Raw genomic sequence first — 70930 nt, forward strand, 5'->3', positions numbered from 1 at the left:
ATATGAATTTAATTTTATCATGCCATGTAATCGATAATACTTCGAGCAACAAATGGATAGGTTCTTCATGGTTTTGCATTAATTGGGCTAAGACCTAACCTTGATTATGTTAGAGACTAGATATTAACTAGTCCGATTGTTTCCACTTTAGATGATGTGTCTGCCAGGCTTCTATGCATCTCACTCAATAAGAATAATTTCTTCGAAATTGAATCTTCAGTTTTAGCTGCACAAAGTGGAAACCAACCGAGACAGGTACTTATCAGAGAGGCAAGGGAAAAGGCTCCATTGCACTTATTGTGATAAAGAGTAATCACAAACAAATAATGTGGGCTGATCAACTGCTCATATGGCTCAATCTGATGAAAATGGTATTCTTCCATTACCTGATGAAAAGGATCAGGTGTCAGATTCTACCCTATTAGCCGGAGCCGACATAAGGTGTATTTGTAATATCGTAACAATCTTCTAGCAAGTGCTCATTCCGGTAATTTCTTTGCTTGTCTAACATGCTTCGCCATTAGTCCATGGATCCTAGACTTTGGTGCTTTTGATCATATATCCGTAACAAAAGTCTTTTCTCATCTTTAGTTTCTCCTCCGGTTTTGTCTAAAGTTACTTTAGCTAATGGTTCACAAACTTTAGTTAAGGGCATAGGAGAAGTACAAATCTTTTCATCTATTCCTTTAACCAAAGTTCTGCTTCACCTACGCCCATATAATTTAATCTCCATTAGTAAATTGACTAAAAATCTCAATTGTTCCGCCATCTTTACAACCGACTGCTATTATGCAGACTAGAGTACGGGAAGATGATTGAGTAGGATGAGTCACAAGGGTTGTACCATCTTTCTACTTCAAATTCTCCGCTTGCTCTACCTCTACCACTTCCATTGATCTTTTCACAATCGCCTAAGTTATCCGAGCCTACAAATTGCAAAAATTAGTTTCTAGTCTTCTTAATTTATCTTCTTTGAATGTGAGTCCTATCAACTTGGGAAACAAAATCGGTTTCCTTTCCAAGTGAGTCAATAATAGAGCTAAGTCCATGTTTGAAATTGTCCATTCGCATTTGGGGTCTAAGTCGTGTCAAGATAACTTTAGGATTTCATTATTTTGTTACTTTGTTGATGATTATTCTCATTGCACTTGGTTATTTTTAATGAAGACTTGTTCAATTATTCTCTATATTTCAAAAATTCTCCACAAATACGTAATCAATTTGGTGTTTCTATTAAAATACTTCAGAGTGACAATGCACAAGAATATTTGTCTACTCTTTTACTCATTTCTTATTTTCTGTGGTATTACTCACCAAACTTCATGTGATTATACCTCAACAAAATGGGGTTGCCGAACTAAAGAATCGCCTTCTAGTTGAAATTGCTCGCACTTTACTCATTCACCATAATGTTCCTCTTCATTTTTAGAGAGATGCTATTCTTACTGCTTGTTACTTAATTAACCGAATGCCTTCTTCTATTTTGTAAAATCAGAGTCCTTATTCCATTTTGTTTCCCGACCAAGATGCCCATCAGTTGTCCTTACATGCATTTGGTTATATTTGTTTTGTTCATGATCACACTCCTGGCAAGGACAAACTTGAGCCCAAATCAATAAAATGTGTCTTTTTGGGATATTCTAGACTTTAAAAAGGTTACAAATGCTACAATCCACTCACAAATAAATACTTTGTGTTAGCTGATGTAACCTTCTTTGAAACATCTCCCTATTTTTCCTCCAAAATCACATCCAAGGTTTTTATTCCCACCGCTTTACCAGTTCCTACTCTTCCTCCACCACCAATCAATCCTCCACCTCTACGCGTCTACTCACGTCGTTTTCATCCTCCCACTAATACCATTGATGCTCCTTTGCTTGATACCGGTACCACATCGGCTCCTGGTGACTCTCGCCCTCCTTCATCTTCACCTATTTTGGTCTCACCTTTAACAGATGATGCTACTCCTCCCATTGCCATCCGAAAAGGTATTCGCTCGCCTCAAATCCTCATCCTATTTATAATTTTGTGAGTTATCATTGTTTGTCTCCTTTCTACTATGCTTTTGTCACCACTTTGTCTAATGTATATGTACCTAAGATCGTTAGAGAAGCTTTGGAACATCCAGATGGTGTAATGCAATGGTTGAAGAGATAATCGCTTCCATAACAATGGCACTTGGGACGGTGCCACCATCAAGGGCAAAACTACTATTGGTCGCCGATAAGTTTATATAGTCAAGGTGGGGCCTGATGGCCGATTGCTAGACTTAAAGCTTGCCTTGTTGCAAAGGGCTATACTCATCTTTGGCCTCGACATAATGATGCCTTCTCTCCCGCGGCTAAGATTATCTCTTCGCTTATTTCCTTACCGCCATCCATTACTGGCCACTTCTTCAACTGGATATCAAGAATGCCTTTTTACATGGCGAGCCAGTTGAGGAAGTTTATATGGAGCAACCACCATGGTTTGTTCCTTAGGGGGAGTCTAGTTTGGTGTGTCGTCTACGGCGTTCTTTATATGGCTTGAAACAATCTCCAAGAGCATGGTTTGGACGGTTCAGTACTGTAGTCCAACAATTTGGAATGTCTTGGAGTGAAGCTGACCATTCAGTAGTTTTCCACCATAATGGCCATGATAAGTGCATTTATCTCGTTATTTATGTTGATGACATTTTTATTACTGGAAATGATAATGTTGGGATCTCAAAACTCAAACAATACTTGTCCAGTCATTTTCAAACTAAGGATCTTGGGAAGTTAAAGTATTTCTCGGGGATTGAAGTGGCACAATCCAAGATAGGTATTCTCAAAGGAAATATGCTTTGGATATACTGACAGAGATGGGCATGTTAGACTGCAGACACGCAGAAACTCCTATGAATCCAAATGTCAAACTTGTTCTTGGACAGGGGGAGCCATTGGAGGATCCTGGTAGATACCAGAGATTTGTTGGAAAACTCAATTATCTTACAATCACACGCCTAGACATCTCATTTGCTATAAGTGTGGTCAGTCAGTTCCTTCAAGCACCATTTAGTAGTCATTGGGATGCAGTTATTTGGATACTCAAATATATTAAAGGAGCTCCAGGACAAAGCCTATTATATAAAGATAGGGGTTATTCATAGATTATTGGTTACTTGATGCAGATTGGGTAGGTTCTCTTTCATACAGTCGGTCTACTTTAGGATATTGCATTATGATTGGAGGTAATTTGATTTCTTGGAAAAGTAAGAAGCAAGATGTGGCTGCTAGGTCAAGTGTAGAAGGTAATATCGAGCTATGGCTTAGGCAACTTGTGAACTTCTATAGTTGAAACAACTTCTCCAAGAGTAGCTAATCTGTATAGGGAACTTAAACAAATGTAGCTAATCTGTGACAATCAAGTCGCACTTCACATTGCTCTAATCTACTGTTTCATGAGAGAACGAAACATATAGAGGTGGACTGTCATTTCATCAAACAAAAGATTAAATCTAGGTGTATTGCCATTAGCTTTTTTAACTCAAATAACCAATTAGCAGATATCCTGACAAAATCTCTCAGAGGCTCTCAGATTGAATATGTTTATAATAAGCTTGGAACATATGATTTGTACGCTCCAGCTTGAGGGGGAATGTTAAGATATGTACCATAAATAGCTAGGATATGTGTATATGTAGTAATTGTGTGAATATGTTTAGGTACTAGAATCATGGCTATAATTATGTATTTAATTAGGATTGAATTTCCTATTTAATTGTCCTGCATGTGATTATAAATTGACACCATTGGCTTGAGGGAATAATCAAACTCTTCAATCATTCTCAATATTCTTCTTCTGTTTTATTTTTCACAATATCCATCACCATCATCTTCAAATAATACACCTTTCTCTTGCCTTTTAATTAAGAAATAGTTCAGACATCACTTTGCTGGCTGAACAACACAGAATCATGCACTTGCACAAATAGAGAGAGAGAGAGAGAGAGAGAGAGAGAGAGAGAGAGAGAGAGAGAGAGAGAACTAGAGTAGAAATATTATGTTTCCTTTCTTTCTACCACACAAATTACTAGAGGACAAGGTTCTGTGCTCCCAATATGAGCAAAACTACAACTAGCAAATCCAACGTGCACAAGACTACGAAGGTTGAATGGACACACTAGCCGAATCTGTACATCCTAATCAATTCATAATATATAACCCTATGCAAGGGTTTTTACATATAATCCTTATTTCTACTGTGCAGTCAAATGCCAATAAATATTTTATTTTTGGAAAAATTACTAAAATATCCTTGACATTTATCAGTATTCACCTATGAAGCACATAAATGGCACTGGGTCACGTTTCCCAGTGTCGAAAACATTTTTTATGAGGAAACAACCTAACATGGCTAGGAAACGTTTCCGGGCCATTTCCGAAAATATTGAAAATTGGAAATGCATTTCCGACGACGAAAACACATTTCTTTAAAGAAAATTAAAAAAAAAGGAAAATGGGTAGGTTAAAATCGCAAACAAATCGCACCACTTCACATTCACAATCAAGATCAATAGAAAAAGAAGAAGAAGAAAAAGAAGAAGAAGGGGAGGATTAGAACTTCAACGACAGCATCGCATGTAAAGATTGCATCTTGCTTTCTCTTCTTTTCTCTCTGGTCTGTCCTATTCATTCTCTGATTTGCCAGATCCATCCTCATCAATAGAAGAAGAAGAAGAAAAAGAAGCAAAAGGGGAGAACCGACAAAGATCACGGTAAAGATGGCATCCGCTTTGTTCTTCTTTTCTTTTATCTGCGCTTTGCCTCGCTCACAATTGGCTTTTCTGGTTCCCCTTTCTTATTCCCGATTGTGCACTCTTTTCTCATTCCCCATCACATTTAGGTATTTAGGTTTATATAGCTATTGTTTGATTAATTTATTATTATTTAATTTATTATTTTCCTTATCATTTAATTTATTATTTTCCTTTTTTAATTTCTTTGTGAAACAATTTTATTAAGCAACTTCCATTAATTAATTACAATTTTATTCCATTAATTAATCATAAATTTATCACATTTAATATCATTTTTTTTCTCTAAATGTATTCCATAATTAGATTTTCTCAAACCAAATTTGAAGAGTTATCATAAATATTTTTTTTTAAAAGGAAGATAAAAAATTTTTTATCTCAAATTCACTAAAATTTTTTGAGATTTGCCATATTTTTATAATCAAAGTTTTGAAGGAAATTAAGGACAGATGTAAATATATTTTTAAAGTTATTTTTAAAATTATAAAATTTCAAGTTTAAATTCTAATTAATGATAAATAAAAAAAATTCCAACATTCAAAATTTGTATTTTATATTAATATATTTTATATTTTTTTAATAATTTATATATAATGTGTTTAATATAATTTGTTCTAATGCATCGTTATATTATATATTAATATTAAAATTTTTCATAATAATTTTTATAGTCAATTTATTCAATTCTATTATTTAATTCTTTAATTTTTTAATATATAATTTGCATTGTGCTTTAATCCTTAGTATATAATTTGTTTAAATAATTTGTAAATTATATGAAATTGCATTTTCTTTTTGTCATTTTGATAGGACAATATTTGAATGGATTCTTTGAACTCTAATTCTACTCGAGCAAATAGCATGAGTGCCACTTCTTCGAAAACTAGGGAGGAAGAATTTAAACCTTTGTGGAGATATGTAACTAAACTTGAGAAAACTGGAGGAGGAGGAGGTAATTGTAAATGGATATGTAATTTTTGTGGACAAGAAAAGCAAGAGACTTATACTAGAGTGATGGCTTATTTATTGAAAATCACTGGAAAAGGGATTGGTGTGTGTAAAAGAGATGAATGATAGTATTTCTGAAATGAGGAAACAGGAGGATGAGGCAACAAATAGAGTTACCAATTCACAATCTAGGCGAGTTCCTTTGCTTATTAGTACAACTTCTGTTCCTTCATTGAATATAACTGAACCAAGTATTTTAGCAGCTTTAAAGAAAAGAAGAGTTAATGATTCTCCTCTTGGTAGAGCTTTTGACTTGCAAACTAAAGCTCAATTAGATGTAGAGATTGCTAGAATGTTCTACACTGGGAGGGTCTACCTTTTAATTTTGCTAGAAACCCCTATTATGTGAGTTCTTATTCTTTTGCTGCTAATCATGCTTTGAGTGGTTATGTGCCGCCTGGTTATAACAAATTGAGAACCACATTACTTCAGCAAGAGAAAGCTAATGTAGAGAGGTTGCTTGAGCCAATTAAAAGCACTTGATTAGAAAAGGGTGTTAGTATTGTGAGTGATGGATGGAGTGACCACCAGAGGAGGCCTTTGATTAATTTTATGGTTGTTTCTGAGTCTGGCCTCATGTTTATCAAATCTGTAGATTATTCTAGTGAAGTGAAAGATGAGCAATTTATTGCTAATTTGCTAAAAGAAGTAATTGATGAGGTAGGTCATCAAAAAGTGCTACAAGTCATTACTGATAATGTTTCAAATTGTAAAGGTGCTGGAGAAATCATTGAGGGAATGTTTTCACATCTTTATTAGACTCCTTGTGTTGTGCACACTCTTAATATTGCTTTGAAGCTTATATGTTTAATAAAAAATTTGGAAACTAATCAAGAAACTTATGATATGTGTCACTGGATCACTGAAATCCATGGGGATGCTTTGCAAATCAAGAATTTTATAATGAATCATTCCATGAGGCTTGTAATTTATAATCGGTTTAGCCCTTTGAAATTGCTTTCAGTTACTGACACTCATTTTGCTTATATTGTTGTGATGTTTAAAATATTTAAACTCATTAGGCGTGCTTTAGAAGCAATGGTTATGAGGGATCAATGGGCACAATACCGAGAAGATGACCAAGGCAAAGCTAGATTTGTTCATTATAAAGTGGTGGATGAGGATTGGTGGGAAAATGTTGATTACATCTTTGCTTTTACTGGGCCCATTTATGACATGATCAGAGTTTGTAACATAGACATACCATGCCTTTATTTGACTTATGAGTTGTGGGATTCTATGATTGAAAAGGTGAAGAAAGTTATTTTTGATCATAAAAGAAAGTAAACAGATAGGTTTTCTCCTTTCTATTATGTGGTTCGTCGAATTCTTGTTGATCGTTGGGCAAAGAGCAACACTCCCCTTCATATTTTGGCTCATTCATTAAATTCAAAGTAAATTTCTAACTTACACAGTCATCTTCTTATTATAATTTTTTTTTTATTTCCAAAATTTATTTTCTTATTTTTGAAGATTTTATAGTGAAAAATGGCTTCAAGAGGGAGAAGGTAGAGTGCTTCCTCATATGGATGGAGAAGTATCAACTGAAAGAATTAAATGCTTTAGGAGGATTTTTTTTTTCTAATGAATTAGAGCAAACGATGAATTTGCAAATTTTTCTTTGAAAAGTGGGCCTTTTGCAGATCTTGATTCTATTGAAAATATGTATGCTACAGATCCTAGGAAGTGGTGGGCATGTTTTAGTTCCAATGTATCTTTACTTCAAAGGTTGGCTTTTAAAGTGCTTGGACAACCTACTTCCTCCTCTTGTTGTGAAAGAAATTGGAGTACTTATTCCTTCATTCATTCATGTAGAAGGAATAAATTAACTCCAAAACGTGCAGAGAACTTAGTTTTTATCCATAATAATCTTCGTCTTCTATCAAGAAACTCCCAATATTATGATGAGAAGACAAAATTGTGAGATGTTAGTGGTGATCAATTTGGGACTATGGAAGATGTAGGAATTCTTGAATTTGCCAACCTTTCATTGGATGAACCAAAGTTAAGAGTTTGCTTTTTTTTTTTTTTTTTTTTTTTTTATGAAAATGCAACTACAATTATGGAGAAGGAGAAAGTGAAGTAGAGGAAATGTCATAAATTTCATTATTTTTTCTTTTTTAAATATTTGAATGTGTTGTAGTTAATGTTTATTTCTTATAAGTATTAAACTTTTAAATATGTATCTTTATGGTTGAATTTGAATGTTGATTTGGACTTTATTTATTATTGAACATCTTTCATGATATATATATATATACACACCCCAATATTTGTTATATTTACACGTTTCCCACGCTGCTTTCCTATATTTTTAAAATGTGTTTCTGCTTTCCCGTGTCCACGCTGCTTTCCGTGCTTCATAGATATTCACACCTATGTCTTTACTTCTTTAAAATTGAATTAAATAGTCCTCAATGATTTAATTTCATAACACTTTAGTCTTTCACTTAAAATATCATATATTTTAGTCCCTAAGATTTTTTTTTGAATCACATTTTAGTCCTTGATTTTTCAAATCAAATTACATTTTCTTCCCTAAAAAAATTGAATATGAGGAACTAAGAAGTTATTACGAATGTAAATTTTACATAATGCCAAGGGGTTTTTTTGCTAATTTTTCCTTTATTTTTTAGTTCCTTTTTTTTATTGACTAAGTGATATAGAACTAACAGAACAAAGGGGAATGAGAAATAAATTCTCAATTTTATTAATACTCAATTCAATTGTCAAATATAAAAAAATTCTACTCAAAAAAAGTAGAAGACAAGTATATATATAGAGTCTATTTAACATTGTTGTTAGAGCTATCATTGAAAAAAATATTTTCTTGAATATTTAGTTAGAGAGCATTAAAATTCATTTAAAATTATTTAACATGTTCTTCATGAGAGCATCAAAATAATAAAATAGCTTTTTTCGAATAATTTTTTTCAAACAACTTTTTTTAATAATATCTAAATTGGTGCTTTTCTAAAAAGGTTTTTTTTTTTTTTTTTATTTTTTATCTTTAAAACTCAATGCACCTGCACACACACACAGAGAGAGAGAGAGAGAGAGAGAGAGAGAGAGAGAGAGAAGTAGAGTAGGAAGGTTATTTTGCCTTTCCTTAAGCTATACAAATTACTAGAGGACAAGGTTCAAGCCCCTAGCATGAGCAAAACCATAATTAGGCAGTTTAAAGTGAAGGAACGGAAGCGTGAAAAACACAAGATTATACCATTGAATTCAAAAATTTTCACCTAGGGTCACATGCACCATGCAAGATTTATTTTTATCTATTTGATTTCAATGATAAACAACATATTAAAACTCTTTTAATATGTTTTTGGATCTGTATTTGCCATTTAAGATTTTAAAATTAATCAGATTAATTTTAGAACCCTAGATTAAATCAAGAACGATTACACTAACCTCTTGATGTGCCGCAGTGTCTCGCGCTTTGAGATTCGCTGTGACACCAGATGTTGTCCCTCTAGCTTGTCCACACCGAGAACACCTATGGCAGCCCTTGAACAGCTTCTAAAGCCTTTTCTATTAATTAGAAATTCAAGTTCTGCCTTTTAAGAGATTAGAGATGTAAACAGGACACTAGAAACAATTTCTAGCGTTCTTAATTCAAGAGATTGATGGCTAATCTCTTTGAATTGATGAGAGATAAAGAGAAATAGCTGGAGAGGCTCAAAGTGGAGTGACAATTGAGAGGAGAGGCTGCTGGTTATGTTTTCTTTTCATAACCACACTTAAATAGCTAGGTTAACACATTAAACCCTAGCCACATGTCACCTTTTGATTAGCTCTAGGTTTAAGTGACCCAATCACATTGTGCCAAGTGTCAAACCTATATTTAATCTTGATTTTAATCATCTTACATGATTAAAAAACATTTGGCAAGCTTATGTGTTATGCCATGTGTCACCATCTCATGGTGCCACGTGTCACACTGTGAAATGACCAAAATGCCCCTGTGTCTTAATTTTGAGTTCTTAACCCAAAATAATTATTTTCTTCTTCTAATTAATTTATATCAAATATAAATTAATTAATTAATCTCTATTAATTTCTCATCAATTAAATTCATATTTAAACACTTTAAATATAAATTTAATTTATACTACACATCCAATAATCTAGATTTGGTTTCAAGTCATGCTAGGGACTTTGCAATTTAATTGAAAACCAAATCTATTTAATTAATCAATTAAACTCTTTAATTAATTAATTAAATCATATTTAAATAGGTGATAACTTGTGTATGTGTGTGACTTACTAGGCTCATCACTAATTGGCAATGAGACATGATATCAACTCTTAATATCATCAGAACTCTTTCTTACCATAAATGATTTCTCTAAATCATTTTATGAACCTCATAGACCATGGTTAACACCTAGCATAGCATGCCATGGCCACCCAATTAGTAATAAGGTTTACCTTAAATGAACCTATAATCATATGTTACCATGCACTAGAATCTCTCTTTACAAAATCCCAACTCAAGTTGGAGTCATGGTTTATGTCAAACTCCATTTGCTATGAATATTATGTTCTCTTTTAATTCCAGCTTCTTGATTAAAAGATTTTTCTCATCGTAAACTCTTTTCAATAAATCTATCTGTCTCTGCCAGAACTTGAAACATCAAGAACAATTAAATGAACATAGGATTTTAACTCTATTTACTTAGAGGAACAGATTCCATCTTGATCAACACCTACCTCCATATATAACTAGCAGGAGCCAACACATGCCCATATACCCATACATAGTACAAGTATGAAAGTAGTATCAAACTCAAACTATCTATATACAAGATAACTGTGCTATCTCAGGTCTAAAGATTATATGCCCTGATATGATTTATGACAAAACATTGACAAGAGTAAACTCCATGTGCTTGTCATAAGTGTCACCGGTTCACCTACTTATCATTTATAAGTGCCTATCAAGTTTGTTATATGGCATGAGACTCACCATTCCATCTTATTTATATCTCATATAAATAACTTGGGAACAAACATGAATACAATCTTTCTGGATAAGTCATGTCCTTATTATGAAGTATCCTCGATTGTGAACCTATTTATGATACTTTGTGCTAGAAATATTGTCACTCATATTCTTAACAACTTAAGAATAATATTTCTAACAAAATATCAATGGACCTTTTCTATTACACATAAATATATTATGTAAATGGAAAAGTGGAAATGCCTTTTATTATTAAAAATATGTACAAGATACATACTAAATGATATGCTCTAGGGCATACTACTAACATAAAGTGCACAAGACTACCAAGGTTGAATGCACATGCTAGTTGGAATTTTGCACATCCTAATTAGGATAAACCCTACACTAGGGTTCTTACATATGGTCTTTATTTATTTTGCACATTATAATGCTAATATTTATTTTGTTTTGGAAAAATTACAAAAGATCTCCCGACTTTTACCAATATTCAAACTTATGTTCTTGCATTTTCAAAATTGAATTAAATAGTCCTCTTTTAAATTTCAGAAAATTTCTCATTCACTTAAAATATTATAAAATTTATCCCTAAGATTTTATTTTGAATTGAATTTTAGTCCTTGAGTTTTCAAATAAAATTACTTTTTCATCACTGAAAAATCGAATAGCAAGGGACTAAAGTTTTTTTACATAAAAAGTGATGGACTAAAATGTAATCGAAGGACTAAAATGGACTACTTGATTCACTTTTCATAAACAAAAATGTGAATGCAAATTTTACATAATGTGAAGGGGGTTTACAAAGATAAAAAAGGGGGTTTATACTTTATAGTAATTTCTCTTTATTTTTTTGTTTCCTCTTTTTTGTTAATACTCAAATCAATTGTCAATCATAGAAAAATTCTCCTCAAAATACCTATAAGACAAGTATAAATAGAGTATTTGTAATCCTACAAGTATTCATATTGGGAACCCTTTACTTCCTATGCTTCTCCCTAGGTAGTCCATTCTCTTAGTTTTCATATTCTGCCACTTTTACCTTCATGCACATCAATTCATTCCTTACCATATCTATTATTGTATTTTTCACATATTCATCTTGACATCCTCATTTCTGCCATACTATCATACATCATAACTAGTAGAATTATAGTCCTCTGAAATTCTCCCTTGAATTTGGTATTTTGCAATCACATAGATCTATTTGTCTCACTTCTTCACTAGTTAATTAATGGATTCTTAAATTGAAATCCATAGCCAGAAACCTAAAATGAAAAACCATGACTATTGTCTAATCTAACTAGCTCATATAACCATTTTTTGTCAATTTAATTTTTTCAATTCTGGATCTTTTCATTTGATTACCCCTAACGTGCAGCATGAAGATTGGAGATTTGATTAGCCCTAATGTGTGGTAATATTGGGGAAAAAAAGAGGTGGTTACAATTATGGGAATGGCAAATAAGATCCAAAAGGAAATTCTAAAAACATGTTAGGAATGAAAAATTAGTCTTGAGGAATTAAGGGAGATGAGTGTAGGAAAAAGAGGAGGAGAAAGGGAAGAATAAAGATGAATTCTCTATTAGTCAATCAATGAATTCTCACTTTACAATTTTAGATGTATATTTTACAGCTTGTTTTATAACAAAACATAAATAACTACAACTGTGCTTGCCATAATTAACTTAGAATAAGCTATTTATCAGCCTTTTTCCTTTCTCTTATATGCAACACAGCAACTCCTTACATGAAGTACTATAAGTCCTTATCATCACAAAAATTCCGTTGAAAACCTAAGCTCTTACCATTATAGTGCACAATGGTCCTTATGTGACGTAGCTATAAGTATTAGTTTATAAAAAATAAAAAATAATAAAAAAAAACCTTATAAACCAACCCACATTATTTGCATTGATATAAAGTCAACAAAGCACATACACGTTTGTGTTATAACCTAGTGATTTATCTCAGAATAAAGAGAGCAAAACCTTACATAAACCAGAAGTGGACCCAAAAGGAAGGAATTTTCAGTGGTCCCTAAGCTAGGATTTTTTGGATCTACACAAGCAGTTTGTATACATTAAGTACTGAAAAGAACATATTTTTTCCAAACTCATTCAAATGAAATGGGATAATTCAAGAGCACGAACACAATCACATACTAGTGAAGAAGGAAGGAGTTATCACTGGTGTACCCATTATATGAGGAGCATAAAACTTTGAGTATATAAGTGTGGTATAAAGCGATAACATCTCTTCAATGTCTGATGGCAAACTTCTTCACACAATTGGAAGTTGAAACTGAAGTTAGTTCATCACATAGTTGCCAACAGAATAAGATAATTAGGATAAACTTGAAAAGCAATATAGAAAATTTAAAAAGAGATAAGATAGGTGCAAACACATATGTATCAATAGGAAATCAACTCTAGGTTTTGCTTAATAAATGAAATATCTACATACATATCAGTAGGAAATCTGAAGATGGTTACTATCAAATTGCTAGTGTATAGGACAAACCTCTTCTCCAATAAACCATGGCTCATGGTCAAAAAGCCTTTTTCAGAATGCCCATGGCAAAAAGGAAACATTGCACTAACATCCATCCACCTTCCAAAAAGCTTGGGCGTTGCATTGCCAAAAAATCTGCTAATATTAGGTCTTGAAAATGGTTGATCACTGAGTCCTTGTTCATAAAGTAAAACCAAAATTATATAAAATAACTATGTTACAAGAGATGACCCAAAAAGTAATTTTTATTATTGAAGCAATTTATTTTCCTCCAGATAAAAAGACCATTTTCTACTTCCTTCCAAATCAAACTATTCCCCAAAAAATACAGAGAATCAATGAAAAATTCAAGAAAATAAGGAAGAACGGAAGATAAGGAGGATCATAACAAGGAAAACAAGTTTCACAAAGAACAAAATTCAGCAAAATAGATATGCAATCTAGGATGAAAAGACCATCAAAATAAAGAAAGACAGAGAAAACAAATATGTAGTTGTTATATTGATTAAACACTAATCATATGTACACATATACATTCCTAGAATACCAAATTAATTTGAATGCCCTTCCAACTTGAGATTTTTGCATGCTCTCTAATGAGCCCATAAGTTAGCATTCACAGTTGGTAAGAAGAAAAAACTTGTTACATTCTCTTTACAGACTTCAAACCAACCGCCATATTCTATCCATAGACCTATAATGTGATCCCTAGCAAAGGGCCTTAACATCTATATAGTGCTTGAATGCCTTTAATATCATATCCTGTAATCACAATATCATTTGCATAGACAATTAAGACAACCTCCTACCCCTTGGCTTGTCTACAAAAGATAGTATTAACAATACAACACTTAAGACACTAAACACCATAACATTAATAAATCAACCCAACAAAGCACATGAAGGTTCTTTAAGACTAAGGTAGGATAAAAAATACGAGCCACCTTTCATGAGAAAAATGGTATATTGGGTCGACCTTCAGATGAAATGTGGTCAAAGATAATGCTTAGAAATAACTGAGTCAAACTTGCCATGACCTCAAAGCCAACAGACATAACCAAGCTCTTAGCTTGGTTATATACTATCAAGCTCACTATATTGATTGGGAGTTTAAATGCTTAAACCTAATTAGGAATGTTTCCTTTGCAAGGAACAAATTATAGGAGAAAGTTTAATGAACACAACAAGGTCTCTTTACGGACTATGTAGAATGGCAATATTATTTCATTAATTTCAAAGAGAATTTTATATACATACACGCACATGCACACGCATACATATATATATTCAGAGTCCTTATAACTACGTTTGTACAATTTAGTTATCCATCGTAAATAGGAATCCTACTATATAGAGTTTAGTTGACTTTCCATAATAAACTAATGTAGTACCTATTCTGCTATACACTGTACCTATTTGAAAGTGCTTTTAAAGCAAATGCACTGGATAGGAGTAACAATTATAGTAAGAAATACAAGGAGACTAGGATATGACAAGTAAGCTAAGTCTTCCTCCTCAAAAACACTCTTCATTCTTTCATCTCCACTAATTCAACCTTAACTACCAACTCCTTGAAATTGACCTGGGCATCAAAGTGTCATTTGTTAACCATGCATTTTTTTTTTCGAGTATCATTTAGGGAATCAAGGTCTTTAATGCAACATTCAAAATTCAATAGTAGCCATTATTTGATACGATAATAGAAACACATAAAAGACAAGTAAAGTATCTATAAGTGAAGTTTTACAACATTTAAAATCAAAGCCCTAATACAATCATATCCTTGGTTCAATATATGCAAAAACTTTATGAAAGCCATTTATTCCGACCGTTTTTGCATTGTTGCACATTTGATAGCCTTTTCATCCTAAAGTAATTGAAATCAATCCATGGTTCAATTATGAATAAAACTAAGATTGCTAGCCCCAAAATCCAACAATCCATAGAAAAGAGGATGCAAGGTGCGTAATCTCCATCATGTTGATTGGGTAAACTTTGCTAATGGCATTCATGTAGGATATTCATAAACTTTAGGCCTCTTGCTTATTCAATTTTTCACACTTTCCTAAGACTTCTAGCCCCAAAATACAATATTTGGTTTCTCAAACTTCATAAATTACTCATCAATTAAAGAACCATGGGCATAGACATGTGCGAATGCCCCCAATTGGAAACATTATCTCCTGTCCATGTTACAGCATTCTTTTAACTGCCAATAAATCCAACTCTAGTAAGAACAAAGGGACACTTATTTTCATTAGCTAATTTCATGCCTTCAAATGTTGATATTCCCATTAGCATGCCATATATCTAAAAATAAAAACTTAAAGTTCAAAATTTATTTGGTTATCAACAGTAAGTATAAATAAAAACAATCGCAACATGAAACTATTGTCACATCTTACCCCTCCGTAAGGCATAACATGATCCCGTAGTATGCCTAATGAATTACCAACTTCTTCTATTGATAACCCATTAAATACACTACAAGGAATTTTAAAACTTTTCTTACTTCTTTTTATAGTGGTGAGCACTATTGATGTGTTAATTTTTTTTTAATCAAGTGAACCAAATAACACATTTGTAGTATTAACAATTTCTGTAAAAATTTTGACAGAGTGCTATGTGCATTTTAAATAAAACAGTTCTTCAAAAATCTTTAAAAACACTTCAAATATATAATTCCTCAATCCCAAACTCTAATAATTTGTTCAACACAATAAAATTCTCAACATTATCAACTCAGTTCAACAATCAATTTTTCAGTGTTTCCAAAACAAAACCGAGATAAGATAAATTTATCACAATACTTTTACAGGCCAAATAGTTTACAATTTTAGTTTACAACTGCTCAAGATGTAATACCCTAGGCAAATCCCACATCGACAAAATACGGGAGAGATGCTGGGTTTATAAGTTGGTGGTTTGTAACCCCTAGTGACGCGTTTAAAACCGTGAGGGCTTATAAGTTGGTGCTCTGATACCACAAATGTAATGACCCGGCCCACTAGTGATATTGTCCACTCTGGGCCGAAGCCCTCACGGTTTTAAAACGCGTCAATAGGGGTTAGGAACCTCCATCTTATAAACCCAGCATCTCTCCCGTGTTTTGTCGATGTGGGATTTGCCTAGGGTGTTACAATCCACCCCCCTTATGGGACTCAGCGTCCTCGCTGAGGTTTGCCCCACCATCGTTCAAGGTTGCACGCGGAGCGGCTCTGATACCACAAATGTAATGGCTCGGCCCACTAGTGATATTGTCCGCTCTGGGTCAAAGCCCTCACAGTTTTAAAATGCGTCACTAGGGGTTACGAACCACCAACTTATTAACCCAGCATCTCTCCCGTGTTTTATCGATGTGGGATTTGCCTAGGGTGTTACACAAGATCAAGTACAATATATACATACAGTGCACATACATTGCAACAAAAACTACACAATATGGTATACTCAATATACCCGATGAAATCTCAAAATGTGGTACAAGCAGCCTACTCTGCTGCTCTGTCCGTCTGTCTACCTGCGATAGTAATGAAAAAGCTATCACTGAGTAAAATTTACTCAGTGGTGTACAATAACAATTTAAAAATGCTGCATGTAAAACTTTTATTGACAATTTACAATCCAAACAATTCACAATTTTTCAAAGCTCATATAACACAAATTTGATCAAACAATTAAATAACACAGTGTTGCCAATAAAAAACACAATTTGATCAAATAACTGAATAACACAGTTTTGCCAATCAATAACACAATTTGATCAAATAACTGAATAACACAGTTTTGCCAATCAATAACACAATTTAGGCCATGAAATAAATTTTTCCGAACATGCCGTGTGTACATCACGACAAGGCACACTCACCCCACTAATCAAAATCAATGAGGGAGGAAGCTAGCTAGATAATGAGTACTCATCCACGCTCACCTCAGACTGGCAAGTCAAAGAGGGAGGAATATAATCACACTCACCCCATAAATGGAGGAAGGACATAGTAACATTGTCATGCCAAGTGTAAATCAAAACAATTCCAAATCACAATATTTCATACAAATCACATTTTATCTTAAAATTTCCATTTGCAAAGTAGGCAACACAATAATTTCCAAATAATATTCCCAAAGCTAAAATAATAAAAAATTATTCATAACTCATTTCTCCAAATAAATTTTCTAGTAAAAGCAGTGAATATAAAAAGTATTCCACACAGACCTTTGATATATGCCTCTTGGCCTAGACTCAGTGTTCCTTACGCTTCTCAATATCCTTTTCAACTGAAACATTCAATTTAAAGTGTTTCAGTACTCAATGAATTTGTTTCTAACAATAAAATCCAATATTTAAATTTTATTGGTACTATTCCCTTTAATTCATTTCATTAGTTAACCTATAATGTTGACCCTTGATGCACTCTAAGTGAGTCAATTCTAATGTTACCAATATGTCACATTTTATAGCCCTTTAGTATTGGTATTTGTCACCAATTTCATTTTCAACTGTATTGCATTTTATTGCGATTTATCGAATTTCGGTGTACTATTTTGACCTAGCCGGACGACCTAGTTTCCTCGGTTTTCGGGTTTCGGTCCAAACTACAAACTTGTAGGTCTATTTCTTATTGCACGCGGGGCAAAATTTCAAGTCATTCTGAGTTGTGTAGACCAAGATATGGTCAATTTACCAATGCTGGACAGAATGCACTAAAATGGTAGGCTTAGGTCATTTTTAGGTCACTTTTGGTTCAGCTAGTTTTGGTACCTGAAATTGTGCAAGCTATTGGGCTTGGTTCTGACCATTTCTGGGCTTTGGTGTCTTCATAAGAATTGTAGATCTATGTCTAAAATATTCATGGTAAAAATTTCAGGTCATTTGGACTTGTTTTGAGTAAGTTATGGTAAAAACACTAACTGCTGCTCAAATGGTCAATTTTCAGGTTTTCAAGTCACTAATCCGGATTTGGTCATTTTTCAAGTCACCTTCTAGGCAGAATTTAGGTAACATTTCTATATGAAAGTTGGCCTATTTGGTGTCTAGTTTCACCCTCCATTGGCCTCATACCAATTGGGGTCACACACTTAAGGTTCTAAGCTAAAACACACACTGCCCTGCTACACATTCTTCAACACTTACCAATTACACATTCAATACTTACCAAGTTTACCTTTCATGCCAATTCTGATTTGGTACCATAACATTAACACACTTTACATCACATTTTGGTTATTTTGGGCAGCTTGTAACCACTCTCAACATACACATTATAACTCAGAATTTTCAAAGTCCAATTACAATAATTTAACCACATGAACATACCTCATTCACATGTCCAAATCCAAACAATTATTCACATACACATGCTGCCACTATAAGCAACATAATTCAACAATATTTCATAAACATAAACTCTTCAATCTTCTTCATGAGGCTACCATAAGTTTACACATATCTATCAACTTTCATTTTCACTTTTCAAGCTTACAAATCAAACCTTACACATGGAATTCAACTTCAATACAATTAAACATTTAAATCATCATCCAAACAACCATTTACATACAAGGACAAGCTGTTCATGGTGAGGTTTCATGGCTGCCTAAATGGCTCAACTCCAATAATTCATCAACAACAAAAATTCTTCCATAAATCAACTACCCACAACACCCACACAAACTTTAATGAAGCAAAAATGGAAAACAAGCACTTACTCAATTTGAAGCTTGTTAAAAACTCATCAAAACCTATCTTTCTTGCTCCCTAATTGCTGCCCAAGGTGTGGTGATCACTTTTAGTGAAGGAATTATGGTGAAATGAAGCTTGGAATGGGAGTGCATGTGGCTTGCTCCATGGACGGTAATGGAGCTTTAATGGTGGTTCATATGGCTGTTTGTTATGAGGTTGAAGATGAAGTGGTTTCTGCCCCAAATATGATATATTATATGATCACTAATCCCTTTAGTTGAGCACTAAGTTTAGTTAATGATTAATTAATTCAAAGTTTCCAATTTTGCAATTTTGTCACCATTCTTTCACTATTTACATTATGTACCCCAATTTCAATTTTCATGACATTTTCAAAGTTCAATATCATTTATTTTTAATGGACATTTAGGTCAAAAGGTAATTCGGAGTGTCAAATGACCCAAATGCCCCTATTCGGGTTGTATTCCCAATTTTTCGGTAACACCGATTTTTATCGGTTTCTCGATTTCTCGTTTTTTTTTTGTACTAATTAATTAATTTTTCTTTGACATTTCTAATGTCATTTATACTTCAATAGATGTTTATTTAAGTCCTAAAAATATTTTTCAGGGTTCTCCACGGTCCAAGGTTAGTCAACGGTCCTCGCCGTAACTTCCCGGTGCGGTTACCCATCATTGCGGTTTTTGGCTCGTTTAACTTGGTTACATTTCATTGCTATTATTTTTCCTTTATTTTTCTTGTATTTTCCTTTCTTGTATTTCATTATTTTATGTCTCCTCACTAATATTTAGATGTAGTTCCAAGCATCCTAGCTATCCGGACAGATACTATCACCAGAACAGTAGAACGCACTACCGAACATAGGGGTGTTACAACTATTCTTAAATTCCGTTAGAAGAAATCATTATCTTATTAAAACAAAATAAGGGAAAAGCAAAGGATGAATACATTGTGATAGCACGAGTGCTCCTGACAACCCCTAAGTTCATTATCTCCTCGATGAATATTGCTTTCAGATATTGCCCTTATTTCTATGTGAAAAGTTAAATAATGAGTCTAAGTACTATTAAAGAAATTGCAAGCACTAAGAAAATCACAATGAGAGTCACTTTAAAAACAACTGGCTAATTCATATCATTCCATATACCATCAACATCATCAGAAATGAAATCTTTAACTAAACTAGCCCACCAAGAGCGAACCTTTGATTGCGTGAAGTTAGGGACAACACAAGGCCCAGGCCACACCTCCCCTGAAAATGGGTAGGAATAGAGTAACAACTCAACATTTTTTAGAACCCAAACATCACTTTTAGAACCACTATCATACACAAAATAGCCTTCCCCACATTTGATACCAGGGTCAAGCATTCAAGTTCATTTAAAACTTGCATCACATAGATCTTTGCCCAAAAATTGTGGATCTGGAAAATGTTTTTGAAATAATTCATAACAAAATTTCTATGTCAAGAATGACAATTGTAAGTTTATCATAGAAAATACATTTCTATCTATGCCAATGTCATTGATTTAGATCTTGCTTAATGCGTAGTGAATTTGGTAGAAGGCAAGAAATTAATAAAATTATAGAGCACAATAGTAAATGCATCCAGAGGATTAAATAATCATTAATCGCTCACAAAATGTCCATAAACCTGTGTTGCCCCAATAAAACAGAGTTGTAAGAAAGATGTTTTGAACATGGCTAGACTATTTAAATACTTGCACCAAGATGGTTACTTTAGAGTGCTAGTTGTGAATGACTTATTGAGCATTGGGATTAAGCTATGATTGAGTAAATTGGGTTTGTGATTGTGTGCTATGTTTATGCCTCTAAATGCATGTTCCATAAATATGTAACATCCAATTCTTAATTTGTGTAACAGTATATATACCCAAAGGCTTGAGGGAATAATCAAGCAATTCATCCCTACATTCTTTTTCGATTACTCCGCCCACTTAATTTTCTAAATGGTATTAGAGATATAGGTTCTCATCTCCTAACATTTATTTCTCCCTTATTTCATTGTTTTGAGAAATGAAACTAATGTTTTTCAATCAAGGGGTGTTGAAGAGATACTTAGTAGTAGCACCATCTTTCGCCAAATGACTAATGTTTTTCAATCAAGGGGTGTTGAAGAGAAACTTAGTAGTAGCACCATCCTCTGCCAAATGCCTTTTCCACTAGAATCTTGCTACTGGAAAGCCCCCCACTGACCATAACACAGTGTCACAAGGTTCTGGACTCTTATACACATGCATGCGAATGAGATGTCGTCAACCATCCCTTTCCATTGGAATCACACTAGTCACATTTCTTTGATTACGCAACTCCTTCTAGCAGCAAACCTTCAACTAAATCCCCTGTTATCTTGGGTGTCTTAGAGAACATAAGGTTTTGGTATCTTGGATTATTGTAGATTTGTCTCCTCTCATCTAATAAAAGCATATCTTAGTATATTTTCTCTAAGAATTGAAGCCTTTGGCCCTCCATCATTTCATTCTCTAGGTATCATGAATCCACAACCATTTCAAAGTTATTCTCTAGGTATTTCAGTCTTCCCCACTCCTTCTTTTTTTAACCATTTCTATTGCTATTGCTTTTACACTTCTTGGGCTTGTAATTTCAAGATATTGTTCCTTCCTGATTAAAGAAAAAAAAAAGGTGACTAACAAAGTAATCTCTATAAATACAATCATGTGTCATCTTGCTCATTAATTAACTCATTCTATCACCTTGATTGAAGCCCAATATGAATAATACTTGCACTATCAATTTCCTAACCAGCAGTCATTCTCATTTTCTCAATTTGGTAATATCTTGGATTGTCTAAACCAATCCTCATCCATTGAACCATGAGTCCTTGATTTTAGTGCTTCTAATCACATCCTAAGAATAAAAATCTTTTGTCCACCCCTATTTCTTCTCCCATTCAATCTAATGATACTTTAGCCAATGGATCGAAAGCCAAGATTGAAGGGTAAGGGAGGAATTTCCTCTCCCCTTTGTTTCTTTAACTTTAGTAGTATTTACTTCTAAGTGTCCATATACTTTAATCTCCATTTGCAAATTCACCAAACAGCTTAATTGTTTTGTCACATTTATAACTAATTCTATCATTGTGTAGGACAAAGGTATGGGGAACGTGATTAGCATAGGACATGAATAAAAGGGACTATATTATCTCTCGAGAACAAAATCTTTAATTGCCTTTCATCACTTCTCTTGATCTTCTTCACAATCATTTTGATCATCCTAGTATCTCCAAAATCTAGACGCTAGTTTGTACTCTTTCCACCTTATCTTCTTTAAATTGCGAGTCATGTTAGCTTTGAAAACAAACTCATTCTTCTTTTCCAAAGCAAGCTAATAACTGGGTTGCATTCAATTTTTACATTGTTCAATTGGACATATCAGGTCTGATTTGTGTCAATTCAACACTTCAACTTTGGGATTTCACTGTGTTATCTTTATTGATGATTATTCTCGATGCATTTTTTTATTTTTTGTGAAAAATCATTCTAAATTATTTTCTATATTCACCCTGCGATTAAAGGTGTAAACGACCAAGCTGTTCGAAAGTTGCTCAAGCTCATTCAACTTGTTTAGAATACGAGTCGAGCTCAAGATTGATTTTCAAGCTTGTTTAATAAATGAGCTGAGCTCGACCTTCGCAAATCTATGATATAATCAATATAATAAATGTATTTATAAAATATAGTTATTTGTATTTTAAATTTAATTTTTTATGAAAATTAAGTTATTTTTTATATGAGAGCTAATCAAAAGTGTGAAGTTTAAACTTTATAACTCTAAACCTTAAATTCATTAAGGATGTAAATTATTCAAGCTACTTGCGAGATGCCTCTAAATTATTCAAGCCCGAGCTCTTCAAAGCTCGACTCAGCATGGTTCGTTTAAACCCCAAGCTGAGATACATAATCAATTTAGTCTTACGTAGCAATAATACGCTAGAATATTTTTCTCTTCCTTTTCAATATTTCATGTCTTCTCAAGGAATCATTCATCAAATTTATTGTGCTTGTATTCCTCAACAAAATAAGAGTAGCTAAACATAAGGATCAGCAACTTATGTAAACAACTCATACTTTACTCATACACCATCATGTTCCGCTTCATTTTTAGGGAGAGATTCTTACTTCTTGTTACTTAATTAATCATATGTCTTCTTCTATTTTAAAGAATCAGAGTCCTCATTCTCATTTGTTTCCATATTGAAAGCCATATCATCTTTCTCCCTATGTGTTTTGTTGTAGTTGCTTTGCTCATAATCTTACTTCTAGAAAGACAAATTTCAACCAAAATCTATTAGCTATACTTTTCTAGGATATTCTCACCTTCAGAAGCTTACAAATTTTTATGAGCCAACCACAAACAAATATTTCTTTTTAATAGATGTAACTTTCTTCAAAACATCTTTGAACTTCTCATTTAAGAAGTAAACAAAATTTCATCTTTGAAGCTCTCCCAGTTCCTTTTAGTCCTACTCCAAATGCTATCCCACCTCCTCCTCGGGTCTATTAACAAATACCTCATCCAAATCCTCATACTAATAAGAATGATGTTTCCCTTTATGATACAAGTCCACAAAATGCTCTGGGTGACTCATCTCTTATACCAACATCATCACTTACATTGGTCATGCCTCCAGCAGAAACAACTTCATAAAGGTACTCATACTTCTTGTAATCTGCATCCCATTTATAATTTTCTTTGGTTATCATCATCTGTCCTCACCCTATTATGCTTTTGTTCCAAATTTTTCTCTACCGAAGATCTAAAAACCATTAGTGAAGCATTATCCTATCCTAGGTGGTGCAAGGCAATGACTACAGAAATTACTACTCTTCATTCTAATAATACACATGATAACATTTAGTTCCCTTGTCTCACTGGAAGTCTACTATTGGTTGTTAGAATTATATGATAAGCTCCATCCTAATAGAAAATTTGATCACCTGCAGGATCGATTTGTTACTAAAGGATACATTCAAAATTTTTTAACAAGATTATAGTGATAATTTTTCTCCAGTGGACAAGATTGCCATCATTCACCTCCTTATCTAAGTGGCGACTCTTTATCATTGGCCACTTCATGAACTTGATATAAAAAATGCTTTCTTAAATGGGGAATTGGTAGAAAAGGATTGTATAAAGTAACTACCAAGGTTTGTTGCTTAGGGACAACCTAGCTTAGAATGTAGACTACATTGATCCTTTTATAGATTAAAAAAACCCCAAGGGCATGGTTTGGATGGTTCGATACTTTTATCCAACAATTTGAGATGACTCAAAGTAAAGCTGATCACTGAGCATTTATTGTCATATTAATCATGGTAAGAGTATCTATTTTGTGGTTTATGTTAATGATATTGTTATCGTAGGCAATGATCATGATGGAATTATTCAATTAATATAACTTTATTCAATTACTTTTAGATCAAAGACTTGGGCAAATCGAAATACTTTCTGGAAGTTAAAGTTGCATAATCTAGAATTGGTATTGCAATTTCATAGCTAAAATACGCACTAGACATATTGAAAGAAACCAGCGTTCTAGATTACATACCTATAGATAGTCTTATGGATCCAAACGTAAAACTCATTATCGGACAGGAGACCTTGATAGATTCTAGAAGATATTAGAGACTTGTTGGAAAACTTAATTACCTCCCAGATATTCTTTTAATTATTAGTGTGGTGGTCAATTTTTTCAAACTCCATGCAATAGCCATTAGGATGCAGTAATCTGCATTCTCAAGTATGTCAAAAGGACATTGTTATCAAAGGCGAGCTTAAGGCCCAAGGCACAAGTGGTGGCGTTTGAAGAAGAAGGAGGCATAGGACATCACCCAGGTGTAACAAGGCAAACCTCATTTAAAAGAAAAATAAGGTTTCTTTGGCTTAAAACTTGCCGTTAACCACCAAAGAATGAGAAGAAGAAGAAGAAGAAGAAGAAGAAGAAGAAGAAGAATAAGAAGAAGAAGATAGGGCTTCTTTGGCTTAAAACCTGCCATCAGCCACCAAAGAAAAAGAAAAAGAAGAAGCTACTAACCTTGATCTCCAACAATCCAAATCCAGGCACGTACATATTTTCCTTCTTTTTTTCTTCTTCTTTTCTACTCATTTCCTACTCTCTCTCTCTCTCTCTCTCTCTCTCTCTCTCTCTCTGTTTCGTCCAGTAGCTGCACTCCTTTTTTTTTTTGTTCTACCATGCTTTGTCCTCTCTCTCTCCCTCGCTCTATTTTGTCTAGCAGCTGCTCTCTCCCTCTTTTTTTTTTTTTTTTTTTCCATTCTACCATGCTCTTCCTTCTATTCGTATGCTATTTTCTTTTTTTGGTTTTCTTGTCTAAATTTCTAATTTTATTTATTCTTTATTGTGTAAGCATGTTAACATTGTATTACTCTAAATTTTTTATTAGCTTTATGGGTTAAATTTGTTATTAGCTTTTACGTTTATGATTGAATGAAATTAGGTTTATCTTATTGGAAATTGCGATTAGATTTGCTATTAGTGGAACTTTTTATAAATTATTAGAATTTAGAAATATAATAATTGAGTTTATGCTATTATAAATTATTAGTTTTTGTTATTATAATTGAGATTATGGTATTATAAATCGGCCTGTATGTTGCTGCTTGTTAATTGCTATTAAGTAAATAGAGCTTATGTTATTATAAATTATTAATTTCCTTGTCTCCTTTTTTTTAATATTTAGCATTATATTACTTGAAGTGTGATAGAATATTTCTAATTTTTTTAATTTTAATTATTCTTTTTATTTTCGTGCCTTGACTCGCTCGGATGTGCGCTTGCACCTAACACCTAGGATCCAAGACATCTTAGCGACTTGGTGCGCCTTGAGCATTTGATAACTGCGCAAAGGTATAAAGATTGTTATATGAAGACAACGGTCACTCATAAGTTATGCCTATAAATGTGCCTTTTTACTCTAAATGGGTAACATACCATTCTTGTCACACCTTACCCCTCCGTAAGGCATAACATGATCCTGTAGTATACCTAATGAATTACCAACTTCGTCTACTGATAACCCATTAAATACACTACAAGAAAGTTTAAACCTTTTCTTATTTCTTTTTACAGTGGTGAGCACTATTGACAGGTGTTAAAATATTTTTAACTAAAGTGAAAACAATTAACAAATTTGAGTATCAGCGATTTTTGTAAAAATTTTGGCAGAGTGCCATCTGTATTTTTAATAAAGCAGTTCTTCAAAAACCTATAAAAAGCACTTCTAATAATTTGTTCAATCCCAACTCCAATAGTAGTTCAACACAATAAATTTCTCAACATTTATCAACTCTGTTCAACATCAATTTTCCAGTGTTTCCAAAAGCTGAGATAAGATAAATATATCACAATATTTTTACAGGCTAAAATAATTTACAATTTTAGTTTACAACTGCTCAAGACCAAGTACAATATATACATACAGAGCACATACATTACAATAAAAACTACAAAATATGGTATACTCAATATACTGGCGAAATCTCAAAATATAGCACAAGCAGCCTACTCTGCTGCTCTGTCCGTCTATCTACCTGCGACAACAATGAAAAAGCTATCGCTGAGTAAAATTTACTCAATGGTGCATAATAACAATTTAAAATACGGTACATAAAACTTTTATTGATAATTTACAATTCAAACAATTCACAATTTTTCAAAGCTCACATAACACAAATTTAATTAAACAATTGAATAACACAGTTTTGTCAATCAATAACACAACTTAGGTCATGACACAAAATATTTCGAACATGCTATGTTGTACACCACGACAAGACATACTCACCCCACTAATCGAAAGCAATGAGAAAGGTGGCTAGCTAGCTAATGAGTACTCATCCAAACTCACCTCAGACTGACAAGCCAGAGAGGGAGGAAAATAATCAAATATCAAACTCAACCCAACAAGTGGAGGAGGAATAGAGTAAGGGACATCCATGCCAAGTGTGAATAAAAAACAATTTCAAATCATATTATTGAAATATTTCATGCAAACATAATCCATTTCCAAAGTCAATTTTCCATTTACAAAGTAGGCAACACAATAATTTCTAATAAAATTCCCAAAGCCAAAAAAATAAAAAATTATTCATAACTCATGTCTCCAAATAAAATTTCTAGTAAAAGCAATGAATATAAAAATATTGTGCACAAACCTCGGATGAGTCACCTCTTGGCCTTAACTCAATGTTCCTTATGCTCTTCAATATTCTTTTCAACTGAAATACAAAATTTAAAGTTTTTCATTACTCAGTTAAATTTTTTCTAATCATAACATCCCATAATTAAATTTTATTGATACTACTCCTTTCATTAGTCAACCTATAATGTTGACCTTTTTAGGTAATATGGATAAGTTGATTCTAGCATCAACATTTCACAATTTACAATTTAATATGCTGTCAATATAATGCAATTTACCCTTTTTACAAGTTGGCGTTCATTGCCAAATTACTTCAAGCATTATTGTATGTAAATGTCAAATTCTCAAATTTTGTGTGCTAGAATGGTCTAGCTTTATTTCTCTTGGTTTTTAACTTATGGTCAAATAAGTAAAATTGTAGCTCTATGTCTTATTGCACTCGGGGAAAAATTTTAGGTTATTCTGAGTTGTATAGACCAAGATATGGTCAATTTACTAAAGCTAGACAAATTGCACTAAAATGGCAACTTTAGGTCATTTTTAGGTCATTTCTGGTTCTGGCAGTTTTTATACCTGAAATTGTGCAAGCTATTTGACTTGCTTATGGTCATTTTTGGGTTTTGGTGTCTTCATAAGAGTTGTAGCTCTAGGTCTAATCTATTCATGGTAAAAATTTCAGGTCATTTGGACCTGTTTTGAGTGAGTTATGTCCAAAAAACTAATTGCTGCCCAAATGGTCAATTTTCAGGCTTACAAGTCACTAATCCGGATTTGGCCATTTTTCAAGTCACTTTCTGGATAGAATTTAGGTAGGCTTTCTTCATGAAAGTTGGCACATTTTGTGCCTAATTTCACCTCCAATTAGCTTCATACCAATTGGAGCCACACACTTAGGGTTATAGGTCCATTCGCACACTGCCCTCTACATGCTTTTCAAACACCAAACCAAACACATTTTTACCAATTACATCTTCACTTCTCCATACCATTCTGCATTTGGCACTAACCAAAACCATTCAATTCTTTATATTATAGGTCAACTTGGACAGAATATAACCACTTCAAAATGCATCAAATGCAATCACAATTCACAAAGTTCAAACCCAACAATATATATATATATATATATATATATATATATATATAATTACTTCTAATTATCACACATACCTCCATCATCAAATTACATACCTATCACTACTATTCCATACACATGTGCTGCCATTTTTGTACACTACAACAATATTTCATGAACTTAAACATTACCCATTTCCATTATGAGGCTGCCCAAAAATTACACATACACATCAACTTCCATTTTCACTTTTCAAGCTTACAAATCAAACTTTATACATGAAAACCAACTCCAATACATTTAAACACTTAATTTAACATCTCAAACAACCATTTACATGCAAAGACAAGCTATACATGATGAAGTTACATGGCTACCGAAATGCTCCATCACCAATAATTCATCAAATCTCAAACTTCTTCCATAATTCAACTACCCACAACCTTAGTTACACTTTTAATGAAACAAGAATTGAAAATAACCACTTACCTCTTTTGGACTTCCTCAAAATTCCACTAAAACTTATCTTTCTTGCTTCCTTATTGCTGCCCAAGGTGTGTAGGTAAGGTTTAGTGAAGGAACCTAGTGAAAAAGGTGACTTGATCAAGGTTGCATAGAGGTCGGCAATGGTGATTTGGAATGGAGCTTGAATTCGGCCAAAGTGAATTTGTGAGGAAGAAGATGATGTTGAGCTGTCCACTAAGGCATTATATATGGCCACTTAATACATAATTAGTGGACCACTAAGTTAGCTTAATAATTAATTATTCCAAAGTTTCTAAATTCTCACATTTTACCTCATTTCTTTTACTATTTAATTTATGTACCACCATTTTAATTTTCATGATATTTTTAAAGTTTAATATCATTTATTTTTAATGGACATTTAGGTCAAAAGACAACTCGGGGTGTCAAATGATCACAATGCCCCTATTTAAGTTGTATTCCCGATTTTTCGGTAACACTAATTTTTATCGGTTTCTCGATTTCTTGTTTTTCTTTGTACTAATTAATTAATTCTTCTTTGATATTTCTAATGACATTTATACTTCAATAAGTCTTTAATTATGTCTCAAAACTAAATTCTGAGGGTTTTCTGCAGTCCTGGGGTCGGCTATTGCCTGCGCCATAACTTCTCCGTGCGATCACCCATCGCTGCGGTGCTGGCTCATTTAACTTAGTTTCATTTCATTGCTATTATTTTTCCTTTGTTTTTCTTGTATTTTCCTTTCTTGTATTTCATTATTTTATGTCTCCTCACTAACATTTAAATGTAGTTCTAGGCATCCTAGCTGTCCGGATGAACACTGGTCACCGGAACAGTAGAACGCACTACCGAACATAGGGGTGTTACAATTCTTACTTTATGTGTAACATTATATATATATAAAACCAAAAGGCTTAAGGGAATGATCTACCATCTTCCCCACAATCTTTTTCTAGTTCTTCTCCCTCTTTATTTTCTACAATTACCTTTAAAGACTTAAACAATGCACATTTGGTTTATTTGCATCCCAAGACTTGAATTATTAAGTTGCAAGGCTGGATTTAGTTTTGGATTCTAAGGATAGTCTCAACTAAAAATGCAGAAAAATTCATTTTATTAGAAATAGGAATATCATAAACTTTCTTTTCAACATATATGTATATGACATATTTATATGAATTTGTGTTTTGCATTTGTATTTGTAGGAACTCAATTAGGTCCATAGACATGACTACTAAGATTAGGATAATGCAAGCCACTAAATATGCTCCACATAAAAATGTCATTCTTGATTCTAAAATTGAATAATGGTCATCCATAAGCGGTAAATTTCAGTGTTGTCTAATAGTGAATATGTAGCAAAAAGCAAAGAGGCAAGGAAAGAATGATGACATTGAGCTTATTCAAGGAAAAAAAATGAGAAGTATTTAGCCATAGAGTAGTCTAACATTTCAATTTAATTAAGGATGAATCTATCATCCAAAGGATCTAAGAGAAACATGCCTGGTCACATGTGAAACAGTGAAAACCATCCATATAGTCAATGGCTATCCATATGACATCACAAGGAATGCCTTTCTTCATGCACGTTCTACCAACCTGCAAGTGCAAAAGGCTCAATAACAAGAAGAAAGGATATATGATGTCTAACTATCAAAGGCCTACAATAAAAGCAATAGACAAAACTTTGCAAAAGGGAACTATTAAAACTTGACTTTCCATAGTTATAAATAAATAAAAATTAATCTAGCTTGAGATCTCGTAGTGGCCAACATATTGACATAATGCATTAACACGGTACCTCACGAACCCTTTTACTAGAATTATAGCTCCAATGGCATTGTTGATAACCTAAAACTACACAAGTTGTCAAATGTAATTGTTTAACGCTTTGAGTAAACTCACCATTCTTTTTTCTTTTTTTTTTTTTCTAAAAATTGGATACAAATGCCATGACCTTTGTCTAACATGATGTTAGGATTTCAACCCATGGCTTCCCCCCTTCACCATTTCTACCAACTATTAGTCTATTAGTAGTCATGCTATGACAAAATTTGCAAATACAAGTCTTCTATTTAAGTTTAACCAAAAAAAGTTGAGGAAAATTACATACTAAGAAAAATTTTGACCGAACTTATTTTGTCACAAATGTTTACTAGTATTAAAATTTAAAGGTAGATTAAATGAAAGCCCACAAAGCACTATGGTTCTTAAGCAATTAGAAATTAAGGCTATAAGAGGAATTATGGTGAGAGAGAGAGAGAGAGAGAGAGAGAGAGAGAGAAGCAACCTAAGTCCAACACTAGTGTAAACCAACCTCCCCCCACCCAAAAAAAAAAAAAAAAAATTCATCCCCCTCCATCAACAAGGCACCATACACACATATATATTGCCTTCCAACACATAACCAATTAATGTTTGAATATAAATTCTTTCTAAAATTCTTATATGGTATTGCCCTTCATACTATCAGTGTAAAGGTGGCAAATTATTCAACCATTATAAAAGGGTACTAATGGGTAGAGTTGTGTATGATTTTCAAGAGTCCCCAACCAAGAACCAATTATATATATATATATATATATATAACCTTTTCATTTCCAATCATGAGGAGATTAGAGGCTCTAGATTCAGATCCCTCACCAATTTCTTCATCGAAAGATGCAGTTACTATCACTGATCATGATCCTACTCTAGATCTTCCTATTGCTCTCTACAAAGATAAATGTACATTTACTTATCCTATTTCCTCTTTTGTGTCTTATGATCATTTGTCCTCTCCTCGATGTTTTATTGCTTCTTTGGATTCTATCCATATCCCTAAAATTGTTATTGAGACATTATCTCATCCTGGTTGGTGTGCTACTATGAAAGAAGAAATAGAGGCTTTAGATACAAATGGTACATGAAAACTAGTGCCTTTGGTTATTGTTAAGAAAATTATTGGTTGCAAATGGGTATTTAAAGTGAAAATGAATCTTGATGGTTCTATAGCCAGATTAAAGCACATCTTATAGCCAAAAGACATTCAATTGTTTATCTCTCTACTAGCTACATATGATTGGCCTTTGCATCAGTTAGATATCAAGAATGGTTTTCTCGTTGATCTTTAGGAGGAAGTGTATAAGGAGCAACCACTAAGATTTATTACTTTGGGAAAGTTGGGTAAAGTTTGCTTTATGGCTTGAAACAAAGTTCTCGAGCTTGGTTTGAAAGATAAATGAAGAAGTAAAAGAGATTGGTATGTAGAAAAGTACATGCAATCATTCAATATTCTATAGATAATCTGAAGCTACCCTAGTCTTATTGGTAGTGTAAGTGGATGATATTGTTATCACTAGAAGTGATTCTGCAGGCATTTCATCCATTAAACACTTCATTCAAATCCAATATCAAAAAAAAAAAAAAAAAGATGGGCTTGCTAAAGTATTTTTTGGATATTGAAGTTATGAGAAGTAAGAAAGGTATCTTCTTATCTCAACGAAAGTATGTTCTTGATCTATTGATAGAAATAGGAAAGTTAGGTGTTAAGCCTTACAGTGCACCAATGATCCCAAATTTGCAACTTGTAACACAGAATGGTAAGTTGTTTGAAAATCCAGAAAAGTATAAGAGGCTAGTGGGTAAATTGAACTACCTTACAGTAACTCGTTTTGATATTACATATTCAATCAATTTGGTGAGTCAGTTTGTCTTCCCTAACTGATGCTTATTAGGAAGCTTTAGGACAAATCTTGTGTTATTTTAAGGGAGCACAAGGGAGAGGATTATTATTTAGTAATCATGGGCATTTAAATATTGAGTGTTTTTAAGATGCAAACTAGGAAAGATCTAAGGCTGATAGAAGATCGATTATTGTGTATTATGTCTTTATTGGAGGTAATTTGGTGTCTTAGAGAAGTAAAAAGCAGAGTGTAGTCTCTTGATCTAACGTTGAATCAGAATACAGAGCTATAGTATAATAAGTGTATAAGATAATGTGGATACTTAAATTATTAGATGAGGTTGGCCTTAAGAAATCTTTGCCTGCACAATTGTGGTGTGATAATCAAGCTACCCTTCATATTACTTCTAATTCTCTATTTCATGAAGGGACCAAGCATATTGAGATTGATTGCCATTTTGTCCGTAAAAACCTTCAACAAGAGATCATCTTAACACGGCACATTAAAATAGGAAAGCAATAAGGAGATATATTTACAAAAGCTTTGAGTGGAGCTTGGGTTGACTACTTATGTAACAAGTTTGGAATGATAAATATCTATGCTCCAACTTGAGGGGGAGTGTTATAGAAATTGATATGTATAGGATATCCTAATTAAAGAAGGATTCCTACCTGCTGTAGAATTCCTAGATAGTATAAGAGATATATACATATGTGTGTATGTGTGTGTGTGTGTGTGTGTGGGCGTCGGGGTGTAAACCTCTTATGTAATCAATGAAAACACCATTCCTCACAATTATAAATACATTAAATCACCTTATTATTTTTAATTTTACATGTATCTTATATATAAAAATTACATAATTAAAAAGCAGTTAAAAGGTGTACTCTATGATATAAATGTACAACTACATTATATATAGCAACTAGGCTTTAATCCCAAATATTATATAATATACTTAATTCTAAAATATATACGAACCCTATAGATTAGGGTTATATAATTTAAAAATAGCTAAAAGTTATGTTATATGATACATTGTATATTAATAACCAAATCAATTTTAGAGCTTAAATGCTAATTTAAGAATTACTTGTATCGGAAAAACAACATAAAATTGTTTCAAGAACCAGAAATGTACATAACTGAACTGAAACTGAAGAACCGAAAACTGAACTAAATCAGAACCAAAACATCGATGAATCGAATTGAAATTTTAGTTCGATTCCAGTTCCAAGATAGACCTCGAACTACGACTGGAACATACTAATGGGTATTAAATGAATAAAAAAACAATCAATATGTGCTGCCACCACCACTACTAATCTATCACCAATTGCATAAATGGGTAGATTAGAGTTTGTTTGGGTGACATTGATATAGGCATTCACACAATTTTAAATGGAAAATGAATTGTTAGACTAGTCATTTACACCCTAGCCCATAATTGCCTAAGCCACTTATATGCCACTTCTATGGTACGCCACCTAACACCCCACCCTCCCCCTCTTCTTTTCTCCCCCTTCTCTTCTCGACTTCATGCACTACCCAACTATTTCTCATCCTTTTTGTCATCGTGAGTAGCAACTATTATGGCTATTACAACAAATAAAGAGCCATTTCATTGTGATTATAAATACCCAATTCCAAAACAAGAAATGTCATGTCAAAAGGCTAAATTCTTGTATACATTGGCCAATAAATTATGTATTGGCCATAGTTTAGAAGCCTGCCTATAACTAGGGGTGAGCATTCGATTAACTAAACTAAATTTTCAACTAATTGAATTGTTAACCGACTCTAAAATTATTAAACTAATCAAACCAAATCGTAATTAAGAGAAAAACCAAAATTACCTAAAACTGAAAATATTTAATTGATTATCGGTTATAAAACCGAATTAATAAGAAAATAAAATATAAATTTTATATTATCAATTAATCAATTAAATATTAATAAAAATATATTTACAATCCTTTTTTATTAAAAAAAAGACAATAAATATGATTTAATATATAAGAAAATATTGTAAGTTAAATATTATTATAAAATAATAAAAATAATAATTATAAATTATATTATTAATAAAATTTTAATTAATATATTAATGAATATAAATTGGGTTATTCCGATTAGTTTAGTTACCAAATCAAAGATAACCAGATTGATGACTTAAAATCCAAAGTTTTTATTATTATTAATCAAAATTTAAACCGAACCGAACTTATTCTCACCAAAATAATTGAATTTTATTAGTACAGTTCAGTTATTTAGTTATAACCAAATAATGCACATCCCTACCTACAACATTGATGAATGCTACTATGCCCATAGAACCCCATTCAACCATACTTTCAAGGTTTTGCACTCCCTTTTTTTAGACAGAACTCTGAGAAATAGCAAAGGAAAGCAAATGTTCTCCACAAACAACATTTTATGCGCTTGAAGGTTGTGCATATAGCTTTACAAGCTACTGAACTCACTGTAGGCCTTTAATTAACTGTCCCTTGAAGTTTTACGAACTTCTCCAACACAATACACACAAAAAAAATATATATTTAATAAAACTACTAAAAAGGATAGCCTTTCCACAATTCTCATTGCCAATTAGAGAGGGAAGGGCAGAACATTAAGCACAGAAGTCTTATTGTAACACATAACATTTTATCAAACAAAGATAGTTGAAAACCAAGGGAGTGGTGATGCCATACACAATAAGGTGGTGGATACCTGTAGTTATCTTCCTTTCATTCCTTCTTTTGTCCTCTAATTTCACATTCCCTTATTGCAAACTCTATAACCCATCTTGTCGACAAAGGACTTTCTAGTACAGTGATGACTGCAAACTGATACAAATGCATGAAGCAAACATATATATATATATATATTTACACACACATACCGACATATATTTTCATACTTAACATTCATTCATTAACAGCAAAATAAGACATCCAAATATTCATCAGTCAATTTTCAAAGGTTAAAATTCATTCCATAAGCTATATATTGTATGTCTGATGCAGTATGAATGTAAATCTAACAACAAACCCAATACAACATGCACACAAAAAAAGTCATTGCAAGAGGAAATAATTAGATTCAAAGAGAAAAGGCTAAAAGCGTCAAGTAAATTACCAAATGCATGAGATAAAGATTTCAGAACAGCAGTGGGTGAAGCAAATGGACCAAATGTAATGACAGGATATGAGGCTGAAGAAATGAATTGAATAATTGATTCCTTTCTCAAATCAATCTGCTGGTTATAGATCGTTGACAGTAAATTAGATATAAGAGTGAGCTTAAAGATTTTTAAATAGTTTGCTGTAATTCTCATTACCTCATTGTGTGGTGTCAGCAAGAACTTCTAGTGCCTCTCCATTTGGAAGAATAGCTAGCACCCAAGGATGTGATTGATACAAGGATATAGTTTCAAGACCATAATCAAATGAATATGTGTTCCACATGAAACCTACATTTTTAAGATGAAACTACTTATATTTAGATGTTGTGGATCATGCCATAGACTTCCTAATTAGGTTTGGATTTGGAAGACTTTTTTAAATGAATGTAGAAAGGGAGTTTTGGGCATATGGTGCTGGGAATCTCTAAATACTAGAGTTCATTTGAGAACTCTATAAGAGTGTGATGTAAATTCAGAGTGGAAATGGTAAACAAATTAAAATGACTTGCTCGCTTCCCTATCCACTCAAGTGGTCCACCAACTTCCCTAGTTCCATAGGAGGAGGTACCATTAGGAGGCTGAACCAGGGGGAAAAAACATCATTAGCATTAAAGATGCTATAAGCATATAAATACAATTAGAGACAACAAAAAGGAATGAAATTTTAAATTTAACAACTAAAGGGTAGAAATATGGGAAAGGCCAACCTCAAGTTTGACAATCTGCTTTCCTAAAACAAATTCAAAAGTAGGAATACATGAAGGAATAGGATGACTGATGATCTATGACCAATAAATGGCTAAACTTATTCAAAATTAATGGTGAAATTTTATTTTAAATTAAAATTATTCAATGATTGAATTAATTTTATTTTTAATTTTTTTCTCATTTTACTTGTATATAATAAACATTTTGTGTTATTTGAAAACTATCAAACTTTCTTCAGCTTTCAAATTGTTATTTGATTTACTCTATTTTTAATTATTTCTATTAAATTTTATAAGTCTTAACTCTCAAATTTTGTTTACATTTCAATCGATTTTTTATTTTTGATTTCTTATAATATTACAAAGAGACTTTTGAGTCTAAAAACTTTAAAAATTAAATAGCGTCAACTATAAAAAAATTAATAAAAAAAAGTAATATAGCAAGAAAATGAAATTATTTATGGATGCATATCAAAATAAGCTTTTAATGTTGATTTTACATGTATTTTTTTTTATTTTTTATTTGTTGTTATTATTCATTTACTAGTCATTATGATGACACTTTTATATATACATACATTCTTATGTGTGTGTGTGTCAACTTATTTATTTCTTCTGCTATGTTCACATTATAAAAATTTGTAATTTAATTTTTTATATGATTTTTTGTTATTTTTTATATATGTTGTAATATTTTTATAATATTATATTTAATTATTTAAATTAAAATATTAATTTTAATAATAGTTTAATTAATTATATAAATAAAATATTTATTAATTTAAGAAAATTTTAGTTAGATAATATTTTTATGAAAGTTATGTGTTATTTTATTAACATATAATATTAACTTAATTATAAACTTAAATGTAATCTAATAAAAAAATATAATAATAAGTTGTAAAATATAAATAGGCAACGATTTTAAAAATTAAAATAAAGTAATAATAGATGTAAGTTCTCACATACATTATGTAAAAATATAACTAGGTTTTCTTATAGTCTTATACTCAAAATCAACAACCTAGCTAAGACTTACTAATAAATTAAAAAATAAAAAATATATTCATGCACATAAGGATATTAATAAATTATAATTAATCTAAATTTAAACTACGTAGATCCAAAAAAATTAAAATATCATATCATCACATGTAAAATACATTTTTTATGCAAAAATGATATTAATAATCCCAAATGTTATTGAATGTATCAATATTAAATTGAAAGAAATAGGAAAATCAATATATCTTAGCCTCTATAAAAATTATTGAATTTGCAAAGATATCATTTGATATTGTCAATAATAACAAAATCATAGTGATTACATTCACATATAACTACCTTCGAATAGTACTTGTGACATACAAAATAATAATTATCTATTACTATTTAAAAAAAAACTACAAATTTATAATAAATAAAATATTTGTCACTGAATAAGATTAGAATTTCATATCTATTGATATAAGAAAAAAAAATATTTACTTGAATAGTTAATTTTTAATAATAATTTTATAATTATGTTAACTAAATAGTTAATTTTTTAGAAGTAATTTTATAATTTAATATAATAAGTATGTAAATATTTAGAATAATTAAAAAAATAAATTAGTGGAAATTAAATTCAATGTTTAAAGTTGTTTATTAATTTTATTAGAATAACCTAATTAATTTTTAATGAATTAATAATACTTATAGAATTAAGAATATATAATTATAAGATGATTTTCTATATAAATAGAATTACTATTAAAATAATTTTAAAATTTCAATTTATATTAATTATAGTTATATTAGCAATTCAAATTATTTAGGGAAAGATAAGTTGTCGCTAAAAATTATTAGTTATGAATTTGTATAGAATAATTTTCTCATTGTTGAAAGTATTAGTGATGAATATGTCATCCTTAAAAGTATTAGCAACAACTTTATACCTAATAACTTCTTATTGCTAAAAGTATTAGCAATGAATATGTTGTCACTATAGGCAATTAGCAACAAATTATTCTTTGCTATTTATGTTATCAGTGACAAATACATATATATGTCGCTAGAGATATATTTTTATTAGTATTTTCATAAATAATATAAATCATAAAGGGGATTTTAGGCGGTGCTAATGTTCCTCCCTTCATAAATTTCTATATATTCTAAGCAATGTATGTACTGTAACGCCCTCACCGTAGGTAGTCCGTACATTTTACTGTTCCGACGACTAATGTCTATTCAGACAGTCAGGATGTCTGGAACTACACTTAAACTATAGTGAGGAGGCATAAATTAATGAAATAAATATTAAAAAAATATAGGAAAAATTTTGAGAAATAAAATAAAATTTAGAGAATTTATTAATTGGTATAAAAAATAAAAATAATCCGATGAGCATCATGAAAGGCATTTTGGTCAGTTCACCCCTAGAGGTGAATTTTGACTTAAATGTTAAATTAAAATTTGAAAATAGAATAATTAACATAAATTAATTTTATGAATTTGAATTTGAAAAATGAGAAGAGAAAGAAGAAGAAAAGAAAAGAAAAGAAAAGGAAAGAAAAGAAAAGAAAGGAAATAGAATTTATGAAATTTAAAAACAATAAAGTATACATAAATGTATATATATAAATAATCACAAGAGACAAAACCCCACCAACCATCTTCTTCTTCCTCTTCTCTCTCTCTCCTTGCCGTCTCCCTTGGTCTCTCCCTCCTCACCATTGTTATCAAGCTTCAAGCTTGATTTCCCAAGCTTTTACTCACCAAAACCCATAGACCCCTTTATTAAAAAGTTAGCCCACTCCATAAGGAAGCCATAGATACCCATAAGAAGCAAGAAAGTTGAGGTTTGGGAAGCTCAAGTAAGGTTAGTGCACTAATCCCTCTTCTTCTCTTTATTAAACATGAAAAGCATGTTTAGCTAAGCATAAATACCATTAAAATAAAAAGAAAATCTAGAGGAAAGAACCCTTGAATTTTTGGCAGCCATGGAACTTGAAGTTTATTGCTTTTAAGTGATGAAAAATGGTTCCATGAGAATGTGTAATTAGTTGAAATGTTTGGGTGTTTAATTGTGTAATGTTTGTGTAAATTTGAAACTTTGAAAACTAGGGTTTGTGTAAAATGTTGAAATTGATCTATTGGGATGAGATTATTGCTTATAGAAGTGTATTGCATGCAAATTGAAGTAAGGAAGTTGGAGGAGATTGAGTTTTGGAAGTGTCAATTTTCTGCAGGTTGTGTTTGTTGAGGGCAGTGTACATTTTAGGCCATAAATAAAATTGTGTGACCCCAATTGGTATGAGGCCAATTGGAGGTGAAACTAGACCCAAAATAGCCCATTTTCCATGAAGAAACCATGCCCAAATTCTATCCAAAACTTGACCTAAATACTGCCCAAATTCGGATTTCCCTGCAACCCAACCCAGAAAATGACCAAATGAACAGTACTGTTCATTTGGTCATAACTCTCTCTATACTGGTCCAAATGACCTAAAATACCCATGGAAAGTTTAGACATAGGGTTACACTTTTCATGAAGACCACTTAATCCAGTTTTTCCTTTAACAAATTCAAATTGTTAGCACAATTTGGGTCACTGAAACTGCCAACCCAGAAAATGACTAAATGAACAGTACGTGTTCATTTGGTCATCACTCTCTCTATACTGGTCCAAATGACCTAAACTTTTACCCATGGAAAGTTTAGACATAGAGCTACACTTTTCATGAAGACCACTTAACCCAGTTTTGCCTTTAACCAATTCAAATTGCTAGCACAAGTTGGGTCACTGAAACTGCCAACCCAGAAAATAACCAAATGAATAGTACATATTCATTTGGTCATAACTCTCTCTATACTGGTCCAAATGACCTAAAATTTTATCAATGGAAAGTTTAGACGTAGGGCTACACTTTTCATGAAGACCACTTAACCCATTTTTGCTTTTAACCAAATCAAATTGTTAGCACAATTTGAGTCACTAAAACTGCCAACCCAGAAATTGTCCAAAATACTGTTCCTTTGGTATGCTTGACCAGTTTTGGCAAAAATGCCATAACTTGGTCTCCAAAGCTGCAAATTGAGTGAAACTAGTGCCAAAAGTTTTATAAGACATAGCAAAACAATTTTTATGTTTTGACCAAGCTCTAGAAACCATTGCATCCTAGGGAAAATATTAGCCAAAGTTAGGAATTGAAATCTAGAAAATGTTAAGTTGAACCCAGAATGCCATTTGATACCTGTGTGTTCATTTGGCCATAACTCCCACTAGAAAATTCCATTTGAGATGTGCCAATATGATCTAGAAACATGATACTTAGGGCTACAACATTGATTCAGACACCTTTGTCAAATTCTAAGTGTAAAGACCCTAAAAAGAGGGTCAAACATACTGCCCTGAAGTTGGTTATTGCCCTTATAGGACTGAGAGTCCAGGTTAATACACTGACTATAACTCACTATACCAAGCTTGAAAAATTATGAAATTGTACCTGGGAGTCCCTAAGACATAGAGGAACAGATCTTATGAAGGAGCCTAAGTCTAAAAATGACCATAAAATGATCAAATGACTGGTCAAAGTTTATTGACCAAGAATTGTAAATTCTGGACAGCTTAGAGGCAAAGGGACCAGTTATGGTATTTTTACCATAACTTGAGTTATATAACTCCAAATTCAGTGATTCAAAAACTGAAATTCAAGTTTAAACATAGAGGAGCAATTGTTATGAAGGAAGTGTGACTAAATAGACATCCTAACCTAGTCAAATTCCTAGATAAAGATAACACATCAACATGAACCTAAAGAAAGGTTCATGGGAAAAATGCTATATATGATAATTAAAATACTCATAAGGAAAATTAAATATTAAAAATGATATGAATATGTAAATTGAGAATAATGTCCTATTAATATGAAATTAATGGTACTAATGAACAGTACTAGAAAATAGTAACAGTGAATAGTGCTAAATTAATTAAAAATGTTTAATTGCCCATAGTATACCTAGATTTATTTATTTAGTTTGGATAAATTGGTATACCAATTAGGGACTATAGATAGCAGTACTGCCTATCTAGAAAATCATGAACTGACAATATATGTCTGGTATGATTGTTCTATAGGCTATATGCCTACTTACTGGCCATTGTGCCTACTTTATTTCTGGCTTTACAAGCCTGACAGCAGGTCTCGTGCCCGACAGCTGGCCTCGGGCCTGACAGATGTATACAGGGTAGACATATGGTTGTCTAACCCGTATACTCCCGTGTATCCAGCTTTTATAATTTGTTATAGGTTTCTTGGGCATTGATAATAATTAATTAATACTGAATATACAATAAGTAAATAGGAAAGATCCCAATAATTTTAATTGTTTCCAAAGTATAATAAAAAAAATGTAAAAGACCCACAATTTATGATTTGTAATATTAATTCAATTGTTTAATTATTGTTATTATAAATTATGCACCACTAAGCGTTATGCTTAGTGCGTTGGTTTTCCATCGCGTAGGTACTAAAAATCAGCAGTCACCACAGTAGTATTTGGACAGAGTTCCGACCAGATCTTCCACCGATCAGAGTCACCTCACTAGTCTTTTGTATTTTGGTAGGGCTCATGCATAGACTAGTATTTTGGTTCATTGTGTCTAGTCATGATGTAATTACTAGTTTATGATGTATTTTATTTTGGACTTAAAATGAAAACTTATAATTTATTATCTATTAATTTCCATATGAATGCAATAGATGACACTTCATTTTGAGATCTCATAAATAGTTGTGAATGATATGATAAAAGAGAATATGATATAGAAATATGTGAGATGACTATGAATATGTTAACAGGTGATAGTGGAACCCGCCAGATGCTAATAAAACAGAGGAGGAATTATTCGGGTCTCCACAAAAATAAGATATAAAAAAAAAATTTCTACACTTAAATTACTTGATTTAAAGGACATTAAAATTTACAATAGACATGACAAGACAAGATAGGGTGCTCCGGCACCGAATGTGGCACTTTTTGCTTGGCTATACAATAGACGGGTAAGGGGCGTCACATGTACATTGAGTATACTAAATAATTTCTCAGAATTAAGAATAGCCCAATTATGAGACTAGGACCTTATTCGGTTGCGCATAATTTGGTTATCAAACTTCAGGCTCTTAGAAAACTGTGAAAATCAATTTTATTTGATTGGCATTTTATCTCAACTTCTTGAGAAGTTGTCACACCCTACCCCTTAGTAAGATGTAATATGATCCCGTAGTACATCTAATGATTTATCGTACTTCGCCTACTGGTAATCCATTAAATATACTACAAGGGATTTTAAGACCATTTTCTTACATTTTGGAAGTGGTGAGCATTTTGGTAGGAATAAAAACATTTAATTGAAGTTTGAAAACTAGTTAAGATTTTTATCCCATTTTATTTTTCCGCAAATTTTATAAAAATTTCGGCAGAGTGTCGTCTGTATTTGGGAAAAATAGTTCTTCAAAACCCGTGAAAAACACTTTCAAATAATTAATTTCAACTCCATTTGCAACCACCAAACTTCAAATCAATAGCAATAGCAACACTTCAATTCAAAATCCAAATTTCAAATCAAGAATTGATATCTCAAAATATTTCATAAACTCATGCACATTGCATTTTAAATATTTAATTTACATTCATAAGTTAATTTACAGACGCAAAATCTCAAAAATAATATTATTATACATTGACTGTACAACTGCTCAATCTACCTTAATACATATAACACTAAACCATTTACATCAAAATAATTACAAAGGTATTAACAAATACTCGTACAAAAATTCTTCAACTGTGCTCCTCTCTGACTGTAGCAGCTCACTCTGCTGCTATATCCTTTTCTCTATTTGCAAAAGTAAAGAAAGCTATCACTGAGTATAAAAATAGTCAGTGGTACACAATAAATATAAAATGTAAAATATAAAACATTTGTCATTAATTCATAGTTCAAATATTTCACAATTTTTTTTAAAATCACATTTATAACAAATTACAATTTAAACATTTCACAAATTTCAAAACTTAATATAACACAAATTTGATCAAATAATTTAATAATCATAGTGTTGCCAATCAATAACACAACTTAGGCTATGACACAAAATTTCCAAACATGCCGTGTTGTACACCACGACAAGGCAAACTCACCCCACTAATCGAAATCAATGAGGGAGGTGGCTAGCTGGCTAATGAGTACTCATCCAAACTCACCCCTTAGACTGGGAAGCCAGAGAGGGAGGAAAGTGATCAAATATCAAACTCACCCCACAAGTGGAGGAGGAACATATTAATATTGCCATGCCAAGTGTGAATTAAAAAACAATTTAAATCAAGTTATTAAAATATTTTATGCAAAACACAATCAATTTCTAAAGTCAAATTTCCATTCCCAAAGTGGCAACACATTAGTTCTCAAAATCCTTAATTAACACAATAATTTCACAATGCATAATTAAATAAATTTTCTATGAGAAAACGATAAATTAAGGTTTATTGTGCACAAACCTGACGTGAGTCGCCTCTAGGCCTTGACTCAGTCTCTTAGACCTTCCGGGTCTTTTTCAGCTGAAACACAAAATTTATAGTGTCTCAGTAACTTTGCCTCACAACAATTCCAATAATTAATTCCTATAGCTTAAACTTCATCCTTGAACATTTTCATGTTGAGGTTACTATTTATGGTACTATTCAAGTCAAAATATTGACTTTCTTATGCTTAAAAGGTATGGGAACTCCAACTATACTCACATACCACATTTTGGTCACCAATTTTGTTGGTTTTGGTTGTTTTCTCAAAACTTAGGTCTTTTAAGCAAAATTGCAAATTTTCAGTTTTAGTGTTCTATTTTGTACTGTTCCATTGGTCATGTTGCTGTTAGAATTTGGCCAAATTTTCTTCATAGAAATTGTTCCTTATTATCTTAACTTTATTTTTCTTTTTGAATCACTCCATTTGAATAAGCCATCCCATAAATAGTGACTCCACTACTCAAACATTTGTCCAAGTATAGAGTTTAAATACGCATTACTACTCGGCCAATCCTTCATCAATAAGCCTTAAGGTCTTTCAATATATTAATAATATAGCATTTCTTTATATCATACTAACATATATTAAAATTTATTATTATTATTAATGTCCGCTTAAAAAATATTTTTTAATTGATATAAATGATCTTTTATAAAACAAGCGAAGGCTTCAAAATATTATAATAACTTTTCTTGAATTGGAGTTTGATATGTTATCTAAACTTGGCCTAAGGATGATAATGTGTATACCCCATTCTCCACCTACTAATATTTTTTAAAAAAATTAGAGAAAAATTAAGATTTCAAATCTTTTTTTTTTGAAAGTAAAAAAATACATCTAATAGCACTTGTTAGAGATCTCTGGGGAGAATTTTTCCTGATCGGCCATATAAAAGAATACATTCATAGACTTGACACCACATCCAACCCAAGGCAATGGGTGTATGAATTTTTTCCACTTATATGTTTCTCACTCATCTCATCTTTTTTCGATATGGGAATTCTACACTTATATATTCCCAACATGTATTTATCTTTATTGGCTTTAAAAAATAGTATTGAAATAAGCATAAAGGGCGGGCTTAATGAAAAAAAAATCTATGTGAAATTTTAATTATTTTCAAATATTTTAAATTTAGTAATTTATCGTAACATATAAATTTATTCAATAATCAAAATTGAAATTCATTTACATGACAGCCGACTTGAATGAAAATATAACCTTTTTTCTTAATTGTGAAGTTCACATAATTATAACTAAAACTAATCATTTTTCGATGCAAAAATTGTTGTTTTTTAATCATTGCAACATAATTTGATATATATATATATATATATATATATATATATATATATATATATATAATGTGAATAATAAAATTTTTAATTAATTATAATTTTATTTCAAATATTAATAAATAAGTTGATTGATAAATTTGTTTTTATTGTTTTTTAAATTAGTTGACATACTAATAAAATGATAAATAAATTGAAAACAAAAGTACATAAAACACTTGACGATTTTTGAAGCTATTATTCTTAAAATTTTTAGATTTTAAATATAAGAAAAAGTTTTTTAAAAATAAATTTTTAAATTTTATAAGTTTTCTTTTTCCTCATGACTCTCTCTCTCTCTCTCTCTCTCTCTCTCTCTCTCTATATATATATATATATATAATTTGAAAAAATAATTCACACTGTTTCTAGCATTTAATGTATAACAACAATAATAACATTAAGAATGACCAAGTTTTCATCTCATACTAGTTATGGTCGATTATGTGGATTTTTTTACCTAGTATGTTAGCTACTTATTAACCATTTATAAACACTCTAACCAAACAAATAACTACTTACAATTTTAAATGCTTATAAACTCATATTAGCATATAAATATTAAGTGCTTATAAGCTTATAAGCTAATCCAAACACCCTCTGTAAGCATATGACCAAACAGTATCTCACGAAACTTGTAAATAAAGGCTATTACATTTATTTAAAACAATGGTTGGGAAGTAGGAGGTGGGGGGTAGGGCAAGTCATGAAGCAGAGTATAGGAGAGAGAGAGAGAGAGAGAGAGAGAGAGAGAGAGAGAGAGAGAGAGAATCTCTCATTTGGTTAGCTTGACTTATCGCAAAACTCAAGTTAAATAGACAGAAGGATGAAATCATTGATTAAATTAAATTTTAGGGGCAAATTGTTGAGTTTTCAAACCATAGGGACATGATCATTAATTATGACAAACTACAAGAACTCAATAATAATTTATCTCAAATTACTTTTTGTTGTATGCAGCACTTATTTCATAATAGTTTCTTCCCAAAATATAATATTTATTATTTATCAAACACTGCAAAACATTTTATTTTTTTGGTCAAAGGAAAATAATAGAAAAATATTTTATACTTATTAGCATTATATAGAAACTAAAGACTTTTGGTCAATTGATCTTGCTATATTATCTTGTCTTATACATTAATGCATTCCATCACTAAATTGGCCATGATCATTTTATATGATTTTGAAGAATTACTAAAGTTTCTCTCTTATAAATTGAACAAGAAAAGAGGAAGGGCGGGAGGGAATACAAAACTAGAAAGAAAGTACTTTTTACAAGTATTAGGATTGAAATAAAAGAGAGAGAGAGAGAGAGAGAGTGTGTGTGTACCTTTGGCGTTCAATTAATGGATAAAATTAATAGTGAACAATTTTTGAAATAAAAGGACTTGATTGTTAAAATTTATATTAAGAAAAAAAAACTTTTAGGACTTAACTATAAAAGCAAGTACACTTCTATGATTTCAGATGTTATTCCTTGATTGATAAGGATGAAAAGGTCATTTAAAAAAAAAGATTTATCAAATAATAAAGATTAACATATAGAAGCAAAATGAGATATATCAGACTTTCTTTTACATGTCTACTCTTTTCATTATAAGGAAGTGCATAGATGCATTACATGTTCCAATGAAATTGAATAGATGTCAAAATGTGTAGCAACTACATAACATAAAGCAGGAGCAAGGAAGGCATATTATAATTATTTTCAAGCATAAGTTTGATTATCTTCTAAGGGAAGGAGGATAACAATTTCAAAGGAAGAAGGAAATATAGTGAGAGAAGAAACAAAAACATCACAAATTTACAAAAAGTTTTACACCAGTCATTTAAATTTAAATATAAGTAATCTTGTTGATAGTTTTTAAAAAAATTCATGAAATTAGTGGCTGATTTGGTTTGTTTTGGACCGATTCAACCTGATTCCACTATGCTATTTCCAAGTCCGAAACCATTTCCAACTCCATTACTTAAAACCCCTTCTTTAATTCTAAGCTTCCTGATTGCTTAATTTAAATTTTTTTTCCTTCACCTCCTTGTTCCCTATGCCACCGATCTAAAAATAATTCGCTTGTAGAATAGTCTATCATGACTTTCATCAATAATTACCTCACATGCTTCAACTTATCACATAGATAGCCATGTTCATTACGTAGAAATAAGTAATAGAAAAAAAAAATACATTTCAAAATCATGTTTGTATTAGAAAACAGATATTCATAGCAACTTACTCAACAAACTTGTATTCTTCATAGAATCCTACTGACGGGTACTCAGTACAACTATATTCTTTATATCCATCAATCCCAATCCTACAATGAAGCCATTGTGTTCCTATTGTCATCATCAACAAAATAGGAATCAAATACCTCTCATCACATGATGTATAATTAAATAATATCAACTCAACTCAACTCAACTCAACTCAACTAAGACTTTATCCTAAAACTTTGGGGTCAGCTATATGGAATCGCTTTCTCCACTCTAAACGATTTTGGGTTAAATCCTAAAAAGTGTGTAATGCTTCTAGGTCATATTGTACTACTCTCCTCCAAGTTAATATAGGTCTACCCCTTCTTTTCTTTCTATCCTTTAACCTAATGTGATCTACTTGTCTAACTGGAGCCTCTATATGTCTACGCTTCACATGACCAAACCACCTCAATCTCCCTTCTCTCAACTTATCCTCAATTGGCACCACTCCTACCTTTTTTCAAATACTCTCATTACGGACTTTATTTAGTCTAGTATGACCACTCATCCACCTTAACATTCTCATCTCTGCAACTCTTATCTTAGACACATACGACTCTTTCAATGCCCAACACTCACAATCATATAATATGGCCGGTCGTATAGCTGTACGGTAAAATTTTCCTTTCAACTTATGGGGAATCTTACGATCACATAAAACTCTTATGGCATGTCTCCACTTCAACCATCCGGTTTTAATCCTATGACTAACATCCTCCTCACATCCCCCATCTACTTGAAGGACTAAGCTGAGGTATTTAAATTGATTACTTTGGGACAGTACTACTCCATCCAAACTAACTCATTCCCTATCACCAGTTTGGCCTTCACTGAACTTGCAATGCGTGTATTATGTCTTTGTTCTACTTAACTTAAAGCCCTTTGACTCTAAAGCACTTCTTCAATGCTTTAACTTTCTATTGACTCCTTCTGGTGTCTCATCTATCAAAACTATATCATCTGTAAACATCATGCACCAAGAGATACTCTCTTGTATATGTTTCGTCAATTCATCTAAAACTAATGTAAAAAGGTAAGGGCTTATAGCTGATCCTTGGTGTAATCCAACTAAGATCGGAAAATCTCTTGTGTCCCCTCCCATTGCACACACAATGATAGTTGCTCCTTCATACATATCTTTCAACACTTGTATGTACCTAATAGATACCATTTTTTGTTTTAACACTCTCCATAAGACATCTCTTGGAACACTATCATAAGCCTTCTCCAAATCAATAAAAACCATGTGTGGATCTTTCTTCACATCTCTACATTTCTCCATCAAGCTTCTAATGAGAAAGATCGCTTTCATAGTTGAATGACCGAGCATGAAGCCAAATTGATTGGGAGAGATAGAAGTATCATGACGTAGTCGATGCTCTACAAGTCTCTCCCACAACTTCATAGTATGGCTCATGAGTTTAATTCTCCTATAGTTTGAGCAACTCTATATGTCTCCCTTATTTTTAAAAATAGGTACTAAAATACTCCTCCTCCATTCATCAGGCATTTTCTCTGAATTTAGAATCTTATTAAATAATTTAGTTAACCATGCCACTCCCATATCTCCCAAACACTTCCACACTTCAAATGGTATTCCATCAGGTCCACAGGCTTTACCCACTTTCATTCTCTTAAGTGCTTCCTTTACTTCTAAAGCTCTAATCCTTCTAGTATAATTCACATTCCTTTCTATTGTTCTATAGTCTATATTCACGTCCACTTTGACTATTATTAAAGAGATCATCAAAATAATTTCTCCATCTTTCTTTAATGTCCTCATCTTTCACCAATACTTTTCCTTCTTTATCCTTAATGCACCTAACTTGATTGAGATCTTGACATTTCTTTTCTCTCCTCCTTGCTAATCTATAAATATCTTTCTCCCCTTATTTAGTTCCAAGTTTCTCATATAACTTTTCAAAGGCCTGCGCTCTTGCTTGACTAATTACCTTTTTTGCCTCTTTCTTTGCTATCTTATACTATTCATATGCCTCATTATTATCATATTTAGCTAATTTCTTATACCATTCTCTCTTTCTCTTCACTGCCTTTTGTATTTCCTCATTCCACCACCATCTCTCTTTTGAGGCTGGTCCATGTCCTCTAGACTCTCCAAGTACTTTTCTAACTACTTCTCTAATCTTTGATGCCATCTGTATCCACATATCATTGGCCTCCATATCCAGCTTCCATGCTTCGGACTCGAGAAGCTCATTTTTGAACTTCACTTGCTTTACTCCTTTGAACTCCCACCACTTTGTTCGAGCTACACTATTTCTTTTGACCTTACTTGAATTGTTCTTAAACTTGACATCCAAGACCACTAACTGATGTTGATTTGTTAAAGCCTCTCCTGGAATGACTTTGCAATCCTTGCATAGAGCTCTATTTGTCTTCCTAATTAAGAGGAAGTCAATTTGGATTATATGTTGCCCACTTTTGAAAGTCACTAAATGTGACTCTCTTTTTATAAAGTAGGTATTTGCTAGTATTAGGTCGTATGCCATAGCAAAATCCAAGATACTTTTTCCCTCCTCATTTCGACTGTCAAAACCAAAACCTCCAAGAACATTCTCATAACCTTACCTATCACTTCCTACATGTCCATTCAAATCTCCACTAATGAAAACATTCTCTTCATTCGGTATGCTTTGTATTAGATCTTCCATATCTTCCTAAAACCTTTGTTTACTCTCACTATCTAGTCCTATTTGTGGTGCATAAGCACTAACTACATTTATTGTTTCTCCTTCTAATACTAGCTTTACTAGTATAATTTTATCTCCTACTCTTTTCACAACTATTATAGCGTCTTTCAATGTCTTGTCTATGATTATACCCACTCTGTTCTTGTTTCTCTCCTTTCCGGTAAACCACAGTTTGTACCCTGAATTACCCACTTCCTTGCTTTTCTCTCCTACCCATTTAGTATATTGAATGCAAGCAATATTCACCCTTCTCCTTTCCAAGGTATCCACAAGCTCCATTAATTTTCCTATAAGTGATCTAACATTCCAAGTACCAACCCTGATTCTCCTCCCATCTTATAATGCCCTCACCATAGGTAGTTTGCACATTCTACTGTTTCGACGACTAATGTCTATTGGGATAGCCAGAATGTCTGAAACTACACTTAAACTATAGTGAGTAGGCATAAATAGATGGAATAAATGCTAAGAAAATATAGGATAAATTTAGAGAAAATAAAATAAAATTTGAGAATTTATTAATTAGTATAAAAATAATAAAAACAACCCGATGAGCACCACGAAGGGAATTATGGTCATTTCACCCCCAGAGGTGAATTTTGACCTAAATGTCCAAATAAAATTTGAGAGAATGAAATAATTAACATAAGTTAAAAATTATGAATTTAATTAGGAAAAAGAAGAAGAGAAAAGAAAAAAAGAAAAGAAAGGAAAAGAAAAGAAAAGAAAAAGGCTTTTAAAATTTTAAAAATTTAAGTACAACATATAGAATATATAAATACCCACAAGAGACAAAACTCACCAACCATCTTCTTCTCCACCACTTCTCTCTCTCCATGAGCCGGCTGCTTGGTTCTCTCCCTTCCACCATTATTGTCAAGCTTAAAGCTTAATTTCCTCTTCATTTACCCATCAAAACCTTTAGCCCTCTTCATTGAAAATCCTTCCCACTGCATAAGGAAGCTTTAGGTACCCATAAGAAGTAAGAAAGTTAAAGTTGAAGTTGAAGTTGGGTCATCAAGAGGTTAGTGCACTAAACTCCTAATCTCTTCTTTAAGCATGAAAATCATGCTAAACCAAGTGTAAATTTCATGAAATTAAAAAGGAAATTTGAGGGAGAGAGACATTTGAATTTTGGCAGCCATAAACTCTTTGGGGTTTGATGGTTTTAAATGATGAAAATTGGTTCCATGGGGATGTTTGATAAGTTGATATGATTAGAAGTGTAAATGTGTTAAGTTTGTATCAATTGGATAATTGAAATTAGGGTTTGTGTATATGAAATTGGGGATTTTTTGAAATTGTTGAAATTGACCTAATTGAGATGAGATTGTTGCTTATAGAAGTGCTATGTATGCCAATTGAAGTAAGGGAGTTAGAGGAAATTGAAAATTGGGAGTGCTTATTTTCTGCAGGTTGGGACTCAATGAGTTCAGTGTATTTATTGAGTCATAACTGAAATTGTGTGACTCCAATTGGTATGAAGCCAATTAGAAGTGAAATTAGACTCAAAATAGCCCATTTTTTGTGTGGACACCATGCTCAAATTTCATCAAAATCATGATTAAATTTCTGCCCAAATATGGATAACCCTGCACAAAACCCAGAAAATGACCATTGTTCATTTGGTCATAACTCCCTCTATACTGGTCCAAATAACCTGAATTTGATACCATTGGAAAGCTTAGATATAGGGCTACAATTTTCATGAAGATCATTGAACCCAGAAATGCCAAAAACCAAACCAAATAGCTAGCCCAAGTTGGGTCACAAAACTGTCAAGAATTAGGTTGTCTAGAAACTACTGGACATAAACTTACCCGACTAGTTTTGGCAAAATGGCTATAACTTGGTCTACAAAAACTCAAATGAAATGAAACCAGTGGAAAAATATCCAAAGACACAGACCTACAAAATTGGTATTTTGACCAACACCCAGAAATCAAGAAAACTAGTTCAAATAGTTAGAACAAATCACTGCATCAAAACCTAGAATCTGACCAAACTTCACTTGACCCCAGAATAGTCTTTTAGCCATATCTTTCACTAGAAAAATCCAATTGGGATGAGCCATACCTTTCTAGGAACCTAAGAAACAGGGTTACAAAATTGGTATTTGACCAACACCCAGAAATCAAGAAAACTAGGTCAAATAGTTAGAACAAATCACTGCATCAAAACCTAGAATCTGACTAAACTTCACTTGACCCCAGAATAGTCTTTTAGCCATATCTTTCACTAGAAAAATCCAATTGGGATGAGCTATACCTTTCTCGAAACCTAAGAAATAGGGCTACAACTTTGTTTTAGAAACCTACCTCAAATTATGAATTTAAGAATCTTGAAAATTGACCTGCAGTCACTGACCTGAACTGAACACCTGTTGGAATAGGGTATATGAGCCTAGGTCAGTTAATTGGCCATAATTAATTCCACAAAACTTGAAAAATTATGATACAAATTTCTCAATGATCATGAGACATTGGACAACAATTTCTATGAAGATCACCATGCCTAAAAGTGACTGCAACATATTCCATTAATTAGGTAAATTCTAAGTCCAAAAGTTGCCTAGTTAAGGAACCAGAATTTAGAAATGAGTCAGCTATGGTTATCCGACCATAACTTGAGTTCTAAAAATCAAATTGACATGATTAAAAAGGGAAAATAAAGATAAGACATAGGGGAACAACTTCCATGGGGGAAGTGTGGCCAAACAGTGGCTACAAACTGATAAGTAAATGTGAGATACAAAAACTGAACCTAAAGAAAGGTCCATTAGATAAATTATCTTGTAGTAGGAAATCAACTCTAACAAGCCATTAAACACTAAATCACATGAAAGATGTATGTGGGACATATTTTCCCACTGTATAGTGAAATAAATATTTCTAATAAATAAGTATTAATGTTTATTTACCCATAATATACATAGACTTATTTATTTAAATTGGATCAATTGGTATACCAATTAGGGACTACAGATAGCAATATTGCCCATAAGAATAATCATTAACAGATAAAATCTGTTTGACATGATTGTTCTAAAGGCCTCATGCCTGCCCGTTGGCCATTGTGCCTAATATTATATCTGGCTTAAATGCCTACCCGCATACCTCATGCCTGATATGACCAACGTATACTGGATAGACATATGGCTGTCTAACTAGTATATTCCCGTGTATCCAGCTTTTATAATTTGTTATAGGTTTCTTGGGCACTGATAATGATTAATTAAGACTGAATATACAATAAGTAAACAAAAAAGATCCTAATAATTTTAATTATTTCCAAAGTGAAATAAAAATATAAAAGACCCAGAAATAGGAATTGCCATTATTATTTCAATTGTTTAGTTATTGTTATTATAAATTATGCACTACTAAGCGTTATGCTTAGCGCGTTGGTTTTCCATCGCATTGGTACTGGAGATCAGCAGCAGCAATAGTACTCACACAGAGACCGATAAGATTTTCTAGTGTCTACTTGTCACCTCAGTTGTATATATTTTATTGGTAGGGCCCATGTATTAAACTTAGTATTTTGGTTTATTGTACATGAACATTATTTAATCATATTTTGAGATTGTAAATTATTATGTATAAACTTTTATATGAATGAAATGAGATGTCCTTATTTGAAATGAATATGAGCAAATTATATGAATGTTTAATGACATAAATTGACATGGAAAATATGATATAGAAATGTGTGAAATGAATATGAACATGTTAACAGGTAATTAGGGGAACCCGCCAGATGCTAACAAAACGGAAGAGGCACTGTCTGGGTCTCCATAGAAACAAGTTGTGTGAAAAAAAAAAATTTCTACACATAGATTGCCTATTTTAAATGATATTAAAATTTACAATGGACATGATAAGATAAGATAGGGTGCTCCGGCACCGAATATGGTACTTCTTGTTCGGTTATTGATGTGGCCTAACCGCAAGTGCACGAGTCGTACAAGTAATATAGAAAAGATATCGTTCTCACGAGGAGTTGTGTTAATGATCGAGTTTTTCATATGAAAATTGGCTAATTTAAACTATTTTTGAAATTAAAGCAATAAATTGATAGATATTAAAGTGTGAAATCCATATGTGCAAAATTAATAATCTATTCAACAATGTAATGATTTAACTAAATTTGCATCAAATTAAAATAACAAATTGAAATATGGCAAGATTTAAAATGGCAAGTAATTAAATTTAATTAGAAATTAACAATGATAAAAAGGGCGATTTCAGAGTTTGGGAGTTCATATTCAAGCTATTTTGGGATTTTTAAATTGGTTATCCAATCTTATGGATATTACGGGTTTTAAGGAGATTAATTCTTAAATCCTTTGAATACCCTTTCGAGTGGGACAAAGAGTGCCTTAATCAATCTAATCCTACTTTCGTAGAGTTAAAATTAATCAAGACTCATTAAGTTCCTTAATTAATCTGTAAATCCTCTTAATCCTTAGTCTATTTCTAGATCTAAGTTAATTAAGTCCAATTTCTTGATTATCTATCACAAAGTTTTCTCCTTTTCGGTGCTTCAACCATGGATTAAGAACAACACTTAATGGGATCCTACACTAAGCGTGTCATTGAGCACACAAGAAATGAATAAAACTCATGAAAACCACAAAATATGGATTACCCAATCAAAATCCATAAAATATCTCAAATATTACATCCCAACTCCAGAATCTGATGAAAACTACCCACTATCCATAATATTTACAAGAAATTCTAAGTTAATATGGAAATAAATCTTTAATCTAAGCTAAGAACTAAGAAACCCAATACAAGAAAGGTAGGTAATATGCAAGAAAGGAAAGAAAACTCCAAATCTGATCTAGAAATGGAGAGGTGACGTTTTTGCTCCCTCTTTTTGACTCTTCCCCTACTGCTGCTCCCTTTTATGTCTCTTCCTCCCTTTCTAAAATGAGATAAGGGCCTATTTATATCTTTTTCTGACAAGTAGCCCTAAAATGGTGTGTTTGAGGTTTGTTTTCATGTGGGAATCTTCTGCCAGCTTATTATGAAGACTCTATAAAACTGTATAAGTGGACTACATAAGTTATGCAGTCCCTTATGCAGTTTTTGGCAAGTTTCTGGGCTCTCTGTGTGAAGCTGCATGAGCAAGGCATGAATCTGCATAAGTTATGCAGTAACTTATGCAGATTTCGGCAGGTTTGGAAAATTGCTTCTTCTCCCTGTGTAGAACTGTACAACTTATGCGGCAAGTTATGCGCAATTTAGCCAATGCATACTTCAACTTTGAAACTTGTTTTTGACATCTTTGGCTGTAGAAATCACTCCTCATTGGAAAATTTTCTTTTTTAGTCCCTCAAAAACACTATTTTTCCTACAAAACAAAGTAAAATTACAAATTAATCCAAAAATTGACAATCATGAAAAACTATCTAAATAACTAATAAAATTGACTAAAAGTGACTAACAATCAAGTAAAATGGCCATGAAATTAAACCTAAATGACTATGCAAAATGCATGTATCAAAACCCCCAAACTCAAGTCTTTGCTTGTCCTCAAGCAAACTTTAAAATATAATGCAATTTTTAGGGGTGCCTTGTCCAAAGAGCTATGAAAATCACTTATTAAAGTAACTTAACATACCTTTAGCCATACCAATAATCCATATACCCATCCTTCAAAAATGCAAAGAATTTAATGCTTATTTAAACTTTCATCGCTTAGCCATCAAGTCAAATATCATCTAAAATTCCCAAACCAACCAATCAAAAGAGAGAGTCATGCTCAAAAAGAATTCTAGAACAATCAATAGCCAAAGTGTCTCTATATAGAATGATGGAATTTAATGAGTGAATGAATAAATTTCCAATCCCATAGGCAAATTCCCTACTCCTATCTCCACTAATGTAGCAGGTACTATCAAGAGATCAAAGGTCTTTTTAGGGATGTAATGGGGCCATAGGGTTCAAAATGAGGTTAAGAAGAATGAGGGTAAAAAGGATTCAAAGCATGAGAATATTCTCAATCTTGAAAACATAAGGTACACTTTCTTATTATTATTTTTTCTCTTTTTTTATTTTTTTTATTTATTATATAAAGAGGAGAGAAATACACAATAAGAATTTTCAAGTGCTAGCATATTTTTCAAAATACATAAAATGGAGGGACACCTTGATACTTTAAACTTCTATCTTGTATTTTCTCTTGATGAATGTCCCTAAAAATACCACCTCCAAACTCATTTCTTTTAATTACTTTGGGTGGATTTTTTTTTTTTCAATTTGAATGACAATAATGAAAAGCATGTATACTAGCACTTTTACAAGATGACAAGCATTTCTTCTCGCTTTCATTATTATATATTTTTCTTTTTTTATTTATTATTTTATTTTTTTATATGAATATAAAATGTACCTAATATTATAAATAATTATCCTCATGAAAAGGGTTGGAGTGTTTGGTTCATTGGTTAGGTAGCAATAAGGGTTTCAAGAAAAATTAGGAATATAAAGGCTAAAAGGGGTTTGCAAGGGTTAATTTTAATTAGGAAAAAGGCCAAAGGTTTAAAATGAGAAGGTTTAAATCAAAGAATGCCTAATCATCTCTCTTTTCAAGTACAAGCTGGTATTTCGCCTTAAAAGGTTTAGAAAATTTGTTCTAGGATTGGTGAGACATCACTTGACTACCTTATATCTAATAACTCCCTCTAAACACTCCAATCTCTAAAGGACTAGTTGGGTGGCTTTTTGGCTAAGAAGATATAGGCAAGGGATAAACACTTCAAAACTTTGCAGCTCTTAGGAAACTTTCAATCCACAAACCCAACTTAAGGTAAGTCAAATCACTCTAATAGGCAACTTTTCAATACTCAAGGGATTTGGCAAAAGATTTTATTTCATGATGCACGATTCCTAAAAATGAGCAATGCATTAACTAAATGGAAGAAATCTATTTATGTGCAATGTGTATAATTTCTAAGTGATGTATAATGAGTATGTGAATGTGTTATGTATATGTATGTATGGATGTGTATGTAAAATATTTACAATATATATGTAAATGGAATGGAATGAGATGTTCCTATACTCAAACTGTGAAAAATGTAGCAAAAATCAAAATGCACACCCCCAAACTCAAAATTGGATATTGCCCTCAATGTCTAAGGGAGTGCAGCATGAAAATTCAAAGCAAAGAGGAATAGCCAGGAATAGTTAAATTTAAAAGCAAAAAGAAAGAGTTACCTGGTATAGAGCAGTGTTTTAGTATCTAAAATGTGAATTCAAGAGATGATGGTGCTGCATAAGAAAGCTGCACAAGTTATGCAGAATAAATGCTTTAGAGCACAGGTGCATAAAGGGAGTGCATAAGCTATGCAGTATAGCATGAGTTGCATAAGGGACTGCACAGGTTATGCAGAACATTTGCATAAGGAGTTTCATAGCTTGTGCAATATATTGAAAAGCTACAGCATAATGATATATCAAGGAAAAACTTGCAAACACTAGCAGAGGTATGTAAATATATACAGTGTATTGACAAGTATGCACAAAAGGGCAGCAAAGGCAATGAGAAGCAATGAAAAACTAATGGAATAGCCATCCAATTGAACTTCAAGAAAATAGAATTCAAGACAAACTAAAATTGTTTCAGCACATCTAAAAAGAAAACTCCTAGAAGCTGAACAAAAGCAAAATAAAAACTAATCTAATTCTATGGTTTTGCCCTTGTCCAAAGGTGCTGCTAGGGGATTGGATGGAGTTGGCTGCTGCTGAAGGGGTGGTTCTAGAGGAGGCGATGGAGGTGGAGGTGGCATACCCAGAAAAGCCATGAGCTGCTTCATCATCTCTTTTAACTCTTTCTGCTTATCTCTGGTTTCCATAACATGATCAAAGAGTTGATCATGGCGATCCTTAAGGGTATCAAGACCAGATTCAAGCTTCTTATCCACAAAGTATACATCATCACTAAGCCTCTCAAGATAGGTGAATAATGCTTTAGTGTTGAAGGGAGGAGGTGCTGTGGAGGAAGAAGGTCTAGGTGCAGATGGTGTTGGCTATGCAGATTCTGCTGAGGTATCCTGTGCAGATTAAGTAGGTAGTGCAGGTTCAGCAGAAGGCTGTTGGACTGCTGGTGCAGATTGTGCCTCTGGTTGTGCAGATGGTCCTGTATCTGCTACTGGTTGTGCAGTGTCAGATGGTGGAAAACTGAATCCAGTTTTGGATAAGTGAGTAGCATCAAAATATAGAGTATCTAGAAGTGCTGGTAGAGGATGCTCTTCCAGATCAAAACCAAAATGTTTAGCTATAACAGTTATGAGCCCACCCATGACTGTATCACCTACAGATTTGGTAACAATATGCAAAACATGTTCACAGAAGAAGTAACCAGGAGATATTTTGACTTTGTAAAAAACACACCATAGCATGAATAAGTCAGATTTTCCAACAGCACCAGAACTAGTCCCTCGACCCAAGATAGTGCTAGTAATAAGCCTATGGATAAATCTAAGTGCTGGGTCTATTATTTGGGAGGTCTTAGATCTGCCAGCATAAAAACTCTGAGATTGGTTTGTAATACTTCTCCAAAACTGAACAGCATTCCAAATACCTTTATTTGCTACCTCTATGCCTATATATGGTACCCTAAACAATCCATCAATAGCAAACCCAAAAATACTGTGAAATTGGTCTAATGATAGCTCTCTATTTTACCCCAAGCACCTAAATTTCATAGTTGGCTTGTAATCTATCTCATGCAATTTCAGAGTAGCAGAAAATGAGGAAATAAATTCCAAAACTAGGGCTGGATAAACTAATTCTTATTTATGCACAAATTCCATCCAACCTAGTCCATCAAGTTAAGCAACAACATTAACAAATAAACCAACTGATTGGAGGGCATCTGCAGAAATGTAGCTAGTGGGTTGCACTTTTCTGTCCTTTAGCCTCTTAAAAGTTGCCTTATGGGTTGCATCAGAAAGAGGCCAAGTTAGTTTGGATACCTGTGTTGCCGCTGCTGAAGGTTGTTCTTGCTAGAAGAGGGTGATTTGGCTTGTGGGGTAGAGATAGTAACGCCAATCCCCTGTCGTGTGAAAGCTGAAGTTTTGGGATTTTTGGGTGTAGGTTCTGAAAGTGGAGTAGCAGGTGGGTCTTTTCGTTTTGCAAGAGGTGGTGCAGAGGCCATGGGTCTGGTTGATTTCGACTGAATTCTCCTCTTATAGGTGGATATAGGAGGAGGTGGAGGGGTTTGTTGTGGAGGAGAATCGGGATTGGGGGCCTGCATTGCTAGGGGGGTGACTTGGAGAAGAGAGCCTTGAGGGGAAGGGATTTCCATGGTGGTGGTCGACGATGGTGGGAATGGAGGAGGGAAGAAGAAATTAAAAGAGGAAAAGGGATATTAAGGTTTCGGTAGGCAAAAAAAGGGGTGTGGGGAGAAGGATTAATGCCGAGAAAAATGAACAGGAGGGAGGTTGTGAACAGAAACGACAGGAAGTGGGAGGTGGGAAAGTGGGGTGCCGAAAATTTTGATTTGCACAGGACATGTGATTTTCTGCATAAGGGGAGAATGGGTGTGCATAAGTTATGCACTCTCTTATGTAGGTTTTGGCAGAAAATGGGAGTGTGAAAAGTTGGTTATGTAAAAGTGCATAAGTTATGCACTCTCTTATGCAAGTTTTGGCAGAAAATGGGAGGTCTGAAAAATTGGTTATGCAAAAGTACATAACTTATGCACTCTCTTATGCAAGTTTCGGCAAAAAATGGGAGTGTGAAAGGTTAGTCGTGCAAAAGTGCATAACTTATGCACTCTCTTATGCAAGTTTTGGTAGAAAATGGAAAGTCTGAAAAATTGGTTGTGCAAAAGTGCATAACTTATGCACTCTCTTATGCAAGTTTCAGCAAAAAATAAAATCCCAGAAAATTTGATTATGCAAAAGTGCATAAGCTGTGCACTTGGTTATGTAGATTTCGGCAGAAATAAAAATGCAGGATTTGAAGTTATGCAAGAGTGCATAAGTTATGCACACATTTATGCAAGTTTCCGCAGAAATTGGGAATTGGCAAAAATGTGGCGGTGCAGAATTGCGTAAGTTATGCACACCCTTATGCAGATTTCGGTAAGAAATGAAATGGCAAAATTTTGGTTTTGCAGGATTGCATAAGTTATGCAAGAGCTTATGCAGGTTTTGGCAGAAAATAAAAATGGTAAAAAAAAATGAGACCTGAAAGCTACATAAGTTATGCAGTTACTTATGCACATTTCAACAAGATTCAGATTACAATAAAAATACTTTGCAAGTTTGAAAAATACACAAGAATGAAGAAATGTAACCCTGTGAAGTATAAATCATGAGAAATTATCATAAAAAACACATTATTATATGCAGAATTCATCATAATTGCACTATACAAGCTTGTAGAAGAAAGTTCTGCATAAGAGACATATGTGAGTTATGTCATTTTAACTCAAACCCTGCAAATTAACATTCTAGTACATTAAAGCTCAATAAAAATCTACACAAAATTGCACTTATCCATAAAAGAAAATAGACTCTCCAAGTTATGCCAAGAAAATACAACATGTGCACATTGAATCACACAACCTAATTAAGTTCAGAGCTACTAAAATGACCTACTTACCATCATATTAACATGATAAGCACAATTACATAAAAGTTACACACCCAACCTCAACAAAGAAACAAATACCATATGCTGCAGACCCTTTTTGCTGAAAAGTTTTCTGCATAAGCCAAGAAGGGGTCCTGCACAGGTTATGCAATGAAAATAAACCAATCTTGGGAGAGTTAATGGATAAAATATCAGATTAAGAGTTACTCTCTAGCAGTGCAACAACCTTCATCCATTGAAATACATCTACAAAAGACAAAATTCAACAATGTCAAAAATTGAATTTGGGGAGATTTAAGATAAAAACAAAAGTAATGCAAATAAAAGTAAATCAACAAAAGCAAAATAAAAGAACTTGGGGTGCCTCCCAAGAGCGCTAATTTATAGTCCTTAGCTGGACTCTTCATGCATCTCACTAAAAAGGAGGTGAGGGATCAGAGAGCTTGTAACAGCTTGCTTCCTTTATTGGGTCTCTAGTTATATAATGTTTCAATCTATGCCCATTGACCTTAAAATTGCTAGATTTTTCACTCCAAATTTCAATTGCTCCATAAGGGAAAACTTTAGAAATTCTATATGGACCAGTCCACCTTGATTTAAGTTTTCCAGGGAACAATTTCAATCTTGAGTTGAATAACAAAACTGAATCACCTTCTTTAAATTCATTTTCCTAAGATGCTTATCATGCCAAACTTTAGTTCTTTCTTTATAAATACGGGCACTTTCATAGGCATCCATCCTTAATTCTTCAAGCTCATTAAGTTGCAATAGCCTCTTCTCACCAGCTTGCTTGAGATCAAAATTCAAGGTCTGAATGGCCCAATATGCTCTATGTTCTAGCTCCACAGGTAAATGACAAGACTTACCATACACCAACCTAAAGGGAGTAGTTCCTATAGGGGTTTTGTAAGCAGTCCTATATGCCCATAAAGCATCATCTAGTTTGACAGACCAATCTTTTTGAGAATTGCTCACTGTTTTCTCCAAGATATGTTTGAGTTCTCTGTTAGAAATTTCAACTTGTCCTGAAGTTTGAGGATGGTATGGGGTAGGTATTTTGTGCACTACGCCATACTTTCTCATTAAGCTCTCAAATTGCTTGTTACAAAAATGTGAAACCCCATCACTAATTACAGCCCTTGGAGCTCCAAATCTACTCAAGACAAATTTCTTTAAGAATTTCACTACCACCTTAGCATCATTAGTTGGAGTTGCAATAGCTTCTACCCACTTTGACACATATTCAACTCCAACTAGAATGTATTTATTACCATATGAACGAGGAAATGGGCCCATAAAATCTATTCCCCATACATCGAATAATTCCACCTCAACAATATTATTTAGGGGCATTTGATCTCTTTTTGACAGATTTCCACTCCTTTGACATTTATCGCATTCTAACACAAATTTTCTCACATCCTTAAAAAGGTTTGGACAAAAGAAACTAGCCTGTAGAATTTTACTGGCTGTTTTAGAGATTCCAAAGTGTCCTCCATAATTAAAAGCATGGCAATGATGTATAAACACTCTCTATCTCCTCGTCAGGAATACATCTTCTTATTAAACCATCACAACATCTCCTAAAGAGTAAAGGATCATCCCATCTATAAAATCTTGCCTCATGCAAAAACTTTTCCTTTTGTTGCCATGTCATTCCTAGAGGTAAAACTCCATAAGATAGATAATTCACCAAGTCTGCATACCAAGGTAGTTTAGCAACAAGAGAGAAAAGTTGTTCATCCAAGAAAAACTCATCAATAGGGACTTCATCCATTTCTTCATCATCCAATTTCAACCTACTAAGATTATCCGCAACTACATTTTCAGCTCCCTTCTTATCTTTTATTTTCAAATCAAACTCCTAATGAGCTTAGGTTTAGCCTCCTTTTTACGAAGTAAATACCTAATAGCAACATGATCTGAAAATATAACCACCTTTGAGTCAATAATGTAAGGTCTGAACTTTTCCAATGCAAAGACAATTGCTAAGAATTCCTTTTTAGTTGTTGCATAATTTGTTTGAGCCTCATCTAGTGTTCTACTAGCATAATAAATAGCATAAGCCTTTTTGTCCTTTCTTTGACCAAGAACAGCTCCAATTGCATAGTTGCTAGCATCACACATAATTTCAAAAGGTAGGCTCCAATTAGGCGGTTGCATGATTGGTGCAGTGATAAGAGCTTGTTTCAACCTACAAAAGGCATCCAAACACTCTTGGTCAAATACAAATGGTATGTCATGACTTAACAAATTAGACAAAGGTTTGGCTATTTTAGAAAAATCCTTTATAAAGCCTCTGTAGAATCCGGCATGTCCTAAAAAACTTCGAATTCCTTTGACATTGGTAGGAGGAGCCATCTTCTCTATCACTTCAACCTTGGCTTTATCAACCTCTATTCCTCTATTAGACACCACATGTCCAAGCACTATCCCTTCCTGAACCATAAAATGACACTTTTCCCAGTTTAACATAAGGTCAGTATCTGCACATCGTTGCAAAACTTTAGAAAGGTTAGCCAAGCATATGTCAAATGAAGATCCATAAACAGAAAAGTCATCCATAAAAACCTCCATTATATCTTCAATGAAATCTGAGAAGATTGCCATCATGCACCTTTGAAAAGTGGCTGGTGCATTACACAACCCAAATGGCATCCTCCTATAAGCAAAGGTTCCATATGGACAAGTAAAAGTGGTTTTCTCTTGATCATTTGGATGGATAGGGATTTGGAAAAATCCTGAATACCCATCTAAATAGCAAAAATAAGAATGCCTAGCCAGTCTTTCTAACATTTGATCAATGAAGGTAAGTGGAAAATGATCTTTTCTAGTGGCAATATTTAATTTTCTGTAATCTATGCACATTTGCTAATTAGTCACTGTTCTGGTGGGAATTAATTCGTTATTTTCATTTTTGACCATTGCCATTCCACCTTTTTTAGGGACAACATGTACTGGACTCACCCAAGTACTGTCTGAGATAGGATATATGATCCCTGCATCAAGCAACTTCAAAATTTCTTTTTTAACAACTTCTTTCATATTTAGGTTCAACATCCTTTGATGTTCAATAGATGGCTTATAATTTTCTTTCAAAATAATTCTGTGCATGCAAAAGTGTAGACTTATTCCCTTAATGTCATCTATGGTGTATCCTAAAACTTTCCTAAATTGTCTCAACACTCGTAACAACTTATCAACCTCTAAAGTGCTCAAGTTTTCATTTACAATTACTGGATAAGTGTTATTGGGGCCAAGAAATTCATACCTGAGCTGAGAAGGAAGTTGCTTAAGTTCTACCTTAGGTGCATCTTCTTCCTTGAATGATGGTTGATTAGATTCGACTTTTTCCTTTTGTGTGAGTTGAAAAACTGGAGCAGAAATAAATGGTGAACTACCCTCTAAATGTTAAGCATATGCAGCCACATGAGGGTTATCATTGTCTATGCTTCCTCCATGAACCAAGCAATTTTCAAGTGGATCTTTCGGATATCTCTTTCTGAAGTGTTCTTCAACCAGCTCATCCATGATATCAATTCTCAAACAAGTATCAGCTTCAGAATGATGTTTCTTCATAGTGTTATTAATATTGAAAACCAATTAATCTTCACCAACTCTAAGAGTCAATTTTTCTCCCTTAACATCAATTAATGCTCCTACTGTAGCTAGAAAGGGCCTTCACAAGATAATTGGAATATTAGAATCCTCTTCCATGTCCAAGATGACAAAGTCAACAGGTATATAGAACTTCCCAACCTTCAGAGGCACATTCTCCAAAATCCCTTCAGGATACTTAATTTATCTGTTAGCTAATTGAAGAGAAATGTGGGTTGGCTTAAGATCTTCCATATTGAGCTTCTCATAAATGGAGAGGGGCATAAGGCTAACACTAGCCCCTAAATCACATAAAGCTTTTGTAGAACATGATTCCCCAATGTGGCATGGAATTGAAAAACTCCCTGGATCCTTGAGCTTTGGAGGAAGTTTCCTTTAGAGGATAGCACTGCATTCTTCTGTCAAAGCTACAGTTTCATGGTCTTCAAGTTTCCTCTTGTTTGAGAGAATTTCTTTTAAAAATTTTGCATACAAGGGCATTTGTGAAAGAGCATCAATAAAAGACACATTTATGTATAGCTTCTTCAAAACCTCTAAGAACTTTCCAAATTGCTTATCAAGCTTGGCTTTCTGAAATCTTTGTGGAAAGGGAAGTTGTGGTTTGTAAGGCTCTGGAGATATATACTTCTCTTCCTTCTCTTCAATTTTCTCTTTACCTTTTTCTGCACTTTCTTTCTCACTTTCTTGTTTTTCACTCTCATCAATTTCTTTCTCATTTTCTCTCTTCTCATTATTTACAACCTTCCCACTTCTTAAAGTAATAGCTTGACACTGCTCTCTTGGTTTTTCCGGTTGACTTAGAAGTTTTCCAAAAGACTTGGTACCTGAGGAAGATGCTTGTTGTGCAATCTAATTTTCCAACATTCTATTATGTATTTGCATCTGTTCTAGCCTTGCTTTCATCTCTCTTATCTCTTCATCATGCTTAGTTTGGTTAGCAAGAATCTGTTGTAATAAAGCTTCTGTGGTGGAACCTTGTTCTTGCTGTTTTGGTGAAGGTGCATGATTCATGTTTCTCTGCTGAAAATTAGGCAATGGTTGCCTATTTTGCTGATATAGAATTCCTTGTAGCTGTTGTGGTTGAACATTTTGATTTGGGACTTGACTTTACTGATTTCCCCATGAAAAGTTGGGATGATTCCTCCAAGTTGGATTATAAGTTTGAGAGTAAGGATTCCCCATTTGTTTGTTTCCATAATTACTAACATATGCAGTTTGCTCTCCATAGTCTATTCCACAGTTGGTAGTTCCTTCTGCATAAGCAACTTGTTGTGAACGTCCAGATGATAATGATGAACTCACCAACATACTTAAATCTTCCATCTTCTTAGCCAAAACATTTGTAAGTGCATCAAACTTTGCATTAATCATGTTAAATGGATTAAGGTCATACATTCCAGCAGCTTGCCTCTTTTGAGTTGGAGTTGGTCCTCTTGGACTACTCCAAAGATGAGTATTCTTTGCAATTTTCTCCAATATCTCATAAGCTTCATCTTCATGCTTCATAATAAATTCTCCTCCTGTTTGAGCATCAATAATCCCTCTAATTGTAGGAGTAACATTGGTGTAAAAATTCTGGTTTATCATCCATTTTGGAATGGCATGATGTGGGCATTGTCTCTTTAATTCCTTCCATCTCATCCATGATTCATAGAGAGTTTCATCTTCTCTTGGTCTGAAAGCTGTCATTTGATTCCTTAATTCTTGAGTTTTTCTAGGTTGAAAATATTGTGCAAGAAATGCATCAATGAGTTGCTCCCAATTTGTAATGGAGTTGTAAGGTAAAGAATCAAGCCAATTCAATGATCTATCCTTCAAAGAGAATGGGAATAGCTTCAATCTTGCTGCATCATTAGATACTCCAGTTTGTTTTTGTATGTCACAGATCATAACAAACTTCTTAAGATGAGTATGAGGATTTTCTGAAGGATGACCTCTGAATTGAGAATTCTGAATCATTTGTAGTACTCTAAAATCCATCTTATAGCTATTTGCATCAATTCTTGGTCTTGCTATGCTCTCTCTCAAATCATCAAAACAAGGAAATGCATGATCCATCATACTTTCCCTAGGCACATTAGCATTTACAACCTCTTCACCTTGGGCTACATGTTCATTGTTTCGATCATTACCAGCATTACCACCACCAATTCTAATTCTTTCATCAGCTATGTCTGCTTTAATTTCAGTTTCTCTCAAGGCTTCTTTCCTTTTTTTTTGGTTTCTTTCTTATTGGCTTTACTAAATTTCTCAATTTCAGGATTAAACAATAAGGATGTGTCACTTGTGCTTCTAGCTCTTCTCATAAAAGATTAAGAGTACCTAAAAAGAACAAACAAACACAAAATGAAAAGATAACAAAGATAAAACTATAAACAACTAAAATAATCAAGAATTCAATCTTAAACTAACAACTCCCCGGCAACAGCACCAAAAACTTGATGTGGCCCAACCGCAAGTGCACGGGTCATACAAGTAATATAGAAAAGATATCGTTCCCACGAGGAGTTGTGTTAATGATCGAATTTTTTATATGAAAATTGACTAATTTGAACTATTTTTGAAATTAAAGCAATAAATTGATAGATATTGAAGTGTGAAATCCATATGTGCAAAATTAATAATCTATTCAACAATGTAATGATTTAACTAAATTTGCAACTAATTAAAATAACAAATTGAAATATGGCAAGATTTAAAATGACAAGTAATTAAATTCAATTAGAAATTAACAATGATAAAAAGGGCGATTCCGGAGTTCGGGAGTTCATATTCAAGCTATTTTGGGATTTTTAAATTGGTTATCCAATCTTATAGATCTTACGGGTTTTAAGGAGATTAATTCTTAAATCCTTTGAATACCCTTTCGAGTGGGACAAAAAGTGCCTTAATCAATCTAATTCTACTTTCTTGGAGTTAAAATTAATCAAGACCCATTAAGTTCCTTAATTAATCTATAAATCCTCTTAATCCTTAGTCTATTTCTAGATCTAAGTAAATTAAGTCCAATTTCTTGATTATCTATCACAAAGTTTTCTTCTTTCGGTGCTTCAACCATAGATTAAGAACAACACTTAATGGGATCCTACACTAAGCATGTCATTGAGCACACAAGAAATGAATAAAACTCATTAAAACCATAAAATATGGATTACCCAATCAAAATCCACAAAATATCTCAAATATTACATCCCAACTCTAGAATCTAATGAAAACTACTTACTATCCATAATATTTACAAGAAATTCTGAGTTAATATGGAAATAAATCTTTAATCTAAGCTAAGAACTAAGAAACTCAATATAAGAAAGGTAGGTAATATGCAAGAAAGGAAAGAAAACTCCAAATCTGGTCTAAAAATGGAGAGGTGACGTTTTTGCTCCCTCTTTTTGACTCTTCCCCTACTGCTGCTCCCTTTTATGTCTCTTCCTCCCTTTCTAAAATGAGATAAGGGCCTATTTATATCTTTTTCTTACAAGTAGCCCAAAAATGGTGTGTTTGAGGTTTGTTTTCATGTGGGAATCTTCTGCCAGCTCATTATGAAGACTCTATAAAACTGCATAAGTGGACTGCATAAGTTATGCAGTCCCTTATACAGTTTTTGGCAAGTTTCTGGGCTCTCTGTGTGAAGCTACATGAGCAGGGCATGAATCTGCATAAGTTATGCAGTAACTTATGCAGATTTCGACAGGTTTGGAAAATTGCTTCTTCTCCCTGTGTAGAATTGCACAACTTATGCGGTAAGTTATGCGCAATTTGGCAAATGCTTGCTATAGTAATCACTCCTCATTGGCAAAATTTCTTTTTTAATCCCTCAAAAACACCATTTTTCCTATAAAATAAAGTAAAATTACAAATTAATCCAAAAATTGACAATCATGAAAAACTATCTAAATAACTAATAAAATTGACTAAAAGTGACTAACAATCAAGTAAAATGGCCATGAAATTAAACCTAAATGACTATGCAAAATGCATGTATCAGTTATACAGTAGACGGGTAAGGGGTGTCACATTTAGTGGTATCAGAGCAGAGGTTTAGGCAGTCTTAGACCTAGATAGTTAGGAATAGATAGAGTGCATCGCATGCATGGGCCTTTAAATAGAGTCGAGGTGACGCTAATGCAGATCTGTTCTTTATCTGTTTTATATGATCGATGGCATATGATCCTTCGGAGCATGGACCTCCAGGACCGATAGAGGAGGAGGTAGAGAGTCACGCACCCGCACCTGCTCCTAGTCGGGGTTGCAGTAGTAGTAGAGCAGAGTCATCTCAAGGTGCTATGGATAGGGCACCACAAGCCTTCTTGGAACAGATGACACAGCTAATCCATCAGGTCACTGGAGCCATTCCACAGCCACAGCCACAACCACCTCCACCTCCACAGCCACAGCCACCACCACCACAACCACCTGTACAGCTGCCACTGCCCCCACAGCCGTAACCTATACACAGATCCCCACTAGAGAGACTGCGGAAGTATGAGGCAGTTGACTTCAGGGGTAAGAGGGATGATGATCCAGCCGTAGCAGAGTATTGGCTGGAGAGGACAGAGAGGGTATTGCAGCAGTTGCACTGCACCCCAGAGCAGCAGTTGGAGTGTGCACTGTCACTGCTACAAGAGGATGCATATAGATGGTGGGTGACAGTATCGAGAGTGGTACAGCCTGCACAAATTACATGGGGGTTCTTTCTGGCTAAATTCAAAAAGAAATACATCAGCCATGTGTATTTGGTGGCCAGAAGGAGAGAATTCCTGGCACTGAGACAGAAGCAGCTTACAATGTCTGAATATGAGCAGGAATTCATGAGACTTAGTGGATATGCATTGGAATTGATGCCCACAAAAACTGATAAATGCAGAAGGTTTGAGGATGGACTGAATGACAACATTAGGCTAATAGTTACATCTCATCACTTCACAAACTTCTCCCAATTGATAGCATCAGCCCTTGATGTGGAGAGAGTCAAAGATGAGGAGCAGTCCAGGAGGGACAAGCAGCGTAAGAGGGGTTCTGGATTTAGTCAATCTAGTTTAACAACCACGAGTAGTAAGAGAACCAAGGAGTCTCAGGGTTAGACTCAGGGTCAGGGTAAGAGGCAAAAATCTCAATTTGCTCCAAGGAGAGGAGTAGGACAGTTTGGTGCATCCGTGGGTAGTTCACCTAGTGCAGCTACACGAGGATCAGCCCCACCACCCGCTTGTACACATTGTGGGAGGCCCCATAAAGGGGAGTGTAGATTGTTGACTGGTGGGTGTTTCAAATGTGGGTTGACAGATCACTTCCTGAAGGATTGCCCACAGAGGGGTGCTAGTGTTCCCACTGCTTCACTCCAGACAGAGAGACCTACCCTGGCAGCACAGAGGGGTAAAAGACCTGCGAGGCCTGATACAGCTGGTACATCATAGAGGCCTACTACAGAGATAGTTCAGAGGCAAGAGACTAGGGTAGCACCCTGTGTCTAAGCTATGAGAGCTCGAGATGAGCCAGAGCCAGCTGATGTCATTAGAGGTACATTTTCTCTTTATGATATGTTAGTATGTGCACTGATTGATCCTGGCTCCACACATTCATATGTGTGCATCGCCCCACCTGTTGGTAGAGGGATACAAGTAGAGGAGTTAGAGGAGGACATACAAGTTACAAACCCTTTAGGCCATAGTGTCATGGTGAAAAAGGTCTACAAGGGTTGTCCTCTGAAAATACAAGGGTATGAGTTTCCAGCTGACTTGATTGAACTGCCATTCCATGAGTTTGATGTGATATTGGGAATGGATTGCTTATCACGTCATCAGGCGATGGTAGATTGTCGGCTAAATAGGATTTCACTACAAATAGCAGAAGCGGATGAGATTTTAGTTGTGGGCGAAGGAACGGGTTGTCTTTCTACTATCATATCAGCCATAGCAGCCAGAAGAATAATAAGAAAAGGCTGTGAGGCTTTCTTAGCACATGTGGTTGACACCAGGAAAATTAGCCCAAGCTTACAGGAGATCCCCATAGTATGTGAATTTCCAGATGTGTTTTCAGAAGAGTTGTCGAGTTTGCTGCCAGATAGAGAAGTGGAGTTTGCTATAGAGGTTATGCTAGGTACTGCACCAATTTCTATTGCTCCATATAGAATGGCACCCACTGAACTGAGAGAGTTAAAAGTTCAATTATAGGAGCTACTAGACAAGGGTTTCATACGCCCTAGTGTGTCGCCCTGGGAAGCACCGGTTCTGTTTGTAAAGAAGAAAGACGGTACACTACAGCTTTGTATAGACTACAGACAGTTGAATAAGGTGACTGTAAAAAACAAATATCCTTTACCTCGGGTAAATGATCTAGGAGCTGGAGTATTCTCCAAGATAGACCTCAGATCAGGCTATCACCAGTTGAGAGTGAAGGAGACAGATATTCCTAAAACTGCTTTTAGGACCCGGTATGGACACTATGAGTTTCTAGTGATGCCATTTGGACTGACAAATGCACCAGCAGCTTTCATGGACCTAATGAACAGTATATTTCATCCTTACTTGGATCGGTTCGTCGTGG

General features: G+C 33.3%; 1 non-coding gene and 1 pseudogene across 1 annotated transcript; one reads left to right on the plus strand and one right to left on the minus strand.

Annotated features, from left to right (window-relative positions):
• Positions 1 to 12708: 12708 nt before the first annotated feature.
• LOC131169015 (uncharacterized) lies at positions 12709 to 51061 on the minus strand (annotated as a pseudogene).
• Positions 51062 to 65987: 14926 nt separating this feature from the next.
• Positions 65988 to 66095, plus strand: LOC131174383 (small nucleolar RNA R71). Its single transcript, XR_009144631.1, has one exon. It is a non-coding gene; the product is annotated as a small nucleolar RNA R71 (small nucleolar RNA).
• The last annotated feature ends 4835 nt before the right edge of the window (positions 66096 to 70930 follow it).

The sequence above is a fragment of the Hevea brasiliensis genome, chromosome 15 (genome assembly GCF_030052815.1).
Source record: "Hevea brasiliensis isolate MT/VB/25A 57/8 chromosome 15, ASM3005281v1, whole genome shotgun sequence".
Lineage (NCBI taxonomy): Eukaryota > Viridiplantae > Streptophyta > Magnoliopsida > Malpighiales > Euphorbiaceae > Hevea > Hevea brasiliensis.